This window comes from Molothrus ater, chromosome 22 (genome assembly GCF_012460135.2).
Source record: "Molothrus ater isolate BHLD 08-10-18 breed brown headed cowbird chromosome 22, BPBGC_Mater_1.1, whole genome shotgun sequence".
In the NCBI taxonomy this organism is placed as follows: domain Eukaryota; kingdom Metazoa; phylum Chordata; class Aves; order Passeriformes; family Icteridae; genus Molothrus; species Molothrus ater.
This window is the reverse complement of record NC_050499.2, coordinates 2,709,319-2,779,916: the sequence shown is the minus strand read 5'-3', so window position 1 is coordinate 2,779,916 and position 70,598 is coordinate 2,709,319. Positions and strand designations below refer to the sequence as shown.

General features: G+C 49.7%; 1 protein-coding gene across 1 annotated transcript; it reads left to right on the top strand.

The window, feature by feature from the left end:
- The first annotated feature begins 27,869 nt into the window (after positions 1-27,869).
- Positions 27,870-54,304, top strand: SNX19 (sorting nexin 19). Its single transcript, XM_036397489.1, has 11 exons — positions 27,870-29,916; positions 30,447-30,585; positions 31,057-31,157; positions 31,306-31,425; positions 31,985-32,112; positions 33,215-33,311; positions 33,548-33,734; positions 35,809-35,938; positions 48,023-48,207; positions 48,907-48,994; positions 50,264-54,304. The coding sequence occupies exons 1-11, from the start codon at positions 28,393-28,395 to the stop codon at positions 50,394-50,396; spliced, it is 2,832 nt and encodes a 943-aa protein (XP_036253382.1). The 5' UTR covers positions 27,870-28,392; the 3' UTR covers positions 50,397-54,304.
- Positions 54,305-70,598: the final 16,294 nt, after the last annotated feature.

Sequence of the window (70,598 nt, the reverse complement as noted above, 5' to 3'; positions counted from 1 at the left end):
TCTCAGCCTCCCTCCCTCAGCACCTTGTGAGTCTGTCCAAAATATCCCTCATCTGCCTCACAACCGTCATTGGGGGACCACTGAAGAGAAGACCCCCCCTGTCTAAAATCTCTGGCTCCATAGGAGACACATGCCAACAAGGCCCCAGGCCCTGAGAGCACAGTGCTGGGTTATTGTTTTCACAGGTGTTGTTTGCTGTGTGCTACACTGAGCCCAATGAGAAGAAGGGGGCACCGTGCCCTTTTTGCAACAATAGCCTTGGAAGCTGTCCCACCTCTCAGCCTGGCTGGGCTTCTCCTGAGTTCTGGGTGATCTCCCACAGAAGACCCCTCTCACTCCTTTGCAACCACCATGACAGACAGACTGAGATGTAAGGAGCCTCTCCATCAAGGACTGAGACATGGAACCCCCATGTGAAAAGGCCCCTCTGCTCCTCCCAAGGACTGGGACTGAAACCCCCAGCCCAGGGGCAGGTGTGTGGGGGAGGCAAGCTGACCAAAGCCAGATGGAAAACAATGGCTCACGCCCACTGCCGAACATGGACTGTGTGTACCCCTTTTCCAAACACTATTCTTTCCCCCCAAAGATACAATAAACTACCTTTGATTTGGTTGCAAAATCCATCCTAACCCATTTCTTCTTCTTCTTGGTCTCCATTTTCTGCTGTGATGCTGGCACTTTGGGACTGGTTTAGAGTAGAAACTCACTGTCTAACATAGGTGATGGGTATTGGAAAGTAATTGTAAATATGTTATATTTAGAATAGAAGCTCACTGTCTAACATAGGTGATGGGTATTGGGAATTCAGTGTCAATATGTTCTATGTAGTTTGTAGTATAAAAGGACAACACCACCTCAGGGGCAGTCAGAGTGCCTGTGGCTGCCCTGCTGAGCAGATCTCGGCTGGGCAGAAAGAAAATTTTATAGAAAAAAATTAATAAACAACCTCAAGACCAAAAACTGAAGAGCTCTGACTCTTTCTTCAGACACACGGGCCAGAACAGAGACATCCTGCACATCTCGGGGCAGAAATTAACAACCAAAACCTGAGATTCAGCAGGCTAATCTGAGTTTATTAGAAACCCATTCTTCTATACACTGTTCTGATACAGGTGGACCTGATTGGTCATTTAATCAACACCCCTCACACCACTGGTTAATTAAGGAGACACCCCTTGGTAAACATCTTATGAGAAAACAACTGTTCAAAACACCAGCTACAAGATTGTTTTAATTGTTTCTCTCAGCCTTCTCAAAACTCCCCAGAACAATTCCTGGGGAAGTGTGAGTGTTCACAGGGGTCCCAGGATGAGGGAAGAGACGAGGATCTGACTCCATGTTTCACAAGGCTTGATTTATTATTTTATGATATATATATTATATTAAAACTATACTAAAAGAATAGAAGAAAGGATTTCATCAGAAGGCTGGCTAAGAATAGAAAGAATGATAACAAAGGCTTGTGGCTCAGACAGAGAGTCCGAGCCAGCTGACTGTGATTGGCCATTAATTAGAAACATCCAACATGGGCCAATCCCAGATGCACCTGTTGCATTCCACAGCAGCAGATAACCATTGTTTCCATTTTGTTCCTGAGGCCTCTCAGCTTCTCAGGAGGAAAAATCCTAAGGAAAGGATTTTTCATAAAAGATGTCTGTGACAGGGAAGTTTATCTGGCTTCTCTCTCTGACCAGGCTGTCACATCCACATGTAGCCCCTCTGAACAGCAGTTTGGGATGACAAAGTTGTTGGGAGCTGGAGAGAGTCCCAAATCCTTGGGACTGCTGTAAGAGCTGCTGTGAATCTTCGCTGGCTGAAAAAAACCCCAATTTTTCACTGCTCAGAGCAGCTGTGGCTTCCCCATCCCTGGGAGTGTTCCAGGCCAGGCTGGACAGGGCTGGGACAGTGGGAGATGTGGGAGGACCTCAGAGGATGGGTGAGATGAGCTTTCAGCTCCTTTCCAACCCAAATCATTTTGGGTTCCTGTGATTTTTGATAGGGACAAACAAGCTCCTGCACACCCCTGCACCCAGCCCCTCATTCCTCCACTCCTTCTCTGTGGCGTTCATATTTTCTGAAAAATCCCTTTGCCCAGGATTTTTCTCCTGGGAAGCTGAGAAGCCTCAGAGAAAAATGAAAACAATAATTATCTCATTTGCTTCTCTTGTGTTTTGCTCCTCTGGAATGTGGTTGGAGATTGTTTACCCACAGGTGATTGTTTTACTGGTTTTCTGTGAATTGTTTTGACTCAATGCCCAATTAGAGCCAAGCTGTGTCAGGATTCTGGAGAGAGTCACAAGTTTTCATTATTATCTTTTTAGCCTTCTGTAAGTATCCTTTCTGTATTATTTAGTATAGTTTAGTATAGCATTCTTAATATAATATAGTATCATAAAATTATAAATTAACCTTCTGAGAGCATGGAGTCAGATTCATCATTCCTGCCTTCATCTGGGGGCAACCCTAAAACAAACCCAAATACAATAATTCTCCACCTGTTCCCAGTCTCCCCAAAAAACAGAGCCACTCCTCATCTCCCCAGTCTGCAGCTCTGCACACCCTTGCACAGATAAAATCCAGCAGCACCCTCTATTTTATCACACAGACTATTTTATCCATACCACAGTCCCCATGCACACAGCCCCTTGTATCTCTTTGGCCTTAGCAATGTGTTTATTATTCAAGCACTCATTTGCTCCTGCACCAGCTGAGAAAAGTGGAGAAAGATTAATTCCCGAGGAAAAGAAACACAAAATAAAATAAAATAAACAAATAAAATAAATAAATAAAAGCAGAATTGCTGCCTTTTTTTTTTTTTTTTTTTTTGCTTTTTAGGGCCTCTGATCCATTCAAAGAGCTGCCTTCTCCAGGCCTCCTGTGTCACTGTTGATTGAGTTTGTTCCCTCCTCACCTCCTGGTTCTGTTAGAGTATCTTGTCTCCTCAGTATTACTGTCGCACTTCCTTTTCATATGCCTGAAATACACACCATTGTGTTCTGACTTTTAGTTTTTGTGCAGGGATCCCTTTCATGTCTCGTCTTCTGTAAAGTCCTTTTTTCTTGGCAGTCAAGTGTATGAATGTTTGCTGCCAGGAGATTTTGCTTCTATTGTATTCCAGACATATTATAAGGGGTTTTTTTTTAATATTATTTTTTTTTGTTCTATACTGTCTCTGAGGTGTTCCATGGGTTTTTTTTTTCCCATGCTGGCATGACTTTTCCCATGTGGATGCTGCCTGCCTTGCTCTTTGCCCCTGTGCACACGGGAGCAGCATCCTCAGAAATGAGCATGAGAAGGGGTAGGAGGGCAGGAGCTGGGACAGCACTGCCCAGGGACACAATGGAATTCTCTCTCCCCACATTACACATGGCTTGTTGCCATCATTCCCTTTGCAGAACTGGGACGGGGAACAGCAGAGTGGTTTATGCCACGTCAGGATACAACTATGACCCCAAAAAAAAAACCAAAGTAAAATAAGATTTTGGTTCCTGGGTCCATGAAAGGACATTGCCACTAATCCTGATCTAAACAGCCACTGGATTTTCTTCTGCTAAAATTCACCTCTTCAGGCAACTTCACTAGCAGATTTCAGTCCTCAGAACAGTAAAATCCAGATGAGCAAAACAAAAGAGAAAATGTGGTTTTAGGAAAGCCAAGGGGGGAATGAGGCAGAGCAGAGCCCAGGAATCCCCATCCATCACAGCCTCCTCTGTCTCCCCAGTCAAACTGGGATGCTGAACCCAGTAAAAGGTTCCCAAAAAGATTGATCCCCCAGCTTGGAGCTTGGATCACATCCCATTTTCCTCCTGAACTGGAGCAGGGATCTCCCAAAGGGCTGGTGAGTTCTGCCCAGGTAAGTGGGGAGTCCCCAATCCTGGAGGGATTTAAAAACCCCATTGGTCACAGACATCTTTTATGAAAAATCCTTTCCTTAGGATTTTTTTCTCCTGAGAAGCTGAGAGGCCTCAGGAACAAAATGGAACCAATGGTTATCTGCTGCTGTGGAATGCAACAGGTGCATCTGGGATTGGGCTCATGTGGTTGTTTCTAATTAATGGCCAACCACAGCCCAGCTGTCCAGGCTGTCTTGGTCAGTCACAAGCCTTTGTTATCATTCCTTTTCTATTCTTAGCCAGCCTTCTGATGAAATCCTTTCTTCTATTCTTTTAGTATAGTCTTAATATAATATATGTCATAAAATAATAAATCAAGCCTTCTGAAACATGGAGTCAGATCCTCATCTCTTCCCTCATCCTCAGACCCCTGTGAACACCGTCACACCCCATCACCCATCAAGAACACACATTTTAGTCACTCAGCAGTGCCAAAACTTCCCTCCTCACCTCTCTGCCAAGCTGAAGGAGCCCTTCCTGCAGCTCAGCATGGTTCCCTGAGCTCTGCTCAGCTCACACCCCACCTCTCCAGGTCAAGGAAAAACTCTGCAGCCCCTTTAATCAGCGTACCCAGCTCCACCAGTACAACCCAGTCACGCTCCAAGAGCAACAGCCTCAGCACATGGGGTGTTTCTAATCCTCCAGAAGTGGAAACATCAGAAAACCCAGAGTTTATAGGACTTCAAACAACTCTACTGGGGGCCTGAAGTCAGAACAGCTTCTAGAGAGATTAGTTCTCCTGTAACATGCTCGTGCCCAGGCTTTCTGATCTCTATCAGCATCCCTCAAAGAGCAGCTCCTTTTTCCATCCATTCTTTGGACCCCTCTCCTCAACTCTTTGACTAATTATAGTTTGTTGGTTGTTATGGCAACCACAGATTTCTCTCGGCGTCCCAACTCTCACAATTTGGCTGTAATATTGCAACAGTGGACGAATACAAATAGAGTTTTAAATCCTCCTTTCTTGCCAAGCTTCCTGGTAAATCCCCCCACAATGCAAGAGCTGCCCTGCTGGCTTGATGGGATTGAGGCTGCTCAGGGAGCCTGCAGAGCCCTCAGAATGCCAGGGTGGGTGGGGAATGCCACATTCCAGACTCCCAGCCCAAGGGGGCACGAGCAGGACTCCTCACTGAGCAGACATTAATGCACATGATATGCAATATCTTAAACCAAACAAAATAATGTACAATAACGTACAATATCCCCCTCTGCAGCTCACCCCTGCTGGGACACTGCTCCCCACAGCTGCTGAGGAATAATTTAAGCCAGACACACTCCAGGAGTTGGGCTAAAGGCAATTCCACCGTTCCAGGTGAGGATGGGTGCTCCAGCAGGACTGCGCAGCCAAGCTCGGGGTCGCTTTTTTCAGCTGATGCAAAAGCACAGCTAGGAGGCCAAACCAAGGGCTTCCCTTCCCTTCCCTTCCCTTCCCTTCCCTTCCCTTCCCTTCCCTCTCTGTCCTCATCCCCTGGGGCACACTCAGATAATGGATTTGCGCAGCTCAGGGATGTCAGGCTGACTCTTGCAGCAAGTACCAGGTAAAATTAATTTGCCAAACCTCTGAGTGGAACCCTCCGTGCTCTTGGGAGCTGGATCACAGCTCAGGAGGGTGCTGCTGCCTCTGCAGGTTCAGGACAAGTGATTTTTTTTTTTTCACCCTCACTTTACCCAGTGTGACCATGTTCACAGGGGTCCTGAGGATGAGGGAAGAGACAAGGATCTGACTCCATGTTTCAGAAGGCTGATTCATTATTTTATGATATATATTATAGTAAAACTATACTAAAAGAATAAAAGAAAGGATTTCATCAGAAGGCTGGCTAAGAATAGAAAAAGAAAGAATGAATAACAAAAGCTTGTGTCTCGGACAGAGAGTCTGAGCCAGCTGACTGTGATTGGCCATTAATTAGAAACAACCACATGAGCCCAATCCCAGATGCACCTGTTGCATTCCACAGCAGCAGATAACCATTGTTTCCATGTTATTCCTGAGGCCTCTCAGCTTCTCAGGAGAAAAAATCCTAAGGAAAGGATTTTTCATAAAATGTGTCTGTGACGTCCCATCTGGTCACCCTGCCCTGCCAAGGAACAAGATCCTGCTCCTCACCCCAAGGAGAGATGGATGTCCCTGGGTCCTTCCACAATATTTGAGTCCAAGACAGTGAAAACGCTGCTGTGGACTCCATTTCCTAACAGACAGGGTTTTCCCTGGCTAGGATGGACAGGGAATTTCATGTGGGCAGCTCCAGCAGAGTTTGGAACCCTGCACTCGCTCAGCTCAGTGTCCCCTGCATGGGGACAGAGCAGGGAGCAGCTTTCCCACAGCACAGGGAATCAGCTCCAAAGCAAACACTGCACTCTGCTCATTTTCACCCATATCAGCACTACAGGGTGACCAGATGGGTAAAATGAGGGGGAAAAAAATCAAATCACTTGTCCTGAACTTGCAGAGACAGCAGCACCCTCCTGAGCTGTGATTCAGCTCCCACGAGCACAGAGGGTTCCAGTCAGAGGTTTGGCAAATTAATATGCCCCACACACTGCTGGCTTCTGCAGAGTAAAACATTCCATGCCTTACACTGCATTACCAGCCAGAAAAAATGCAGATCTCATCCACTCCTGACCTGCTGTTATCCATCACAGGTCTCTGCTCACATCCACCTGAACCTGCCACATTCCAGGAAGGATATTCTGCTCCCTGTCCTCAAGGACCTGCAGCCAGAGCTTTGCAAGTGATGGATTATTTTGGCTCAGCCATGAAAGCTACAAAGGCTGGCACACAACAAACCAAACCAAACCAACTTTCTCCTCACCAGAACTAAACATGAGATTGATGGGGATGAAATCCCATGAGGGTAGACAAAATAATTTGGTTTTCAGGTATGTGATGGAATGCAAAAAAAACAACCCCAAAAGATGGATCCCTCAATTTGCAGCATGAATCACATCCCATTTTCCTCCTGAACTGGAGCAGGGATCTCCCAAAGGGCCAGTGACTTCTGGCACAGGCTGTGGGGAGTCCCCATTCCTGGAGGGATTCAAAAAGCCACATGGAAGTGGCACTTGGGGATGGGGGTTAGTGGTGGCCTTGGCAGTTCTACTCAATATCTTAAACCAAACAAAATAATTCTGTGAATCTTCCACCCCTCTGGCGTGTAGAACTCACTTTTCTTAGGAGCACATTTGATGGGAAGCCCCATAAAGCACCACCAGCAAGTCTCCAGCCTACAGCATAAACAGGACATGATCACCTGCAGCCTCCCAGGATATTTGTGCTGAACAAATCCAGCTTTAGGACCACAAAAAAAAAAAAAAAAATCACAGTGGGTGTGCAAGGGGTGGCACAAATTCTTCCTACCCCCCTCAAAAGGGCCCATCCTTTCCTTGCAGTGCTCTGGATGAGGAGGACGTGGCTCTGTGACATTCTGCTGATGGAGAGCTCTGTTTACCAGGCCAGCTGGGGAGGGACCCACCAGCAGCTCCCAGCGTGTGGGAGATCAATACTGTAATTGGGGCTGTTTGTAGCACATGAGCTATTGTAGCAATTGGGGCAGGGAGTGGGGAACAGGAGGGACTGGCTGAGCAGGGCCTTGCTGCCCTCTGCTGTGCTGTGGGGGCCTCCTTTGCTGCTTTTGGGATGGGGGATGGAGATGGGATTGCATCCCAAATGCACCATCAGGGAGCACTGCAAACCCTACTGTCCCCCCTCCTGTGCCAGGTGAGTCCCCCACATCCCCTCTGCAGGCAGGTAAAGGGCTGGAGTCCTCTCTTTTCAGCTTAAAAACACATTTACACAGAGCAAATGTCAAATTGGTTTCAAAGAGGCAGGGAGGAGGGAGGAGAAAACCCAACAGCTGCTTGGACTGCGAGGAAACAAAGGAAATTAAGAATTTACAGGTGGCAGCGATCAATAAAGCATCAGGAGCTGACACCGGCCCTGCACTCAGCCTGGGGCAGCATCAGGAGCTGATGAGGGAACCCCCCTGCAGACAGGGGATGGGGAGGGGACACTGACATTGCCAGGTCAGAATTGCTGAGCGGGCCCACCAGCCAGGCTGCCAGAGGGAGGGGGCATCAGCTTCATCTTAGAGAAAAGAAAGGGATGGAAGGAAGGTCCTCTCTGTCTCCTTCCACCCCTGGAGTGTCCAAGGGGGGGCATCAGCTTCATCTTAGAGAAAAGAAAGGGATGGAAGGCAGGTCCTCTGTCTCCTTCCACCCCTGGGAGTGCCCAAGGCCAGGCTGCCAGAGGGAAGGGGCATCAGCTTCATCTTAGAGAAAAGAAAGGGATGGAAGGAAGGTCCTCTCTGTCTCCTTCCACCCCTGGGAGTGCCCAAGGCCAGGCTGGACAGGGCTTGGAGCAGCCTGGTCTGTGGAAGGTGTCCCTGCCTGTGGTGGGAGCTGGGGAACAACGAGATGAGCTTTAAATGTCCCTCCCCACCCAAACCATCCCATGACTCTTCAGCTTCTCCCACAGCAACTCATGGCTTTGGACGTTGTGAAAAGTGCATATAATAATATAATGATCTACGCAGATATTACATATTTACCATATGTATTTTGATGTATTGATTAGTAGTGCTGTATTAACATTTTAATAATATGATAAACGTAGTCTTGTAATTAAAAGGTAACTTTTGTAGTTAAAATAAGAACTATGTTAGTGAGATTTTTTTTAAGAAAGGAATGAGGCACTCACACCAGACAGCAGCCCCAGGACACCTGAATCTTTCAGAGAAAGAGAATTTATTGCCCTCTTATCAGAAGAAACGAACTTCTTCCTGCCTCTAAGACGCTGTTAGGATTAGAAGGAAGAAGTTGATGATGACCAGACAGAATCCTGAGCTTGAGTGGAATTTATGCATCATGTAAGAGGTGTATGAATATGCAACAGGCTTAAGGGTTAATCCTCTGTAAACGTGGGTCCTTTTTCGGCCCATGCTGCCCAGAAAAAGGTACCTGGACTGTCCGTAACTCTTTGCCTTTATTGTCTCATATTGTCCTAATTCAATTTGTCCAAATTATTATTACTCTAATTATATTACTATTTTTATAACCATTTTATTACAATTAAACTTCCAAAATCTTATAAACAAGTGATTGGCGTTTTTCACAGACGTGCTCAAAAAGCCCCAAACACGGAGTTTTTGGCCAGGCTGGCAGTTCACCCCCAGCCCAGCCCGGAGGGGCTCAGGTGCTGCATGGGCACCGTCTGCCATCTCGTGGGCACTGGAAGATTTTCCCGCAGGGTTTCTTCCTCTCCTTTGTCCTCATCAAGCATTTATCCCGTGTCCAGGCTCCCCCAGCATCACTTCATAGGTCACTGAGCTGCCTCTACATGGAGGGGAATTATTCATAGGCCAGTATCAAATATTAAAAGCAGAGTTGTATCGACATATTCTTTGTATATTCAATGCTTTTACCAGCAAACTGCCCTTTCCTTAGTCTTTTCTTTTTTTACTCTGCTCCTTTGGAGTCTCTCCTGAGCAGCCTGAGGGCTTGCTGCTGCATCTTGCTGTGTAATTGCATCTTTACACTCCCTCACACTCTCCAGCTGGAACTTTCTGGAAGCACAGAAATCACCTGGGCCAGCAGGCTGTAAATTCTCCATCAAGGAAAACCTTCAGTCCAGCTTCTCCCAGCTGCCCTGCTCAGCTCAGCAACCAAAGAGCAAATCCTGCTGCCAGCATTTGAGAGAAATGCGACCTCTTCAGTATCACACAAAGTCTTGTGTTCTGCCCAGGGGAAACCCAGAGGAAATCATCTATTACCATCAACCTCTTCCAACTGCTCTGGAAATTGGAATGGAAATCTTGGAAATTTGGAATGGAAATCTTGGAAATTTGGAATGGAAAACCCTCAGCTCCAAGTCCCAAACCATCCCAAAAAAGCATCCCAGGCGGCTGGAGCAGGCTGGAGTCACCTCCACTTCCGACCCAACGGGGTCTGAGCCCACCTTTCCTCCCTCTGACTCCTGCAGCTCCCAGGAAGGATTTGAAAAAGGGACTAGAAGTTAGAAGTATAAGAAAAAGGGAATATCAAGAAGGACAAGAATAAGGGAATACCAGGCACCATTTCCACAGGGATCTGCAGTGCAGATGGACTTGGAGGAGCCAGTCCAGCCCCAGCAGCACCCGAGGGATGGGTCCAGACAGCACTGCTGGCTCTCAGCAGGATGGAAGGGGGACAACCCTGGAAGGAAGTGCCACCAGAGGTCCTGGGGAGCTTTTTTACAGCTGGGATGAAGAGTTTTCCCCCTCTTAAGCAGCCGTGGAGCTGCTCCAGTGCAGGTTTCACACACGGCAGGTGGAGACGCAGCCCCAGCCACTTATCGGAACATTAAAGTTCTCCTGAGCCGCCGAGTTAATTCCTCAAACGCCCTTTCAAAGGGCCAGATAAATACAATCTGGGAGCATCTCCGCTCCCTCGGCTCACATATCTTTAGTCAGGCAGAGAGATAACATTTCATACAGATTGAGACAGTTTAAGCAAAGGTTGCTGGTTAACCTTTCCAGCAGTGGCTTTTCCTGCGCTCAGGTTTCCCTCCCCACTGAGCAGAGCCTGTGCCAGCCCAGCTCCTGTCCCAGCATTTCCAGAGAGTTAGGGCAGGCTGCTGCCTCCCCCACCTGGTGTTTCCAAAGCATCACCTGAGTTTTGTCAGCTCTGTGACACTGACGCTTCTGTGAGAGATGAGGAATGCCATGGTTGGCTCTCACAATTGAAAGGAAAATATGTATATGATATTTGTTATGAGTAGAAAAAGCTGCCCATTTTTTTTAAAAGGTTGCAGAGTTAACAGGTTGGGCCAGTTGCTGCCAGGGAGGAGTTCTGTTTGTTGTTGTGATCACCTGTAGTTTTCGTTAACTACCTGTCCTTGATGGTTAAGAATTCTCCCTTTTGTCGAGTGGCACCCTGCTGCTTCCTGGAGGATGGCACCCGGATGGTGAAGAGGAGGGGACATCGAGTCAGCAGGCAAATGACATCAGATCCAGCGTGCAGCAGGAGAGACCCGTCACCAAACCTAGCCAAAAACCCCTAAAACAACGAGCCAACACAAAACTGATGAATCAAAGCGATGACTAGACATGAGGAACAGAATCTAGTATCCACCAAGACCTTTTCACCCCTAACCTAAAGATGTTGGCTGGACAGAGGACCTCGAATGTTGAACTGAAGAGCAAGGGATTTCCTGATGCTCTCCTGAGGATGGAGCCCCCAGCTCTGCCCACAGACCAGTGGACAAAGCTGCACTCTTCCTCCAAGTCACTCCCTGTCAGTTCTCCCCACCTGAGCTGATTGCCTTTAATAAAGGCATTAAAAAGGAGAAAGATCTCCTGCCTGTGTTTGTTTCAATATATTTACATACATATATATATATATTTTTTTTTTAATGCATATCTATTAGGAGGAGTTTTAGTTAGTTTAGCTGGACTGTTTCTCCTTTCCCCTTTTTAGACCAACTCAAACCTGCTCCAGACTGGGACCTGGGAAACACTGAGAGTTTGCACCTTGTGGCTGCAGCAGCTGCCCCAGCACAGGAGGGACTGATAACAGAGTGAGCACTCCCAAGAGAGACTTTCTGTATTTGTCATCTTTTTCAGAGCAGTGAAGAGTGGTGTCACTTGGTATTGTTCATTCTGTGTGCTGGGGGGTGCTGTGCCTGTTAAATAAACAGGTTCCTTCCACTTCTCTCCAAGGAATCCTTCCCAACCTGGTTGTGGGGAGGGCCATGTGGGTTTGCTTTCTGGAGGGGCCCCTTTGGAGATTTTCTCCCAAATTTGCCCTAAACCAGGACGAAGGGACACTGAGGATCTTGCTCCAAACCCCTTATCCCAGGGTGACGTTATGATGCTTGTGTCTCTAGTTGTTGTTCTGTTTATGCTGGATATTATGTTCTGTGCCTTCAAGCCTGGCTCTGAAAAGTGAAGTTTTGTTTGGTTTTGTTATCAGCCACTCCCCCACGGCTGGTGGGACACAGATGGGGCAGTACATAGTGCTGCTTTTGCTTTTTTGCTCTTGCTCCTGCTTTGCTCTTGCTTTTACTTGTTAGTTAGTTTAGTAAGCAGTCTGAATTTTCCCTGGACTGTTTTTCTTTCCCTTTCTTGGAACTGTTTGAACCTGCTCCGGACTGGGACCTGGGGAGCACCAAGAGTTTGCACCTTGTGGCCTAGCGGGGCCTACTCTGGGCCGCAGCCTTTCCCAGTGCCAGAGGGACTGAGAACAGAGCGAGCACCCACAGGAGGAGACTTTCTGAATTTGCCATCTTTTTCAGAGCAGTGAAAGAGTGGTGTCATCTGGTATTGTTCATTCTGTGTGCTGGGGGGTGCTGTGCCTGTTAAATAAACAGGTTCTTTCCACTTCTCTCTGAGGAATCCTTCCTGAACCAGTTGAAGGGAGGGGCTGTGTGGGTTTGCTTTCTAGAGGGGCCCCCTTTTGGAGGTTTTCTCCCCAATTTGCCCTAATCCAGGACACACAGCCCAAATCCAGCTTTGAAGCCTCAGAGGGATGAGTTTGAGTGAGGGTTTTAGCAGAAACTGTCAGCCACAGGGTCCAAGCAGGACACAGCCACAGCACAGACTCAGCTGGGATGGCTCCAAGGGCAGCAGAACTGGATTCCTTTGTCATTCACCCTCACCACAGGAGCCCCTGGACAAACAGGCAGCACCAGAGCCAGGTGGGGAACATCTCCAAAGCCATGGCTGGCACGGGAAGGAAGGAGGAATGCTGGCAAATGACAGAGCCCTTATCTTAATTACAGGCTTATTTGCATTTAAATGAAGGTTATTCTATAATTACCACCAAATGTTTTGTGTTGCAGCTGAAATACCTCTCCATGGGCTGTCAAGCTCCTTCCCATTTTCATTTTCTCTTGCCATTCTTCTGCTTCCTAATCAGCTGGCACACGCAGGGAGGGACCCACAGTGGCAGCCCACCCCTCAGAGGAGGTTTGGGTACCACCCCAGCCCAGAATTCCTCCCAGGGAGAGGGAAAGGATGCAGCTGCCTCTTCCTCCAGCAGCATCACGGGTGATGAGCAGCTCTGAAGTTGAGGTACTGGGGTTTTGCAGGCTTCCAGTTCAAAACCGAAGAGTTTTCTCTGTGCACACGCACATTAATTCATTAATTAGCTCAAACTTGTTGCGCCACAGTGCTGTGAGAGGCACAAGAGTGGGAAAAATCTGTAAGAAATCAAATCCAAGGGAGAAAAGGGATTTGGAGCAAGAGCAGTCTCACACAGGCAGCTCAGAATTCCCTCAGCACAGGCTGCTGGAAACCAGCATCCAAGGACATCTGCAGCTTTTCCTGTCCTTTTGTTGTCCCTGGTTTTGCCAGCAGGCAGGATGGACACACAGCAGAACCCGGGAGCTGTGTTTGCACTGGAGCTCACACTTCCTGGCAGGAGACAAAGCTCTCCCATGGAGAAAATAACACCCAATTACATCATTTCGAGCAATCACAGTGAACAAACCCATGCAAATGGCCAAATTAAGGCTTCAAAGGAGCCTTCTGCCATTTCCTAAATTGTTATACCTTTCATCAAACCCCTTTAACAATCTCTCTGAACCTTTTCTCTGTCTAGCCAGGAGATCCACATTAACCAACCAGCCCACCCAGGGCTGAACACAACAACAGCGATTACAGACACAAAGTCTGCTGTTTACGAGGGGCTCGAAATGAAAATAGACACTTATCTCTCTCTAGACCCATCACTTCTCTCCCTGTTCAATCCTGCAGAGCCTCTGCCTCCCCCTGCCAAACTCCAAGTCTCTGCCTCCATCTCATGGAGAGACTGGATCTCTTCAGCTTCACTGAGTTACTTTTTTTGCCTTAAACCAGACAAAATCCACTCCCTCCCCCCCAATTTCACATAGCCCCAGGCAGGCTTACAGCATGGAAATTTTTAGCCTGAACAATTACTGCTTGGCAGAGAGTTAACTGGCTGCAAACAGGATCCTATAATGGGCACTCTTGGCTATAAACAACTTGCCTGGCTTCATTTTAAGCAAGTTCATACCTCAGGATAGATCTGCCCCCCCTGCCTCTCCCGAAGTCCATTTCACAGCTATTTATGTTTAATAAGAGGCAGCACCAGCAGCATGGGAAATCAGCAGCACATCCACCATGCAGGTTGGGTGCTGGTGCACACGCTAAACCAATTTATCTTTTTCCTCCATCACAGACAGCACAGATTTAGGGGCAGTGAGTCTCCCCAGTCCAGGACAACCAGCTCCTCTTGTCCCAGCAATCCCAGCAAGGGATGAAACAACAGATCCCACCACTTGGCCCCACAGCCAGAGCTGCCCTTCTGCTATTTCCAAGGGCAAATGCCACAGCTGAGCTGTTTCATCCTCACTCTCAGCCCCCAGACACTGCTGGTTTTCCACATGGAGCCCAGGAGACCCTGGGGAAAATGCTATCTTTACAGTCCAGTCACCCTAGGTTGCACAGCAAGCCTTGAGCAGGGGTGTTCTGAGGTGCTGCTGGAATTTTGAGTGGGATATTTTAGCTGCAGAAGCCTCTGCCCATGAAAACTCCAGCAACTCATCACCCAATAACACCCTTACAAAATCTGAAAGGCTGTGTGCTTCCTCTGCCTCCCCCCAGCAACATTTTCATTATCCCACACGGATCCCCAGCTCTAAATTGCATCAGGGGAAGACAATCCTGCAGGCCTGGCTCCCCTGGCAGAGCAGCCTTGTCACAGGAGTTGTCACAGGAGCTGTCAGGACTGCGATGAGCCTTTGGACAGGGACTGCTGGGATGGAGTCACGGGCTGGTAATTAAGTGACAGCATTTGCCTGACGCTGAGCTGGAGCTGGGAGAGGAGGAAGGAGCCACTCCAGCACATGCTGCAGAGCCTGGGAGGGGGATACAGCTGCAGCACAGAACCTTGGCTGCAGCTCAAAGCTGGAAAGGATCTGCTCAGGCAACACAAGACCCTCATCTCCACCCTGATGGAGAATGACACCTGGCCCTGTCCAAACTGATGGCACAAGGGGGAAAAAATTAGGCAGGAAAGTGCCACATAATACAAGTTTTGCTACTTTCTGTTGTGAAAAAAATCACAATAAAGTGGACCATCCACTGTGTTAGAGGGTCTGGAGGCAGATTAATTTTTTTTTCCCCAAAAAAGTTTTAGAAAGTCTTTCAAGAGCAAACCTGTGGCATTCACATTCTCCGAACAGAGAGAGACAATTCTCTCTCCAGGATTTTTCCTAATTCTCTTCTCCAGGATTTTCCCTAGAGAAGGCAGTGAGAAAGCTCAGAGAAAGAGGAAGGAAAACAATTCTTATGTCTACTTGCTGCGCCTGTTGTTTGGCACATGTGGAATGTGTTATGGAGATTGTTTACCAAGAGTGATTTGTTAATTGGCACTCTGCTGATGATTGTTTGGATTGATTGGCCAGTTAGGTCAAAGCTGTGTCATGTCTGAGACAGTCATGGGTTTTTCTTTAGTATCTCTTTAGTATAGTATCTTTTTAGTATATTATCTCTTTAATATAGTATAGCATTAGTGTAATATAACATAGCTTAATAAAGCAATTGTTCAGCCTTCTGAAATCATGGAGTCAGAGCACATTATTCCCTACCCCCTTCCCTGGGGTCACCGTGCATCGATACAAACCACTGAATTTTCCAACCCATCCAAGTTTGGGGAAATACCTGTTTTTATACAATTTGCTGTAATGCAGATGGTTAACGTGTCATTATTACATGACATGACTGCTGGAGTAATTTTAGTGTATAGATTGATGTGTGGTAGGAGCAACCAAGGATACAAGATCAAGTATCTGGAAATGGAAAGTTCTGTTTCAGACTGAGAGGAATAGCAGATTTGTCTTTCCCAACAAGCTGTGGGTCTGGTGGTAGATAAAACCAGCACTGGGAGAGAAAAGAAACAATGGGAAGGATTCCACTGATTGATGAATGCAAAAAGATATTTGCTTTTACAAATAAACTGTAGGTTTGCTGATAAGTGAAATTAGACATTGAAAGATGAAAGAAACAATGGGGAAAACCCCTAAATTCCATAAGAATTAATAATTAAAAGGGAGGGTTATACATGAGAGGGGAATCTCTGGTATCAGGTGTTTTGGGAAGTCTGAACCTCTCAAGTACCTCAGCCAATGGGGAAGAGAGAGAAGGGAAATGTGGCTGGGAAATTGGGATAAAAATGAAGCTGCATCCTCCAAAAATTGGAGAGACCCCAGGGGAATGCCCCATGGCCTCTCCCTTTATTTGAATAAAGTAAAAGGACTCCTCTGTCTCCTTTTTGGACATAAACCTCTGGTGTTTGTGGATGAATTTTCCTAACAAGACCCATCTTTAAGACACTGGGCTGCACAGAAAGGAGCTTCCCAGTGTTCCGTCTGAAGGCCTGGAAGAACAAGCACTGCAGGAATGCCAGACATCCCACCCTGGAGTCAGTGCTACTCTTCCCCATTGCTTTCAGCACAAAATGAAACTCTTACGAGCTTCTAATCAAGTTAAAAATCTCTTCCAAACCTTCCCTCCTCTGGAAAGGAAAAAAAAAAAGAAAAAGAAGCAAGAAACATCACATCTCTCTTCCTTCTCCATCTCCCTCCCCTCTGCCTTCAAGTGCTCCTTGGAGTGTCTCTGCAGAATCATGTTTATATGCAGTGAGTGCTGTTGTTAGTTAATAACATCGCGATCGCTGAACCTCCCTAATGAAAGAGAGAGACAACATAAACTGTCATTTCAAACAAACATGCAATCAGGGTACCAGCAGCTCTGAAAATATTATCTTCCCCAATTTCACGGGCTTCACGCAGGAAATAGGCTGCTTTTCATGGAGATTCTGGTGCATGGCTCCTCACACCCAGCGCTGGGGAGCGGTGGGGACACATTAAAGCCATGAAATTGTCTGGGCTATGAAGGAGGAATTGTTTTAACAGCTGCAGCCAGGAAAGGACAGATAGCAGCAGTGATTATATCTTCATTGCTCGTCGTAACCAATGCACCAGGCAAGTTGTAATTAGGCTGTGAAAGGCTGAAGGTTTGATAGCGAAGGCTTGGAGCTCATGATTAGACACAGCACATTTGTCCTGCCCCACGGCCACCCTGGCCCCTTCAAAAGGGGAGAGCAAATCTCCTGTCAGGCTCTCTGAGTGCTGAAAATGCTGCTCAACCTGCAGAAAGCACTGCCCAGGGTTCTGTGGCTGCACACTTCTTCCTCCTGTTCCTCACAACCCACGTCATAGAAGCCCAGAAGGGTCTGGGTTGGGAGTGACCCCAAAAAACATCTCATTGCAACCCCTTGCCATGGCTGTGACACCTCCCACTAAAACAAATTGGTCCAAGCCCTGTCCAGCCTGGCCTTGAACATTTCTGTCTCCACAGCTTTTGAACAAACGCCTTTTTCCAGCTTTGGGGTGATCTCCAGCTGACAAAGCTGATTTAGAGCAGCTGATCAGCTCCATGTTCTGAAGACCTCAATAATCCAAAGTGTCAATTGTCCTAAAGAGCCACAGTGATGATGGCAATGGTCCTTCCAATGCAGGGGGTTTTTCCCTCCAGGTTCAAAGACCTGCTGAGAGCTTGACAAGCTTGGAGGGCTTGGAGACCTTGGGAGGGCATGGATGGTCTCCCCAGCCACAACCCACCTTGCTCAGAGCCAATGGAGGCAGCAGGAATCCTGCCTGGCTTTACCTGGAACCACCTTACACAGCCAAGAAATTATGGTAACCTAACCTAGAATGATCCACTTCACATGGTCTGACCCTCGGGTGTGCTTGGACAAGCTGATACTTGTATTTAATTCCAACCAGAATTAGTGTCTGACAATCTGTGCTCCTGCACAGGCTTAAAGGGACAGCTCAGATGAACAGAGAGCAGGCAGAGACAGAGCTGACACCTTCCAAGGGCTCTCCCTCAGCTCTTTCCCCCCAAAAACCTGAGGGATCCCTCTGGGAAGCAAGATTGAAAGATGAAACCTCCTCTTCCTCCAGATGCCATCACCACCACGTGATGCCATCATCTCCAAGGCAAGTGGAAGAGGGTCAGGGAAGTGCACTGGAGGAGAAAAACTTAGAGTAAAAGGACTGAGTTTGCCCTTGCAAAACATTTCATTAAAAAAACCCAAAACACCTCAGGAAATGCCAGACTGCACTTATTTACTGGCCCATGTCTGACCATTATAGGATTGAAGGAAAAGAGAGTGGGAACAACTCAGCCCCACACCAATGCCTATGGAAAGGGACAGGGTAAGGGAAGTAAATCACACCAAAAACTTTCTTCCTGTAGGTAGAAAGGGGCTAATTTCCCCTCACCCCAACATTTTAATCAACACCCACACACTGAGAGGACCATGTGGGAGAGCCATGCAGGAGGTGACAGCACTGCCACCCAAGCCGGGCAACTGCATTCAAATCGTGTTTGAAAACTCTTCTGACATTTAAGAAAAATCAACAAGCATCTCAAGTGATGAGGGGCCCAGGCGTCTCACTGGCTGAATGTCACATTTAAAGCTGCAGAGATAGCAGCTGCTTTATCTCCTCAAGCAGGTGGTTGGGCTGGTAAACAAGGCACCGAGGGTCAGATTCTGCTCCTGCACCTGCATTTCTCCATTGGCAGCAGCTCTGGATTTGCACCAAGTGACAGACAGCCAGGGCAGGACTGGAGAGTCTATTAAACTTTAATACTTTGAGCATCAACAATGAGTGTGCCACCAGCCCCCTGCCTGGACTCCCAATATCTCTACGGGTCACAGCCACACCAGTAAAAAATTATTGATTTAAATTGGCGGTGCCCTTTTGGAATCAGTTGTCGTTCTGACTGATGTACAGATATGAGCAAAAGGACATTTGAAGCATTTTAATGCACTTTTTACTGCATTATCTCTCACCAGGATCTTCGCTGCTTCAAGGAAATGACTCACATAGCAAGTAGAAGAACCCAATGTAATTAACGACCTGGCAACTCTATAATGATCCTTTCTACATAAAAAGGTCTTCCCTATGCTATGAATAGACTTCAAGTAATTTATTGTGAGCCATATAAAGAAGAGACTGCTTTGACCTTGGGGATTTTAAGTTGTGGTGGTTTTTTTTTTTAACAACCATAATTGCAAAGAATATTTTAAGTGATAGCCCTTAAAGAAAAATTTTTCAATGCAATGTGAAAAGTGAAGAATCATCACAAATAGCCATCCAAGAGAGTATTAACAAGGATCCTCTACATCATTTAGGGATTTCAAGACTAAACAATAGATTCCTTCCATTTCTGATGGGTGTTACTCTAAGCCTCAATGGACTGAATCCCCGTGGGGTTTTACTCCTTCAAGTAGCTCCCAGGAATTAATGGCTTTGCAGGAAAACCCACAGGGAAGCCAAGAATGAGCAGTTTCACTGCATTCTCCAGGCTGTCCCATGAAGCTGATCATCTGCCTTTCATGAACTGAGCCAGGATGAGCCATAGTTTTCACAGAATTATAGAATATCCTGAAGGGGAAGGGACCTGCAAGTATTGAGTCCAGCCCCTGGCCCTGCCCAGACCCCCCAGCAACCCCACCCTGGGCATTCCTGGCAGCTCTGTCCAAACTCTCCTGCAGCTCTGGCGGCCTCAGGACCGTGCCCATTCCCTGGGGAGCCTGGGCAGTGCCAGCACCCTCTGGGGAAGAACCTTTCTCTGACATCCAGCAAAACTTCCCCGGGCACAGCTCCAGCCGTTCCCTCTGCTCCTGTCCCTGTCCCAGAGGGCAACGATCACAGCTGCCCCTCTGGGGAAAGTTGCACACCAGACAGGGTCTGACCTCAGTATCTTCTCCAGGCTGGAGGGATGTGTTTTACACATATCCAGCCCCCACACCCTCCCCCTCCTTTGCTTTCCTTTGCTCCCCATCCCGAGCTCCCTCTGCTCACATCAGCACAGACATCAGAAGGAGCTCAGCTGTGATTTACCGCAGCAGGACTCTGGGTAAATTGTTGGCTTCATGTCCAGCCTGAATGTTTCATTTTGGCTTTTCCCTTTTGCAGTGAAGCCTTCACTCCCTCCCTCTCACTCACACCTTCCCTGCCCGTGCGTGTTTCCTGCTTTCCCCTCGTTTCTCATTTCATCTGCCTTTCATATCCCCCAGTCCCCTGCATTTTCACAGGGACAGAGGCATAGGCAGGTGACTTAAGCAGGAGTTGAGTTCAGTCTATCAGGGCTCTTTTCAAGGTCTTTGAGAGAGGCAGGGACACCTGGAAAGGGGTCACATCACACACAGGATTAGTTGTGGCAGGACATCTAACACGGCGTGCTAGAGCGACTTCCACCCTTTGAAGTACCCGGAGCTGTTTTGATTCCTTTCCCAGAGCTTTGGGGATGTCTCGATTACAAGGAAACATGTTGAGCAAAGGAATAAATCTGGCCCAGGAAAGGGTAAGTTGCGAGTTTGACTGGAAACAGCTGGGATGGAACCACTTTCCGTCAGAGAAATGAGATTTGTTGGAAGAGAAGCACTTTGCAGAGTCAGGTCTTTTTCTGCAGAAATTTCATTTCACAGAAGAGGGAGAAAAAAATCACATCTGACAACTTTGAATCATCCCGCTTTGATACTCCTCAAATCCGGTATTTGCATTGTTTCAAAACAACTTTAACCTCAGTCTTGTTTTCCCTCAATTGTTTCCCTGTTGTGCTTTTGCAACAAAGACATAAATAAGGTAATGCAAACCCAAGATATGTTCCTGCCTGTAATGTTTTAAAGGAGTGAGGAAACGCAGCTTTTCGCTCCTATTCAAATCAAAGCCACCAAAACTCACAGCAGAAGACAGAATTTCACTAGTTGAAGGGCATAAAAATGTGTTTCAAATGTATTTCAAAATTGGATGAGGATAGAGTCACCCTTTCCATCAAGTGGAAGTGCTTGAAGTAGTCAAGAAGCATCAAATTGATGACAGCAAAACACCATTTATTCACCTCTTCTAGGCTGTTGTATCATATTAAATATATAGAACTAAATTTTCATATGATTTAAGCTTAAGTATAATTCTCACATTTAATTAAAGAGAAACAAAGCAGCGACATGTCAATGCCTGCTATTTTGATTTCAAATCACTTCAAATGCTGGTAGAAGTGACAAGGCTCAGAAACATCTCAGAGAAGAAAGTTATTCCTCCAAAAAAAAGAAGAATAAAAGCCCTCAGCCATCCTGCTTCCCATTGACTACCAGATCACATCACTCTCAATCGCTACCATAGCTCACATTAAAAAATTAAGTCCATAACTGCAGAGAAGCATCTACCCATTTCTTTTATAGCTTCTTGCCACAACGAGCAATACATCTCCATTATCCCAGCACTCTCACCAACACACAATAGATCTGAGCCAGCATCATAAATAACATTTCGTGTAACGAAGTTACGCTGAGGAGAGCAGGCATAAATTAACACTCAGCCGTGTAACTCTAAATAGTATTTTAGGCCTTGTCAGAAACCAATTATGCAAAATATCCTCCTCACCAAGATCTGCTCGTGATACTTCAAAGGATTACCTCGTTTCCAGCAGCATGGTCAAGGCACGGGGATGTGGATTGGGAAAGGAGGGCTTAGCTGGGGGGTGCTCAGATGATTAAACCCTCTGAAGTCATCTAATTACTGACACCATGGCTCCAAAGCATCTGTGCACTTCCAAACAACGTTTTAATTTGCTGTTTGTAATGAAGATGCTTCCACTCAGAGCCGAGCCTGTTATCCCAAGTCAGCCAACATCCTGAAGCAGGAGGGACTACCAGGAATGAGATTTGCATGGTTTAATCAAAGATAATACCAGTAAAGCTTGTGCTGCCTGTACCTTTGCACTATTTTGGCCATAACCCAAAGGAATACAGCATCACCTCATTCCAGCCAGGAATGAAGATTAAACACCTTTCTCAAGGTCACACACAACCGAGTGGGAGAGATGGGGATAAATGAGAAGCATCTGTTATCTTCCCATCCCAGGTTGGATTTCCAAGACTGGAACTGGTCAGAAATCCCTGACTGGCTGTAAAAATCTTGGCTGCTTTCTGTTCAAATGAGGAATGGGTCTGAAAATCCCTAAGGATGTTTACTAAAGTCCCCAGCAATTGTTTATCAGCACGGATTTAATTGTCCCAGCAACCCTGTCCCTAAGAAACCAGCAGTTGGGGTTTTAATCCTCGTGATTATGATCCTCCTTACCTCATGCAGCAGCCATTCAGATTTTAAATTTCCAGGATTCTCCCCAAAAAAACAAAGGCCAAGCAGAGCTCCCGCTGATCCTCGGGCACCACATTGGCTGCTCACACCTCCCTCAACTCCAAGAGTTTGCTGCAAATCTGATGGCAGATGTGATTTCCAGCTGGGTCTATAGACCGACCACAGCAGGTTCATTAATAACAATTATTAAGTGCTTTATGTTACAAATTAGGCCTGTAGGAATACAAAAAATATCCAGCCGGTTGGCTTGCAGGCTCCTGTCAGGAAGAACTGTAAATTCCCATTGTCACAACAACATCACCATGACAAAAAGGGGATAGGAACTCGTCATAAATAAGGCTTTAAAAGAGTTAAATCATCATTGGGGGTGAGAATATAAATTAATAGTCAGATGAAGCCCCATGGAATGGCTCAGATAACAGCTTCCATTCATCAAGTACACGGATTTTCAGAAGCTGCATGGAAAACATCTTCCTTTTGCTGCCTCCCAGCACCCAGAAGTTGCAACCACACAGGTCCAGGCATTTTGCTTAAAATATATCACAAATCCCTGCCAATAACCTTTGGAAATTGATAGATCAGGCAAAAGAGGAGCTGTTAAAATAATAGAGGGAGGAAACAAATCAATTGCAGTCATGTCCTCAAGAACATCCATGGTTCCTCAGGCAGGCTGGGAAGAGTTGCAGCTACCCAGCTACCCCGGCAGCCAAACACTGGCTGGAAAATGCAGAGGAGGAGGGTGACAAGAGGGGGAAAAAAAAAAAAACCAACAAAAAAACCAGAAAAATGTTCCTTTATTCCCCATTTAATTATTTCCTTCCCCACACTAAGGGACAGTCTGCCCTGGAGAGGTGAAAGGGAATAACAGAGAAGCTCCATACTCCTGAATAAGCTTCAACTCCTGAATACATGGCACCAAGAAAGAGGGAAGAGGGAAAAAGACTCAAAGCTGGAAGAAATCAAGTTTTTTACTACAAAAAAAATGATGGGGAAAGCCTTTTCCTTCTCCTTACCCACCAGTCCCCACAAGGCAATGATTCCCAGGATCCTGCAGAGGACACAGAAAATGGATCCACGCGCACAAGAGATGCCGAGGCCACAGATCCCACCAGGGATTTCTCAGGAATTTATTTCCACTCACTTCTGCCCAAGGCTGGATGGGAGGCAGCAGAGGAGAGGGAGCTTATTCATCCCGTTACTGGGCCCTTGGGGCATCCAGCTCCCCCCACCATGAAAATTTTAATAAAACTGCTGCATCGACTTTCAATTAGAAGGCCGTAAAACGGTTCATTTTCATCTGTTTGTTGCACAGTAACACAGATCCTCGGGAGAAAACAGCTCCTTTTCCAGACTGTCTGCGACGCAGAGAGCATTAATTGAATATTCTGTTGAAACCACCTTCAATTAGTGCCTCTGAGTTTTGCATGACATTCATCACTGCAGCTCGCCCCGCTCTGCGTGCGGCACGTTTGGGGTTTGGCGATGCTCACATCACATTAACTCACAGCATTAGCCCGAAAATAACAATTTTATTTGCTAATGAGATGCTGGTTGGGGTAGGGCAGGCTGCTGCATGAGGCAACACCTCCGTGGCATGAAGCAAAATGGGTTCCCCAGCCAGTAAATTACCAGAATTGATTACAAATTCCTGATCTAACCCAATCCATAGCGTTGCTCTTCCACTCTTGCTGAATGGAAAAGATGAGGGCAGCCCTATGGTTGATGTTGTAACATAGACACAGATCCCTTCTTGGAGTTTCCCCACCAGAATTAGGTGCATGCAGATCCCAGATGGAATTCAAGCTATAAATGATTGCCCCGTGGATCCTGAAGCACCATTAAGCTATGAATTTCCTTTCTTTGGCCATAGTTGAGGCAAAATTCAAGCTGAGTGGGGACTAAGGACAAAAGGTCCACTCCAGGCAGCACTGCCACCTGCAAACCTCCCCCACATGGAAAGACAGCTGAAGCCATTCATCTCAGGGCTGATTTCTCCCAAAAAACATAAGTTTTGGAGGAAACACTGTCACAGACTCATCCAGTTCACCGAGCAGAAGTTCCCACTGCAATCCCCAAAACTCTGACAAGCTGTGATGCTGCTCCTCCTCCCTCAGCATGGATCAGAGATGCTTGAAAAGATATTCTGGTGGAAAGGTGCTTTCATGACTCAAAGTAAAAAAACCAAAGAAAAAAAGAAGCATATTTCCATTTTGTATTCCTCTCTGCTGACTGGGAGATCTTTTTCTGCTGAGTCCTTTCCACTCATTCCTCCAGCTGCCACACTGATGCAAAAGGCAGAGGGAAGCCAAGGTGTCTGCCAGGCACCAGGAGCTCAGGATCAGAGTCCCCAAGGAAGGACAGGGCCAAGGAGTGCAGGGATGGGGGATCTGCACACCTTACACGTGGCTGTGCATCCCACAGGGAGTAGGAATGGCTCAGCTGCTGCAAAGCAAGGCACCTCCAGAGAATCACTGAGGTTGGAAAAGCCTTCCAAGATCAAGTCCGAGCTGTGCTCAATCCCCACCTTGTCCCCAGCCCAGAGCTCTGAGTGCCACCACCTCCAGGCCTTCCTTGGACACCTCCAGGGATGGGCACTCCAAACCCCCCTGGGCAGCACCAGCCAATGTCCAACAACCTTTCCATGAAGAAATCCCTCCTAACATCCAGCCTAAACTTCTCCTGGTGCAATTTGAGGCGTTTCCCCTTGTGCTGTCCCTGCTCCCTGGGAGCAGAGCCTGACCCCCACCTGGCTGCCCCCTGCTCAGGGAGTTGTAGAGAGCAAGGAGGTGGCCCCTGAGCCCCATTTTCTGCAGGCTGAGCCCCCCCAGCCTCTCCTTACAGAACTGACTCTCCCATCCCTTCCCCATCCCTGGTTGTACTCCCTCTTCCAGTGGGGGACACACAGGGACACAGCACTTGAGTGTCCTGGTTTGCCAAGCACATTGTGTTCTGTTTGCCATCTGTATGGCAGCTGTCTTGTGTTCAGTGGGCAGTTTTTCCATATCTCTGCCACACCCACTCCTCCCTCCAGGGGACACCTGCTGATAACAGCAATTGAATGTCACTGCATGGCTGATAAGAACTACAGCATCCCATTGGGAGATGTGAGCCCAGAGGGAGGAGCCAAGCATTCCTACCTGGATATAATCTGGAGATTCTGGAACACCAGCCAAGCATTCCTACCTGGATATAATCTGAGATTCTGGAACACCAGCCAAGCATTCCTACCTGGATATAATCTGAGATTCTGGAACACCAGCACAGCTTCTGCACTGGATTTCCAGAGGAACAGCAGCTGCCTCTTGCCCTGGATCTCCAGAGGCAGAGACTGCACCTTTCTCCAGGATCCCTGCTCCAGCAGAACCAGCCCTGACACTGCAGGAGGGCTGAGCCACAATTCCAATGGGACTGCTGCCAGCGCCCTGACCCACAGGGTGTCAGGCTGGGTTCTGACTCTGGCAGTGTTGGTTTGGTTCACTGCATTGTTTATTTTATCTTTTAATTTCTTCCCTAACAGTGAGGGGCCACACCTGGACGCAGCACTGGAGTGTCCTGGATTGCCAAGCACATTGTGTTCTGTTTGCCATCTGTATGGCAGCTGTCTTCTGTTCAGTGGGCAGTTTTCCTTATCTCTTCCACACCCACTCCTCCCTCAGGGTGAGGGGTGACATCTGCTAATAATGGGCTATTGAATGTCAATGAACTGTTATTCCTGCTCCCATATTTTTGCCTGAGACCCTTAATTTCAAATTTATAGCAATTCGGAGGGAGGGGGTTTACATTTTCCATTCCAGGGGAGGCTCCTGCCTTCCTCAGCTTTCCAAACCAAGCCATTGAGGCACCTCCCCAGTGAAAGCCCAGCCAGGCAAGGAGGATCCATCACTTCCCTGGGGCACAGCCTCAGCTTGTCCAGCTCTAAGAGTGCTGGAGCACTGTGAAAAGAAGAAGGAAGCAGGATTTGTGGAGCACGTTGTCATTTACAAGAGCGCACAGTCACCTCCTGAGAAGGCACTGTCACCTCCTGAGGTGACACACTGCATTAACAAGGTGATATTAATAGGCAGATCCTCCGTGCAGAATTTCACCCACGGAACTGCAGTGACGTTTAACCTTGTGCCAAGTGCGCAGCAAGCTGATTATTTTAATTACAGGGTGGGATTTTTGTTGGTTTTTTTTCCTTCCCCATTGCCAGTTCCATTATGAGCTGCAGCCACATCACTGAAAAGCTGAAGGGAGGAGGGGTCCATGACAGCATCCAACACCCACGTGCAGTCAGGGCTTGCTCACCTGGCTGAGCACCACCACGTGGGCACTTGGGGTCCCCTCTCAGCCCCAAATCACTGCTCAAGCCTCTCTGTGAAACACTGCAGGGACATTTAATGCTCAGTACACAGCAACTCACTGTACATAAAATGTCTACATTTACACCTGAGCTCTGAGTTGGGCTTTTAGCTTCCACCAAAGCCATGGAAAAACCCAGCTTGGCCTGACAAATAAACCCAAACACAATGTTTTTGAGAAGCCCCACGCAACAGCCAACATTTTTTCTTTTTTTAATTGTTCCTTAACTTCTTATCTGCAAATCTGCAGAGCACTCTAACATAATCAGGTCCTCTGCACAAGGGATTAGCAGGCTTATATCCCGTGGATCCAATCAGCAAAGTCTATCAGCAAAACATACTTATGTTGATACAGCTATTATAATCTGCATAATTCTTCTGAGTTCACATACTTAATGGATAGCAAACAGAGTCATTACTGCTGCAACTTCCATCCGTAGGATCTCTACGAGCCATTCACTGCAGTGTTTTTTATTATTCATAGCTTTAGTTATTGATTTTCAGCAGAAGATACATGCTTTTAAGCACCATAAAAGCAAGAGAGGAAAACAAATAGCACTATTCCAAGATTAATAAGCTGCTCATAATAAAAGTATGGCTGTCACATTGCTCTGGGTTGTGCCAGTGGAGCCTTGACAAATTCCATGCAAAATGGCTGAGTCGCTTAAGCAGCTCATTAAATAATTTAAAGGCAAGTTTCACTGGAGGCAGGAAAGTTCTTCCCCAAATCCACTTCCTTCGATTTATGAGTCTGGAGTACGTTAATCAACACAAGCTGATGCTGCATCACAGAAGGGCACAGACTGTGAGGAGGGTTTGAGGGACATGGGATATAGGATAAGAAGAAATGTGACCCTTCTGTGGAATGTTTAAGGGACATGGGATATAGGATTTGATGAAGTGGGATCCCTCGATGTGGGATATAGGATAAGAAGTGTGATCCCTTTGTGGAGGGTTTGAGGGACATGGGATATAGGATTGGATGGAGTGAGATCCCCACATGGAGGGTTTGAGGGACATGGGATACAGGATTTGATGAAGCGTGTTCCCTCTGTGGACCAAGGATCCCGAGCCATGGGGCAGCTGACAAGCTTGGGTGCAGTGATTGTCCATGTTCAAATAATGGGACACCAGGAATCCTCAAGGTGGGGCACATAAACCTGGAAAGTGCAAGGACAACTCATCCTTCCCCTTTCCCAGCTCTCCAACAGAGGATTACTATTATTAATAGTATTAATACTACTACTACTACTACTACTACTACTACTACTACTACTACTACTACTACTACTAATAATAATAATAATAATAATAATAATAATAATAATAATAATAATAATAATATTTTATCGCTTACAATGGGACACTGCGGTGAGACCTCCGGCCCGCTGGGCGGCGCTGTGTGGAGGCCGCACGGAAGCGGAAGCGCGGGCGGAAGCGGTGGCGGTGCCGGCGGAGGGCTCGGGCGGTGAGTGCGGCCCGGGGCTCCCGGTGTGCCGGGTGCCGCTGCTCGGGAGGGGGTCTGGGCGGTGGGGCTTGAGGTACGCGGTGAGGGACCCGTCCCCTTGTGGATAGCCGATCACGGCTCCCGGTTTGCTGGGCTCTGTCAGCCCCAGAGGAACTGGGCTTGGCGGGATCCGTGCCTCTCCCCGGTGCCCGGTAAGAGGCTCGGCTGTGCCCAGCCCCAGCGCTCGGCGAGGGCCCGGCCTGGGGGCTCTGCTCGGTCTCAGTGCTTGATGAGGAGCCCGGTGTGGGGGCCCGGGAGGCAGCGCCGCGGAGCCCAGTCAGGGTTCCCGGTCTGCTGGGCTGTGCGAGCCCCGCTGTCCGCTGGGCTCTGAGCGCCAGTGCCCGCCGAGGTTTCGGGGTGGTTGAGCCCCCGATCCCCGCTCGAGCAGCCCAGGCCGGGCCCTGCCGCGCCCGGTGGGGTTTGCGCCGTGCAGCGCTGCCCACCCTCCCGGCTGTGACAGCCGCTGCCCGCCCCGCCATGCCCGCCCGCGGCCCCTCGGGGTCCCGCCGGCCGCTGCTGGCCCTGCTGGTGGCCCTGGGCTGGCTGCTGGCGCTGCAGCTGCTGCTGGACCTGCGGGCGCTGGGGCTGCTGTGCGGGGCGCTGGCCGTGCTGGGGGGCTGGCTGGGCCCCCCGGCCCTGCTTCCCCGCGGCCGCCGCCTGCGCCTGGAGCGCTTCTTCAGCTCCCTGCGGGCCCCGGCCGGCAGCCCTGCGGACGAGGCCCGCCTGGAGAAGGAGATCGCCAGCACCGTCCGCAAGGTGGTGCGGGATTTCGTGGCCTCGTGGTACCGCACGGTGAGCAGAGAGCCGGCCTTCGAGGCCGAGGTGGAGAAGGCCATGCTGGGGCTGGCGGCGGAGCTGCGGCGGCGGATGAAGCGGGTGGACCGGCGAGCCCTGGCCCGCCGCCTGCTCCTGCTCTGCGGGCAGCACCTGCAGAGCTTCCTGCGGGCTCGGGATGCCCTGAGGGCTGACCCCAAGGGCGGCCGGACGCTGTGGAAGGAGTACAGCCGGCTGGCAGGGCCGCACCCCGCGCTGCTGAGCCCCGCGGCCGAGGTGGGCTCTGCCCGCGCCGCCGTGGACGCGCTGCTGCGGGCGCTGGTGCCCTGGCCGCACCTGGAGACACGGACGGGACGTTTCGTGGTGGTGGAGCTGGTGGCCTGCAACGTGCTGCTGCCGGCCATTAGGAAGATGTCTGATCCCGACTGGATCAACCTGCTGCTCATTGGGGCGTTTTCCAAGAAGCCCCGGGGTGGGAAGCCCCACCCTGCACCCCCAGTGCCGGATTCCTTGCCTTTCCCGGCACAGACGGACACAGCTCTCGCCAGGCTCTCCCCCTCCCCAAGGGCTGCCGAGGGGCTCAGGAGAGAGGCAGGGGCTGCTGGAGAGGAGGGAGAGGAGGCGGGCAGGTCATGCCATGCAGAGGAACCCTTCCTGCGCCCCCAGGCCTTGGGATCCCTCTTCCCCTGTGAGGGTTTGGAGCCGGAATCCCCAGCGCCTGATGTGGGGCAGGACGTGGAGCTGCTGGCTCCTTCGCCTGCTGGAGAGCTCCTTGATGAGCCCCCCCAGGACCCTCCTGTGCCAGAGGGAGCACCTGCCTCGGAGGATGGCACGGGGGACCTGGACCACGGCCCTGGCCCCAGCTCAGATGTTGGCCTGCTCCCCACCTCTGCTTTGAGCTCCTGCCCTGACATCCAGATCGAGCCAGCAGCTGAGAAGGAGGAGGAAAGCCCAGCTGTCCCCAGGAGGTTCTCCTCACAAAGACCCTCCAGCCTGGGGAGAGATCTGGGCGCAGCAGAGGGCCCAGCACCATTTCCCCCAGAGCCCGGGCAGAGCCTGCCCCTGCTGTCATCCTCCCCAACAGCTTCCATGAGCACCTTCAGCTTCGAGCCCCTGAGCAGCCCCGAGGGGCCGGTGGTCATCCAGAACCTGCGGATCACCGGGACCATCACTGCCCGGGAGCACAGCGGGACTGGCTTCCACCCCTACACCCTGTACACTGTCAAGGTAAGGGCTCCCCGAGCACCACCACCTCCCCACATCCCTGCCACCACCTGGGCTGCTGTTTGCAGTGAGGACTTGCTCTTTGTGGGTCTGAACAATAAATTTTGTCTGTGTCATGGTTTGGCGCTGGTGCAGTGCCAGTGCCCCCATGAAAATATATTCTCCCTAGTTTCTGCTATGAGATGTGACCAGAAGGATGCGACTTTTAACCCCCTGTGTTCCCAGAGGCATATCCATGTCCTCAGCAGCCACACCAAGTGCCAATATTCAAATTTCAGCACTGATTGGTTTGACCACAAACTCCCAAAAAACTCACTTGGACAGTCTGGTAGTGGGGAAATACCAGGCACCGTGGCTGTTTGGGATTCCCGTGGGGCTGGTTGAATCTTTTCCTGCTTTTGTTCCCTCATGATTGGTTCCTTCCTCTTCAGGGAAGGGCTGACTGTGGAACTGCTGGGGGGGGCCTGGGGACTGAGTGGGGAGCAGGGCTGTTTTAGGATGTGTCAGGATGATGCCTTTGCCTTCCTCCTCAGTATGAGACAGCCCTGGAGGGCGAGGCAGCAGGCAGCCTGCAGCAGGTGGCTTATCACACCGTGAACCGCCGCTACCGCGAGTTCCTCAACCTGCAGACGCGGCTGGAGGAGAAGCCGGAGCTCCGCAAGTTCCTGAAAAGTCAGTGCCTGCAGTGGCCCCCAGCAAATCCTTCTCCCTCTCTCCCATTCCCTGTCCCTCTGCTCCCAGGGTTTCCTGCCCTGCTCGTGCAGCTCTGGATGCTGGGCTGTGTCTCCTGCCCACATCCTCCAGTCTTCTGTGCAGAGCTGGCTGGAGGAATGATTAATCTTTTCTGGAATTTCAAACCATTCCTCTTCCCATTCCATGACAGTTGGCTTTGCAGTTTAGCACCTTAACAGTGCATACAACACTGGTGTCTGTGTATTACCTTGGGCTGATGCCAGGCAGTGTGTGGGGATAGCCTAATCATTAGAATATTCAGGTTTTAATAAAGAAAAAAATCTATATTTAGATTTTAAAATTTTAATTTTGAATTTTGATTTTTTTTTATATTATTATCTAAAAGTCTTTTAAATTAAGGTTACTGTAATTTTGCAGTTCTCTCAAGCTGTGGGTTTGTTTCCTTTGTAGACATCAAAGGACCAAAGAAACTGTTCCCTGATCTGCCATTTGGAAACATGGACAGCGATAAAGTGGAAGCCAGGAAAAGTCTGCTGGAATCTTTCCTGAAGGTGAGATGTTCGTGTGCCCTTGTGAGCTAAAAGCAGAGCTCAGGACAGCTTTGTGCTGACAGTGGAGCATACCATGTCTCTTCCACATTACACAATCAGGCTGGGAGCTTGACTCTGAAATGATCTGAATCTCCATCTGTCCTTGCAGCAATTGTGTGCAGTCCCTGAGATTGCAAACAGTGAGGAGGTGCAGGAATTCCTGGCCCTCAACACCGACGCCAGGATCGCTTTTGTCAAGAAGCCTTTCGTTGTCTCCAGGATAGACAAGGTGGGGAAAATGGGGAGCTGCTTACTGAGCCCTTTCCTGCTGCCCCCAGAGATGCTTCCTAAGTTGGGGGCTGCTTACCTGAGCCCTTTGGAGCTGGGCTCAGCTTGCCCAGAAACCCATAAGGGGTCAGAGTTTGTGTTAAGGAACCTATTTAATAGAAAATCCAGTGCAAGTCTCAGAACTCCTGACGTATGTAAGTAACAAGGATCAGTGCAGTAATTAGAGGCAGTAATAATATCCTTGTCTCCAGGATAGACAAGGTGGGAAAAATGGGGAGCTGCTTACCTGAGCCCTTTCCAGCTGCCTCCAGAGACGCTTCCTAGGCTTCAGTGTCTCCTGGAAGGCAAAACCCTTTCTTTGGAGCTGAGCTTGCCCAGAAACCCATAAAGGGTCAGAGTTCGTGTTAAAGAACTGATTAATAGGTTCTTACTATTTAATAGAAAATCCAGTTCTTTCTATTTAATAGAAAATCCAGTGCAAGTCTCAAAACTCTTGATGTGTGTAAGTAACGAGGATCAAGGCACTAATTAAAGGCAGTAATTAAAGGCTGGCTTTGCAGATTGTTGTCAATGCTATCGTGGACACCTTGAAGACAGCGTTCCCCAGGTCAGAGCCCCAGAGCCCCACGGAGGATCTGAGTGAGTCAGAAGTGGATGGGAAATCCCAAACAGACGGGAAGAAAAGCAAGTAAGGGCTCCCTCAGCTTTGCAGGACAAGGGATTAATGCACAAATTGAGCCCATGGTGGGGAAGAACCGACTTGGGGCTTTATGTGTTGGGTAGTAAATTCTGTGTCGGGCAGTAAATTCTGTTCTGAAGCTGAATTACTTCCTCCTTCCCGTGCTGAACACAACTATTTGAGCTCCAGTTTATCTAAAGGGTTTCCCAGGAATGCTCAGGTTTCCACAGAAGATAGGTTTCTTCCTAAAGGAGCTCTGAGGTGTTGCCATTTGCCAGCAGAGCCGCTAATGGTCCTGAGGAATTGCTTTTTAACCTTAAATATATGCAGAGAGTAATTGCAAAATACAGCTGTAAATTATCTACCTGAAAGTTCCCTCCTGCCTCTCCCATATGTTCCAGCAGTGGCCCTGCCCAGAAAACATTTAAATAGCTGTTTATGAGTAATATTTAAGATAGTTTCATGTATGTTCCTCACCAAATGTTGGTGCTGCTGACAGTGCCCAGTCTCATTGTGATTGTCTCATCAGTGGTTCTTCCCTCACCAAGGAAGGAAGATTCTGCACGAGTATGGCTATTTCTTTCCAAAAAGTGATGTTTTGCTGGAAAAAGCTGCTTTGGACAGAAAGACAAACTCAAAAAGTACAAGTTTCGAACCATTTTGGCTGAAAAGGACATTCCTTACTGATAAACAGGCTATTTTACAATTTGTCCCAAAATCCCGATGTCCTTTTTTATCCTTCTTTTTGTCAGTGTTTATAATTGCATTTCACAATCCTGCTGAGTGTATTTCATCTCAGAGGCTTTTCTGAACACTTCCCTGTGTGTGCTGCAGTGCTCACACCTTGCTGACATCTGCCTACATCTCCCTATCAGCATCTGTGTTACAGCTCCTTATGGAATGCTGGAAAACCTTGGCTCAGCTCAGGTGTGCGAGAGAAAAAGTGCTTTACAGCTTTTGTTGTGGGGTTTCACTGTCAGCTCTGAGTTATCCTGGAGGCAGATGCTTTTTTTGAACCACTTCAGGTCTAATCAGATATCTTAGCTGGCTGGAAAACTCATGACTCACAGCTTGCAGAGAAAACTGACTGTGCCATGGCTCTGCTTTTCAGGTCCAGGCTGAGGTTCTCATCCAGTAAAATCACTCCAGTGCTGAGTGTGAGTGAAGCTCATGACAGGATCGTGTACTCCATCAGGGAGGGCAATGCTGTAAGTTCAGATCCTCTTCTAATCCTTTCAGAACCCCAACCACTGCCCTGTTTGGGAATAATCCCATCCACCAGGGCTGCGGCTGCTGCAGCCTTGTTGCCACATGCCAGCTCTTGGCAGAAGAACAATAAGCAGCCCTGGCTGTGCTGTTGGCTACACCTGGGTGCAAACCAAGAGGTGGAGGCTGTCTGGGCACTGCAGACCCCAAGCTCTGTGGCACTAACCCACTTTTGTAGGTCTCTGGCACCCTGTCACTGGCTGCTATGGAATCCTTCATCCAGAAGCAGGAGAAGCTGTTGGAAGCAGTCCCCAGCAAAGCTCCTGAAGGCCAGGGAGGCAGAGAAGCCAAGGAAATCTCTGTGCAGGAAGAAATGGATGGGCTGAGCACAGCAGAGCAGGGAGGACATCCAGACACTGACTCTGGTGAGCTCAGCCCCTCTCTCAGTGCTTGAATTTCTCCCCCTCGGTACCACAGCAGCTCCAACATCTGCAGGTTCAGCTTGAAAAGTCTTCAGGACCTGATCTCCTGACTGTAGTATCTTGATTGAAGGGAAAGCAAATTAGGTTTTCCAGTGCTGTTTGGTGATTGCTCTGGGTATTGTGGCTGGTGGGAGCAAACTGGGTTTTGGCTCAGTTGTGTCAGTGCAGATCTTCACCCTGGTGTGCTCAGCACAGTCACTGCACAAAGAGGTTTCTTAAGGACATGCTGCTTAAACTGGCAGTGTTCTAAAATCAAGCTCTTACAAACTAAAAATGGGCCAAATTACAGTTTCCTGGTAGTTTCCAGTTAGCCTTGATATGTCTATACACTGTAAAAGGACCTCTGAGATTAGGTTCAGATAGATTTGATGGGAGTGGCACAAATGTAATCTCAGTTCAAGGAATGATGTTCCCTTTCTGCTTCTAGAATCTTCCTCTGAAGCACAGGGCTGCCCCAGAACAGTTACAAGATTATCCTGGACACATGCAAAAATATGTTCCCCAATCTTTTTTTCTTGGAATAGCTGAGCTGTATCAACTGGAACTTCCCAAAAACCTTCTCTCCAGTGATTCAAGTTTGGCAGGCTCTGACTGAAAGCACGTGTTTGTGACAGGACAGGCCTGGTGTTCTGAAACCCAGCCTGTGCTACCAGCTTTGCCTGTAATCTTGGAGCACATGCCCGTGGTTCTGGGGAAGCAGGACTGGAGTTGGAGGCCAGGGTTCTGCACAGGGCAGGCCAAGTTAGCTGAACTCCGAGGGAAATGGAATGTCAGTGATCTCAAATGCTTGCAGGTCTGGGATGCTTCAGGCTGGACTGGCAGGGTGAGGAAAACAAATGTTTGGATAAAAAGGCAAACCCATGTCCATATCTGCTCATGGAGTGACTTCTGGGAAGTGGTTGGCCAGCAGCTCTCTGAGGAAGAGGATTTGGATGCTGTGGGAATAAACAGCTTGCTGAGGATGCTCCGTGTGTGAGGCTCTGGGGAAGCTCCAGACTGCACTGGGAAGTCTCAGGGGGCAGAGCAAGTGGGCAGTAACTTATGCATGGCCCAGAGCAAGAGATGCCAACTGCCCTGTCTTTTCCAAGTGAAATCCTGGAATTAATTAGTCCAGCTTTTAGGAAAAGGAAGAGCAGAGGAGGAGAGGTGTGGGGTCCAGAATCCCTCTTCCCTTTATTTCCAGCAGTAAATTGTGAGTGTAATTGTCTCTGTAGACAGAGAGGTTGGAAGATGAGGCATGAGGGGAGCCAAATTAGGAAAAGCTGCTGCACAGGATCTCACCTGGACAACAGAGCTGAGGCAGCAGCCTCAGGCCGGGGTGGTGGCCTGGGAGTGGCAGTCTGGGGCAGTTTTGTGGCACATCATTGAGCTTGTTCAGCAGAACACCTCAGGGCCAAACAGCATGAAAGTAATTCCTTAGTAAGTAGAAACTGTTTTTGCTGAAGGCTCTGACATCCCCCTGAGGCTCAGAGGGAGGTTTGGTGTCCCAGGCTCATGACAGCAGAGATATTTGGGTAGGTGTGTGGGTTTGTGCTTTAACTGGTAAATCTGGTTTATCCAGATGTGTTTCATCCCCCTTCCTGCCAAGCCTGGGATGTGCCACACGATGGCAGCCCACAGCCACCAACAGAGCCCAGGGCCTGGAAAACTGCTGGAAGAAGGGGAAGGAATGGGCAAGAGCAGAATGATCGTCCTCAGCAGTGCACCTCTTCCTGGCTGCAGTCACCACCTGCTCTGTCACCTGTTTTGGACACGTGGACTGGGATTTGATAATCGCACTGTTTAATTGAGGAGGAACTGAGCCTTTGGTGCATCCCTTGGTGGGAGACTGGGGCAGCCTGGATGAGGTGGAAATCAGAGTGGGGAGGGCAGGTCCCAGGCTGGCTAGGCTGCAGCAGGTCATTGTGTGTGGGCAAAGGGCCAGGCTGGGGAGAAATGAGTGAGTTTGGGATGATGCTTTTCACCAGATTTGCCCTGAGGTGGTTTCTTCATCTGCCCCTCCTCTTCCTCCTGGCAGACTCCGAGACAGCTTTGGCTGACCTGGCCCTGGACGTGCTTCGTCTGGTGCTGGTGGATCACTGGGGCTGGCTGTGCACAGAGAACATCCAGAAGGTTTTCAACGTGCTCTTTGGGACCCTTGTTCAAAGGTAAGGCCAGAGTGACCAGCCTGGCTGCTCTGTGAGAGGCATTCCCTTTGGAGTCACAGCTGGAAGTGGAGCTTGTGTCTGAATGCAGATAAATGCTGTGTGTGCACCAGCCAACAAGGTTCTGTAAAGCAGGTGCTCCATGAATGGGGAGTTAACACCTTAGAGGTCTGCACCAGGAGCTGTTTTCTCTGTCAGCAGCTCTAATGGGCAGCCTCCTGTCCCTTGAAATCAGGGAAAGGGAAGATCCAGCCCTGGGAGTGGGAGTCTTGGCTCATGCAAGGGCAGCAGTGCCCAGCTCTGGGGCTCTCTGGGGAGGATTGGCCTCCTGCTCTGTGCAGCCCAGGGCTTCAGCTTGTTCCTTCTGCAGAAGTAGAATAAACAGGCTCAGGGAGAGCCTGGCCTGTGACAGTGACAGTGACAGCTCAGAGTGTGGTCTCTGCTCTCACTGCTGCACCCTCTGCTCTGCCTGTGCCTGGGGCAGGGACCCACACATGGAGTGGGGACAGGCTTCCTTTCCAGCTGGGCTGGACTTGCCAAGCTTTCCTGGGGCCAGGGCCTCTGGGTGGTAAGGCTCAAGGCCAAGACACACAAACAGAGAATTCCTGTTTTTTGGTGTAGGTTGGTGACTATCACTAGCTGAGGATGTGGTTTTTTAGAGCACAAGGAAAGCCTTCCCTAAAGGGCTTGGGAGAGTCTTGGAGCAGTGCTTTTCCCACTCCTGTGCCCTTTCTTCTCCTGCAGGCATCCAGAGCCAGCATCAGAATGTGCAGGGCAGCTCATTATAACAGAGCTGGTAACCTGAGCTGCCCTCAGCAGAGATTGCCAAAGTGCTTTGAGGTCAGGGACTGCTGTCCCTTCAGTCCTGGCCTGTTCCTTCAGTGGCAGGAGGTGGGGGCTGCTCCCACTTCTCCAGAATGGGGCTCTGGCCTCTGGGGAACAAGCTGCAACCCAATCTGTGTATGTAAGCACAGAGGTATGAGAGCTTCAACAGGCACATCATCACCTCCTAATAAGCTGTGTCCTGGTCACCCAGGGAGCCTGCAGCACCCACACGTGGCATTGGCATTTTCCACTAGAGAAGCTGGGATACACACAGCACATCCTGGAGCTGGAAGGTGGAGGAGCTCCCTGGGTTGTGTGGTGGATTAGAGTGAGGAGGAATGTGTGTTTGTAGCTGCTCCACTTGACCAGCTCAGAGTGAGCCCACATGTGCTGCAGGCAGAGCTCTGGCTGGGGCTGATACGGGGAAGCCCTGGGACTTCTTGGTGTCTCCATCAGTTCAGGGTGCAACTGCAACCTCTTGAACAAACCCCATGTCCATGCTGAAATCCACGTGTTGAGGCTGGCTCTGCTCTTGTGGGACAGTCAGGAATCCCAGGGGACAGGGGAAAGAGCTGACCTGTCACCAGAATGGTGTTGCACCTGGATTGCTGCAGGGAACATTTTCCTGCCATTTCTGCTGCCTGTAGTTACCTCCACAGTGGAGATCTGGGAATGGGGAGCCTTCCTGCAGTTTGCCATTCATCCTGGCCCTGAGACTTGGACTCACTCCTGGCCCAGGTGGTCACTGCTGTCCTGAGCAGACCTGAAGGTCTCTAGCTCAGACCTGCCTGTCCAGGGACACAGTGTGAATTTGGTTATATTTCTCTTCCATTTAAATATTTACAACTTGATCACTGCTCAGCCAGACCTGGCACTGCCATTCTGGCTGGCACTGTGTCTGGGAACCCTTTACAGGTGGGGAAAGTACCAGAAACTCTTCTGGGAGCATCTGTGTTCAAGGAATTGATGCTCCTGCCTCTGAGAACAGGCAGACAAACAGGGGACAGCAAATGGATTTGCATTGTGTCTTCAACCATTGCTGGTCACAAAGTATGAGTGAGCATCATCCCTTCAGGAGATTCAACCCTGCCCTGTTCCTGCCAGTGGTAGGGGATGAAAAGGAGGTGTCCTGGCAGTGTTTGGAGGGGCTGCTGCTGGATACTCCTCTGCCAGCTGTATTTGGAGGGTAGGTGCTGATCCTGCTGCCCTCTTGCAGCTGCCAGATGAGGATTCTGCTCTGGCATGAGACAGTGGGTGCAGAGTGATAGAAATGACCACCAACCAACAAAACTCACACCAAGAAACGAGATCCAGTTTCTCCCAAGAGCCAGTCCCCCTCCTCTTGGAGGACTTTCTCCCCTGGGCTGGCAGTGCCCAAGATGATTCAGGTGATTGATTCAGTGTGCTCACAGATGATTGCTGTGAGCACACTGTTACTGGTGGTGGGGCCTCCCAACCTGCTCCATTGCCTGTTCTGTGCATGGACCATCCCAGCACACTGCTCCAGTTCTGTGCAAGGACCATCCCAGCACACTGCTCCATTCCCTGTTCTAAGGACCATCCCAGCACACTGCTCCATTCCCAGTTCTGTCTAAGGACCATCCCAGCACACTGCTCCAGTTCTGTTCAAGGACCATCCCAGCACACTGCTCCATTCCCGGTTCTGTGCATGGACCATCCCAGCACACTGCTCCAGTTCTGTTCAAGGAGCATCCCAGCACACTGCTCCATTCCCAGTTCTGTCTAAGGACCATCCCAGCACACTGCTCCATTGCCTGTTCTGTGCATGGACCATCCCAGCACACTGCTCCATTCCCTGTTCTGTGCAGGGACCATCCCAGCACACTGCTCCAGTTCTGTGCAAGGACCATCCCAGCACACTGCTCCTTCCCTGTTCTCCCCAGCAGGGCTGCCTGGAGCCAGCCCCCATCAGTCTCCTGCCTGTCAGGCCGGTGGCAGTGGGAGAGGAAGGCTCCATGACCGAAAAAGGGATTGTTGAGGAAAGGGCGGCCGCGTGTGCGAGCCGGGTCTGCACTGAGCCCATCCCATTATGTAACAGGGAGTGAGCCTTTTTTGGAGCTGAAAGGAGAGGAGGATGGAGGGGCTGGGAGTGGGAATGACCCTGGGGCCGGGGATTGCTTCCAGCAGCCTCTCTGCGTGCTGGGTCCGTGCCTGTAAACAAACCCCGTGCCCCCTCCCGCCTCTGTCCGGCTCCCTTCCCTCCTGCCCTGCAGGGATCAGCTCCTCTTGCCCTGGGAGCCTGCAGCAGGAACCTGCTGGCACAGGGGAGGAGGTGGGGCTATTCTGGCCTCCGGTGGAAGCATTTGGAGAACCTGGGTGCTTTTTAGAGCCTTGTGAGTCAATGAGGTGTTAAAAATATACAGCAAACACGAGAACCACGCAGTAAACACGAGAACCACGCGTGCTGGGACCCCACACCCTGCCCTCAGTTGTCCCCACAGTGGCCACAGGTCTGGGGTCTGTCAGTGCCCTGCAGTGCTGGGGCCAGGGTGACAGCCACCACCTCTGCTTTCCAGAGGGGAGTGCCAGCACCCCAAGGATGGACCTGGGAGGATTTGAGGGGCAGATCCTGGTCTGTAAGCTTTTCCTGGCTCCTTCCCATGCAGCACAACAGCAAGCCATGGCCACCAAGCACTGAGTGGGGGGAAGGTGTCTCAGCACACCCCGGCTGTCTGTGCCCTGGAACCTGAGCAGGGCTGGGCACAGAGTCTGTGCCAGGCTCGGAAGTGGCTGTCCCTGGAAGGAGCATGTGGAACTACTCAGGCAGCTTTGCTGGTGTCATGTTCCACTGAGCATGAGTTAAAATAAATGCAAATCATCCCTGCCTGACCCACGAGCTCAGCACTTGCTGTGTGCTTTGGGTCATTCCCATGCTCCTCCGTGTCCCCTCATCCCTTGGCCAAACTGGAAGATTTGAGGAGGTGACATTCCAGACTGTGTGAGCTGCAGGTGGAGAGGCAGAGATGCTTTGAGACTGGTTGCAGGTGGCCATCATGCCTTGGAGAACTGGTTCCTGCAAGTTCATGCTGTCACCTTGGTGTTGGGCTCTGCTGGTGTCAGGCTGAGTGTCACAGGCACTTGTAAGTCAAGGAGGTCTGGAGCTTCAGAGAGCTCCTGCCTGAGTGCTTTGTTCTGATTTTCTCTTTGGTTTTCTTTGATCCCTGTGCCAACAGAACTGGCACAAAGACCCTTGGCAGCCACCTTGATCCTCTTGACTGGAAAGTGCCACCAGCAGAGAGTGATGCCTGCCCCTCTTCAGTGTCCCTGAGTAACCCTGGAGCAGCCAAGCACCCCTGGGAGCACAGTGCCCATGGGCAGGGAGCTCTGCCAGCCCTGGGGCCATGGAGGGGCCATGTCTGACAGCTGAGACTGTGCTCCTGCTTCCCTTTGGCTTCCTGGCTGCCAGGTACCACTGCAGCCTCAGGCGGTGCCTCTGAGTTTTGCTGGCAGAAATGCAATATCAGTGCAGCTGGGCCATCTGAATCCACTCATTCTCCTGCTTTGTTACCTGGGGAGTGGATTTGGGCATGTTTGATGAGGATCTTTGCTGCTGCACACAGAGAGGCTGTGCTGGCAGGCCCAGGTATGTGGCAGCAAAGTCCCTGTCCCCAAAAACAAGCCTAAAAGCAGCACCAGAGTTGGCAATTTAGGGAACCAACCCATGGCATCTTACTCCTCATTTCTGGGTTTGGCTGTTTGTGTTGTAGCCGTGAGGAGCAGCAGGAACTGCAGCCTGTGGTATGTCAGTAAAAGTGATTTCAGGACTCTGTGTGTCTTGGTGTGTGTATATGCAAAGTAAATAAAATCAGCTTGGAAATGGGCCTCGATTCAGTTGTCTCCAAGCACCTGGAAATTTTGGATCTGGCTTTGAATCTCTGTCCCAAACAAAATTTTTTTCCCTCTTCTAGAAGCAGCATTCTTCCAAAAACAGCCACTAGAATGAAGCCAGCACTCCATGCTTTGATAATAATTGCAACATTATTCTAACTCTGATTCTGTTTCAACGGTTGCACATGCCAGCTTTCTTCCTGGATTTAAAAAAGCTCAACAACTTCCTAGTTCAAATAGAACAAAGAAGAAAAGGATTGAGTGGAAGTAATGTCTCCCTGTTGGTTTTAGTTTTGCCTGGTTTTAGAAGGGTTAATAGTGGATCTATGTATTTTGATTCTGAAGTGGGCTAATGAAGCAATTGTTCCAAGCAGGGTCTGGCTGAGACAGCCTGGCCTCTCCCTGGGGCACCACTGAGAGCTTAATTGGCTCAATAAATACTTGAAGAAGATGTTATCAAAAGCCAGGATGCTTTGTGAGAAATCAAGAGAGTTTGGGGATGATTATTTTAATCACATACCTTTCCCCCCCTTCCCTGAGCCCCAGGGCATCTCAGGAAGATCTAGCTGGGAAAAGCAATGCTTCATTCCCTGCAGGGTGAAGCCATTGCAGCCCTGTGAGTTTCCACGATTTCTTCATGCAGCAGGTGTGTTTTGAGGGAGCAACACATGAAATGGCACAGAAATCCCAGCACCAAGGGGTGCTTTCCTCCCTGCAGGGCTGAATGATTGCCTGCAGAAGAGAAGGATTTCTTTTTCTTCCTCTCTGCCCCACATCTCCCAGGGTTTCTGCCTGGGTCAAGCAGGTAGGAAAGGTGGGAAGCCAGCCAGGTCCAGGACAGGTTCTTTGCAGCTCTAAACCTTCACAGGGCAGCAGGAGAGGAACATTTCAAGAAGGAGAACTCGTGCAGGAGTTTAAAAGACCTCAGGATGCTTCTTGTCCTTTCATTTATGGAGGTTTTTTTGCCTTTTCTTTCCTCAGCACAGGGTTTACCCATGGACCAAGTGTGAGGTTGCATTGAAGGTGCTGAGATGAGCATGCTGCACATTTCTGCTGTGTGGAGAAGGTGGATTTAGGCTCAGGTAGCAGGTGCTGAAAGCTGAGCCTCAGGGCAAAAATTCTCCACTTGTGTTTTTCTATTCTTGCTGTGCCCACTGCAGCTGCTGCTTCATTTTTACAAGGTTTCCTCAGGAAAGTTTTGCTGTCAAAGCACTGCAATGTTCCTCCTCTTGAACCCTTGAGTTAAGGATAATCTCGTGCATTATCTGAGGAGGAATTTGGGGAACAAGGGCTGGTAAGGCAGGGATGGTCTGGTGATTCAAGCACCAGACTTTCTTAATTTCAGAGTCATGCTTGAATGCCTCGTGTTTTCCAGATGTTGCTTTTTTTCTTCAATCCTTTTCACTGCGTTGGTCCCAGAGGCCTTTTTGAGCTTCTGGATCTCCACACTGTATTCCTTAGGGCAGGGGGGCCATGTTCTGGGGTGGGCAGCAGTCAGGCTTGAGCTGGACATGCTAGTTCATGTATATTTGTAGAGCTGTTTGTATTTCTGCAGCTAAAGCAGAGAGGCTTTCTCCTCTCTGTCATCTTCTAGCCTGGCCTTCAGTTTGTGTTTATCTAAATCCTTAAAAGCCCTGGGTTTGAGGAAATCACAATTGCTATTGTTTCAGGTTTCAGTTACAGTCAGCATACTTCACTTGACTGTTCCTTAGCTGAAGTGATCTCAGTTTTTATCCTCACCTTGATGGACAAAACAAGCAGAGCTTTACCCATTCCTGGCAGGTGGGTGTAAATCTGCAGAGTATTGCATCTCTTTCTTCATTCTTAGTACATCTTTGATGTCCAGACTAAGCAAATCCAGCCTGTCCAGGCTTTACTTGCTGGGCTGAGCTCTCTGGACAGTCCAGTTAAGTGAGAGGCTCCAGCCAGGTAAAACCAAGCCCATTTACCTGTTCCTGACTCTCAGCCTGCCTTTCCTCCCTCCTGGGAGCCCGAGGAAGGCCAAGGTTTGCACCCCCAGCCCTTGTTTTTCATTCCCAGCCCTTCTTATCCTAATGGACCCCTTCAGCTGACCTTGGAGTTCCAGCTTGAACCATGGCATTAATTTGGCTCTTTTTTAGCAGCCATTTCATTCCTCCACCAGCAGCTATTTCAAACAGAGGTGCCTTACAGCATGGGCAAGTTATGCCCCTGCAGATTATCTTCCAGGCCTCAGTAGCCTTTGCAGTCTGGCTCTTTGCATTGGGCACTATCAAAGTATTCTGAGCCCAGGAGGTCACTTTATCTATTTCTGAAGTGTAAGGAGATGATTCTGTGATGGGTTTATTTTTTTCTTTCTTATTAAAGCTATTTCTTCATGAAATAGCAGAATGAAAATAGTAACTCATCAACCATCCAAAAATAAAAATAATAAATAAATAAGAGAGGTCTATTTATGTTTCGTGGTGGATTTATTTCTACCTGAGAGCAGTGTGTGAGTGCTTTCAGTGTGGCACATGAATCTCAAATGCTTAGGCCTTTAATAGCACAAAAAATCATCTGTGACCTGCTGGTGAAGGTCAGCTTTGAACCTGCAGATATTTGGAGTTCCTGAGGGGTTAATCCCAATCCTGGTGCAGCAAGTCTGCCTGATGGAAAGGTCAATTTGCCATTTTCTGGGGTTTACTCAGGTAGGAATTTTCAATAAAGTTGGTGTGACTCTCTCTGAGTTGCAACTACAGGTGTAGAAGTTATGGGGACATTCTTGGGATGTCCTGTGCAGGGCCAGCAGTTGGACTTGACTTTCCTTGTGGGTCCCTTCCAGTTCAGGATATTCTGTGAATTACTTTGCTCCTCAGTTTAATGCTGCTGGTGCAGCCTCTGTGTGTGATTCCCCAACATGGGTGTTGATGATTGACTGTGGTTGAGAGGAGGGAAGGAAACTCTTCATGACAGGTCACTGTGTGCTGAGATTTCCTTTTGAAGCCTCAGATGTTCTCCCAGATGGATTTAGAGCCACATGGACCAGTCTTGATGATTCTCCTCTGTTAGAATCTGAAATGTAAAGAACTCTCAGAACTTTGGGCCTGTAAGCCAAAGCTTAGAATTAAACACAAGATTTGATCTGAGACCTTGGAAAAGGCTTCCAAACTTTAATGACAGAAGCAACAATGTGGATTTATAGTTTAAAACAAAGACACATTAAATTAAGTAGAAGAAAGTTTAGAGTTTTAGAGTTTAAAATATAAAAATAAAAGTAGTTACAAGGAGTTTAGAATGCAGTACTGTAGGTTTGTGTGTCATAACATGATTAGCTAAGAAAGCTTACACTGTAGCATGAGTCCATAAGATGGAATATTTAAAGATTGACTCAAAAACATAAATATCCTTGTTACCAGTGTTTTATTGGTCAATAAATCCTTAAAAGGTCTTGTAACTAAAGGTCTTGTGACCTCCTGAACCATACAGTAAAGATGTGAGCCAAACTCACCCTTCCTGCCTATGTAGAAGATAAGAAAAGAAACCAAATCATCAAAAACAATTCAGAAATCCCATCTCTAACTCATTCAAAACTCCTTCAGAATCCCCATTCTCCTCTTCCCAGTGCCTTTGGAATGGCTCCACAGGCAGAAGGGAGCCCAGAGCAGGGGTGCTTTAGTCTGTGTTCCATTTGCACCTGCCTTTGGTTTCTCCTTCTTTCTCCTCCCATTTCCTGTTTAGTTCCTTGACTTTTCCTTGTAAACTTTGTGTGTTTGGCTGCTCCTTCCCCAGCTCTCTGAGCACCATGGGGCAAGTTGGCCTCTAACAGGAGCCTGTGTGGAGCTGTGCAGGACCCATGGAGCCATTCCCAGGTGCTGCCCTCTGCCTCCCAAAGCTGCCAGCCCAAGGAGTAAAACCCATCTCTGGTGTTTCACAGCTGTGGGAATCCAGACCTGCAAGCACTCACCTGCTCCCAGTGTGTGCAGATCACATTTAGAGGTGTTGTTTGGGGGCCTTGTTGCCTAATTCTGGTGGGTTTAGGGACATACAGGAGGTTGTTTGTGTGGGGCCTTCCAGCATTTGTCAGTTCTCAGCTTGCTCTTGAGCTGTCTGGAAATGTGTGCTGTTCTCTGTAGGTTCAACTTTCTCTCTGTTCACTATTTGCTTGATTTTTTTGCTATTTTAGGAACTCTAAGAAAAAATAAAAAGCTTGTTCTTTGCTTTCTGCAACCTTTTAAAGGCTGGAAGGTGGCTGTTGCTGTAATGAGGTTGGAGTCCATGTTCAGTCTGATCCCCCTTGGTGCAGGGCTGACTCTGCAGCTCTGTCCCCAAGTCTCTGAACTTCTGTTGCTTGTCAGATGTTTTCTCAGCTAGGAGAGGGGGTTGTGTAAGAAAACATGTTAATGAAAAACCCTGTTAATGAAAATCTGTGTTAATGAAAACTCTTGCCCCTAGAGAAGTCACAGTTTAACACTTTAATTTGCTTGGGAATAGCTGGAGGGTTTACCATGATCCAGAGTGTTAAAATCTGCTGATGGCTGGAGATTAAAACCCTTTTCATTGTATTTCCAACATGGCTTTTCCCAGGCAGGGCTGGGGTATGACATTTTGTCCTCTAAGCCAGGTGGGAGGTTTGCACCTCTGGCCTTACCTGGCAGCAGCATCCACACTCTGTGTCCATGGCAATGCTGAGCATGAAGGATGTGTTTCCCATTTCCTGGGAGCACTGGCAACATCACCTGTGTCCCTGGCTCTGAGACATTCCAGGCCTTACCACTGCACTGAGATCCTTTGCAGGTTTTTTCATGTCCTTTGCTTTCCAGCTGGCATTTCCTAGGTGTGCATCTGTCCTGGGGTGATGTTATGATGCTTGTATCCCCAGTCCTGTGTTCTGTTTTTGCTGGATGTTATTCTGTGCCTTCAAGACTGGCTCTGAAGAGCAAAGCTTTATTTTGTTTTGTTATCAGCCTGCTCACTCCCTCAGTGGTCAGCAGGACACAGAGACAGGGCAGTACATAGTGCAGCTTTTGCTTTTTGCTCTTGCTCCTGCTTTGCTCTTGCTTTTGCTCCTGCTCATTAGTTTAGTTAAGCAGTCTGAATTTTCCCCTGGACTGTTTTTCTTTCCCTTTCTTGGAACCATTTGAACCTGCTCTGGAATGGGACCTGGGGAGCACCGAGAGTTTGCACCTTGTGGCTGCAGCAGCCTTTCCCAGTGCTGGAAGGATTGATATCAGAGTGAGCACCCCCAAGAGAGACTTTCTGAATTTGCCATCTTTTTCAGAGCGGTGACAGAGTGGTGTCACCTGGTATTGTTCATTTTGTGTGCTGGGGGTGCTTTGCCTGTTAAATAAACAGGTTCCTTCCACTTCTGTCTGAGGAATCCTTCCCAAACTGGTTGGGCACAGGGGCCATGTGGGTTTGCTTTCTGGAGGGGTCCCCTTTGGAGGTTTTCTCCCAAATTTGCCCTAAACCAGGACAGCATCCCTCAAGAATCACCGTTTACACCTCATTTCCTGCTCACTCCTCAGTCCTGTCCCACATGATGCCAACCTGCTTTCCTTGGGGTGTTGCTGTTCCCCAGTGCCCAGCTGTGTGGGGAAGGACACCCTTGGCCCGAGTGCCTCTCCCAGGAAGAATGCAGACAGTCTGGCAGAGTGCAGGTTAAATAAAGTTTGCCTTGGCAGGGCTCTTGGCTGTGCTGGGAGCTGCCGGGGCGTAGTGGTGACGGAATTGCAAGCACGAACAGCAGCTGCCAAGAGGAACGGCTCTCCTGGCCCTGCTGGCTGCCTCCTGTCCTCTGGGAATCTTGAAGAACTGGCAGAATCACAAGGCTTTTCCCTACCCCAGTGCTGTGCTGACACTCCCAGCTTTGCTCCAGAGCCTCCTGCCAGTGAGGCCAACAGCCCCAGCAGGGCTGCACCCTGAGCCCTGCTAAACCTTCCTGTGGGATTCATCCACGGCCTCTCTGTCGCAGACATCTTTTATGGAAAATCCTTTCCTTAGGATTTTTCCTCCTAAGAAGCTGAGAGGCCTCAAGAACAAATGTAACCAATGGTTATCTGCTGCTGTGGAATGCAACAGGTGCATCTGGGATTGGGCTCATGTGGTTGTTTCTAATTAATGGCCAATCACAGCCAGCTGGCTCGGACAGAGAGTCCGAGCCACAAGCCTTTGTTATCATTCCTTCCTGTTCTATTCTTAGCCAGCCTTCTGAGGAAATCCTTTCTTCTATTCTTTTAGTATCGTTTTAATGTAATATATATCATAAAATGATAAATCAAGCCTTGTGAAACATGGAGTCAGATCCTCGTCTCTTCCCTCATCCTCAGACCCCTGTGAACACGGTCACACCTCTCCCCATCCTGAGGGCAAAGATTTTAGGCAGTGCAAGTTGTGACTGATGGCTGTGGCCTGTGCTGTGACTAGGATGTGATTTCACATCTGGGCAAGAGGGTCCATCCATTTGGTTGATTTAGAAACTGTGCCTGGCCAGCCCTTGGGTGGTGGGGACACATCATCCAGTGCAGCTGCAAACCCCCTGAGCCCTTCTGGGGAGCAGGGATTTGGGGATTTGCAGGTGGTTACTGAGAAAGGGCACAGTCCTGCCCCAGCAGGAGGGACCATCAGCAGTTCTGTTGGATTTTGGATGGGAAAAAAAATAAATCTTGGCTGTGAGAGTGGGCAGACCCTGGCACAGGGTATCTGGAGAAGCTGTGGCTGCCCCATCCTTGGAAGTGCCCAAGGGCAGGTTGGATGGGGCTTGGTCTAGTAGAAGGTGTCCCTGCCCAGGGTGGAATGAGATGAGCTTTAAGGTCCCAAAATCAAACAGTTTGGGGATTCTGTTATTTCATTGCTTGCTGTCAGTGGATGGAGCAGGACTGGACAGCAGGGCAGCATGGACAGCAGGATGAGAGGGGGGTGAAGCATCAGGATATTCATGCCTTGTCATCCTTGGAGTGTGTTTTGGTCTCCAGGAAAGACATCCTTGGCTGTCTTGGTAGCAGAGGGACTGATGAGAGGAGCAGGGGCTGCCAGAACGGGGCTCATGTCCTTCCAGTCCTTCCTGGGGTTGTTTGGAGTTCAGCACCAGTTCCTCCAGCTCTGTCTGAGATTGTGCTTGGAGATAACTTAGGAGCTTCAGGCCAGTCATATCCCTGAGCTGGGCTTCCTTTAGTGACCAGTGACTCACCTGGGTCCCTGTGATTAGCAGGGTGATGGGGCTTTGTAGGGCCTTTGCTTGTCCCACTTGTCAGTAACACAGGGAACATAGCCCACTCTTGGTGCATGGAAAACTCAGCTCATTAATACTTGTGAAAATCTTAGGTGCGCAGACATAAAAACTGCATGTTAACAAACCCAAAGAAGCTGATTTAACCCTCCTGATGGGTGGAAATATCCCAGCTGGCTCCCAAGCTGGACTTTTCCTGACCTTTGTCCCTCTCCCTGTTGCTGCAGGTGGCTGGAAGTGCAGATGGTTACCCTGACCTGCACCCAGCGCTGGGTCCAGTACCTCCAGTTGCTGCAGGAATCCATCTGGCCTGGAGGAGTTTTACCAGCAGTGCCTAAACCCCCCAGGACAGAGGAGCAGAAGAAGGCAACAGCAGAGCAGGCCCTGCAGAGCCTGATGGGGATCTTGCCCAGTAAGTGTGTCCCAGAGACTTGTCAGCTGCCCTGGGACAGGAAAGCAGCTGGGGAACGCTCAAGCTCTGGAAATGTGGTTAAATACAGAGATGGAGGCTGCTCGTGCCAAGGCACTGGGAAACCTTCATGACCCTTGAGGTTTGATGGTTTCCTGCAAGCAAAACCCAGAGTTTTCCAGTTCTGGATAGTTTGTGTAAGGGTTTGGGAAGCAGCCCAGCTCGGAGGGAAGGGATGTGAGTCCAGGCCATGATTCAGTGCTCACAGTTCTGAGCCATCTCACTGAGGCAGGGCTCAGGACAGCTCTGCTCCCACCTGCTGCCAGAGGGTCCCATGGTGAGCAAAGCCACCATGCAAAGCCTGTGGCTTTTGCACTGGGCTGAAATCCCAAGCCCAGCTGCACTGGATTTCCCTCTCTTGAAGTTTGACACGGGGACCTTTGGCATTAAAGCAGCTGCTGCCTAATCCCTGTGAGTGCAGCCTGAACTTTTAACTCCTTCATTAGTGTAAAGGGCCCTCACTGTCCTTTGGGAATGAAAAAGCACTGCTGGTATGTGCCCTTCTAGCCAGGAATGCTCTCCTGGCACTCCCTCCTCTCCCAGCCCCAGAGCACCATCATGAGCTTTGATCCAGCACCCACCAGGAGAAGTCTGAGCTGTGGAAATATTCACTGCCCAAAGCTTTGTCTCCAACACTTCCAGATGTGATCCAAGAAATCCTTGGGACCAGTAAGTGTCAGATGAGCTGGAACCTGGTGCTGGAGTCACTCAGCCAGCCTGTGATAAACAGGTATGTCATTGTGGTCTTCACCCTGGTGGGCTCTGAGAGCTATGATAAACAGCTTTGTGATTGTGTTCTTCACCCTGGTGGGCTCTGAGCCTGTCATAAACAGGTTTGTGATTGTGTTCTTCACCCTGGTGGGCTCTGAGAGCTGTGCTAAACAGGTTTGTTACTGTGGTCCTCAACCTGGTGGGCTCTGAGCCTGTGATAAACAGGTATGTCATTGTGGTCTTCACCCTGGTGGGCTCTGAGAGCTGTCATAAACAGGTTTGTGATTGTGTTCTTCACCTTGGTGGGCTCTGAGCCCGTGATAAACAGGTTTGTGATTGTGTTCTTCATCCTGGTGGGCTCTGAGAGCTGTCATAAACAGGTTTGTTACTGTGGTCCTCAACCTGGTGGGCTCTGAGCCTGTGATAAACAGGTATGTCATTGTGATCTTCACCCTGGTGGGCTCTGAGCTAAACAGGTTTGTGATTGTGTTCTTCATCCTGGTGGGCCCTGAGAGCTGTCATAAACAGGTTTGTGTTTGTGTTCTTCACCCTGGTGGGCTCTGAGAGCCGTGCCCAGGGTTTTGCCAGTGCTGCTTGGCACCAAACACCCAGTTTATTATTCCAGACTTGCAATATCAGGGGGCATCTGCATGTCTGGCTGCAGATTATTAAGCCAGTCATGTTAATTATGTTGTTTGGCCTGCTTAGTTAGTGGATGTCAGGGAAGTAAGACAAATCCTGGTTTAGTTTGGTTCTGGAGGAGCTGCAGGTCTGTGTAGGGGGTGTTTCTGTCTATTCCCAGTGCTGTGAGTTTGGAAGGCAAGGGTTTGGTGATGCACAGCAGAGAAATGAGGCTCAGGCTGGACATCAGGAGGTATTTCTTTACTGAAGGGCTTGTTAAACATTGAAAAGGGCTGCCCAGGGTGGTGTTGGAGTCCCCATCTTGTGAGGGTCCAGGGAACAACAGGACAAGGCACTCAGTGCTCTGGGCTGGTTGACAAGGTGGGGATTGATGAATCTCAGGGGTCTGTTCTGCCTCCAGTGATCCTGTGATCCTGTTAAACATCTTTTGCTCCAGAAGATGCATTTCTGTTTTCTGTGCTGCTCAGCAACTTCAACACCCACTGGTTTGGGGGAGGTGAGAAGAAACTGAACCACCTCTGGAAACATTTCTCTGGGGGCCTGATATTGTTCCTCTCTCCCCTGAGCATTGGAACACTCTTTCCTTGTGCTGAGCTTTGCCTCCCACGCCCTGCCCAGCCTAAGCTTTGTCTTTTTTCCATTCCAGGCACCTGGTGTTCTGCCTCCTGGACATTCTGCTGGAGTTCTTGGTTCTGAAGGGCTCCAGCAAGGAGCCTGAGGCTGCAGCTGCCACACCATGTGCCTGCAGTGGCACAGACAAAGGTGTCCCAGCACTTTAACCAGGCCTGGTGGCCCAGCAGTGGAGGAGAGAAGCAGCCACAGGCATGGAGTGATTGGATTTTCATCCTTTACTGAACCTGCCTGGGAGCTTCCTGTAAGGAATTTCTCCAGCCAGTGCTAAATGAAGCTGCTTCCAAGCTTCTCTGTGTCAGCTGGGTGATGGATCAAACCCAGTGTGAGGGACCAGAGATGCTCTGCAGCATCTGTTCCATTGCTGACCTGATGGGGAGCCTGGAATGAACCAGCCTGACCAGCTGGAGAAGGAACCACAAACCCTTCTGAACATCTCTAACATCTACAGAGAACACAGGAGATCTGCTTTTGTGGCTTCAGGGAACACGTGGCACTGAGGGTTGGTGTGCTGGGATCTGCTGATGAATGGTCCTGCAGGACAGGGAAGGGCTGCAGGGCTGTCCCTGCTGTCTGAGCAGCCTGCCCTGTGCCTGCTCTGCCCCAGCTGTGTCACCAGAAGGAAGCTGGGGAAAGGATGGAGTGTGGAGAAGTCCTGGAGTGTGGAGATGTCCTGAAGTTCAGCATCCAACTGCCCAAATACCTGGGAGGTGAGAGCAGGGGCCAAAGGTGCTGCCCTGCCTTAGGGACAGAGATCAGCTGCTTCTCCCTGCCCTGCTCTGGCTCTCAGTAGGTGCAGGCAGGCTGGGATCCTGGCAAAGAGACTCCTCAGGCTAGGGAGGAGTGGTGGCTTGGCTGGACTTCAGGACTCGTTTCTGTTGTGCTTTCTGAGTCACCTTTCAGTCCCTGGGACAATCACCTGGAAGGCACAGGCCAGAAGAGCTGAGCCCTGTGGGACACAGCAGTAAATCAGCTCCCACACAAGCCTGGTTGTCACAGGAAGCTCTGGGAGAGGATTGAGGACCTTGAGCCCAGGGGAATGGTGGGTGTGTGTCATGGACAGGCAGTGGGTGAGGCCTGGGAGCACGGCCTGAGCTCTGCTGTTCATGGCTGTGTCACTGGGCTTTGCTCTGCTGTCCCTGCTGCTGCCACAGCTCCATGCAGGGCTCTGGGAAGCTGCTCAGCTCATGGACCAGGGATTTGGAGCTGCTTCTCCAGCTTGTCCAAGACTTGAGTGGCTTTGTGAGCACTTCACGTTGCTCAGCAGTCTCAGGTTCCTGGGAGTACTGAAGGACTCGGGGCATGCAGCCACAGCCCAGTCTGGTGACCAGCTTGGTGACCAGTTTGGTGACCAGCTTGGTGACCCAGTCTGGTGACCCATCTTGGTGACCATTTGGTGACCATTTGGTGACCATTTGGTGACCCAGTCTGGTGACCAGCGTGGTGACCCAGTCTGGTGACCATTTGGTGACCAGTTTGGTGACCCACTTGGTGACCAGCTTGGTGACCAGCTTGGTGACCAGCTTGGTGACCATTTGGTGACCCAGTCTGGTGACCATTTGGTGACCATTTGGTGACCCAGTCTGGTGACCAGCGTGGTGACCAGCGTGGTGACCAGTGTGGTGACCATTTGGTGACCCACTTGGTGACCATTTGGTGACCAGTCTGGTGACCATTTGGTGACCCAGTTTGGTGACCAGCTTGGTGACCAGCTTGGTGACCCAGTTTTGTGACCAGCTTGGTGACCAGTGTGGTGACCCATTTGGTGACCAGCTTGGTGACCATTGTTGACCAGCTTGGTGACCATTTGGTGACCAGCTTGGTGACCTGCTGTGCTGTATTTTCTGGCAGAAGCACAGGCTGAGCAGTGCTGCCCTGGGCTGCTGAAGGTTCTCTGCAGATCAAAGGAGGCTCCACACAGGAGCCATGCAGGATCACAGGTGCTGTTTGTGCTGCAGGACCAGGCGCTTTCATCCCACACAACCATGGAATTCCAGGCTGGAACAGACTGCCTGCAGTTTTTTGGAGCTGGATGCTCCATGGCATGTTTGGAGAGAAGGCAGTGGGACTCCAACATGCCTGTCCTGCTCTTCCAAAGGAGCTGCTTCATTATGGGTACACAGCACTGTGAGCTGCTCTGGGCTTCTGTGGTGTGAAAATACAGAGAGGGATCATTTTGCTGCAAGCAAATCGATTTTTAGGGAGCTCTGAGGACATCCCAAGACCAGGCAGAATCCAGTGTCATGAAGCAAATCAATTCTGCATCACCATTGGAGCCATTTCTCATCAGAGATGGTAGCTTGGCCACCTGCTTGGAGAAGGAGGGAGGTGGAGAATGCTTTGGGATAATCCCAAATGCCAGGCAGCACTTTGGGAAGCAGGACTCAGATCAATCCTTAAATATCTGTTTATAGCTGCTTCCCCTTGTCTTTCAGTGCCAGGCTGTGTTTCCCTCCTTTTCCTCCTGCTTCCATTGGCCACCCCAGCTGTCAGGAGGGGACAGGGCACCCTGAGCCAGGGCTGATGCAGCAGAGCCCTGCTGGCTTCCCAGATGTTCCTGCTGTTCTTGTTTGCTCTTGCTTCCCAATGAATTGTGTGGCTCTGGAGCTCCAGGACTGAGGTCTGTCATTGATTAGGGAGAATGTTAAAAGAGGCTTTGCTGAAGAGGATCATGGAGTACAAATTATCCACTGACAGCTCCAGGTTAGGGCAAAAGTCTAAGATAGCCCCTACACACACTGGATGTGCACTGGGAGGATGAGCTGACACTTCTCCTTTGCCAGGAAGCCCAAATTCTCCCAGGTTTTAACCCCCATCTGTGAAATTATGCAAATGACTGAATATTCAGTCCTCCAGATGGAAATAATCTGTGATTTCTGCCAGTTCAGTTTGGGAGCAGCTGGTGCTTTGCTGCGCTGGTGCAGCAGTGATTTGGGGTTCTCCCAGCAGCACCATCCCCCTCTGTGTTAAGATACAAAGAGCTGGGACAGAGACAGAAAGGAGATTTATTTCTGTGCACTCTCAAGGCAGAGTGGGAGTGGGGAACAGACCTGAGGAGTTTGAATTGCAAAATGGTTGTTTTGCCCTGCAGAACTCCCTTTCTTGTCTCAGATATGAGGGGTTGGAGCCCTTTCTCATGCTCTCACTGGGCTTCAGATTCCCATCCTCTCCTTGGGAGATCCTAGTGCAGCCTTGCAGCTGAGGTGAAGTGCCCAGGAGCAAGGAGCCCCTCTCTGCATGGTGCATGGTGTTGTTAAGGAGTAAAACCAATCCAATAAAAAGCTCAGCTTTTTTTTCTACTGTGAGTTCTTTGCCTCACTGTGATTTTGGGATTAAATTGAGCACAATGGTGGCAGATACAAACTGCTGCATTCAGGTGGGCTGAAAGTTTATTTCCATTGGACTAAGACTAGAAAAAACTGCTCTGGTAAAACAAACAAAGTTGACAAAAAAACTTAAGCTTGCTCAGTGTGTCATATTCCCAGCAAGCTCCTTTTCTTCTGCAGGAATTTGTAGAAGGAATTTGTGGAAGGAATTTGCAGAAGGCTCCAGCCAGCTCTCTAAAGGGTGGGTGGTGAGAGCAGCCAGATTTAACCTCAAGAAGGAGTTGCAGCTTTGTGTCACATTAGGTCAAGAGCAGTACCTGCCTCAGGTGGGTGCTCAGCTCTGCCTCTCCAGGCCCTTCAGCCCTGTGTGATCTCCCTCCAGCCCAACACTTGCTGGTTTGTAAAGTGTTCCCCTTCCCACTGCCTTAGTTTCCCAGAGCTGACTGGAAGCTCCTGGAAGCAGGGATGTGTATGACTGTGCAGTGGTGTAGAGCTCCAAGGCACCACTCTAAGCTAAATAACTATTAAATTGTGTTTTTAGGGGAGAAAAGTCCCACCATGCACTGACTGCCTGTCCCATTGCCTGTACTCAACCCTTTGCATCAGCTGTTTGTGGTGCTGTTGGAGTCTGTGTGGAATTCTGCTGTCTGGAAAACCCATTTAATTGTTAAATGGGGAGCAAAGCTCCACTCCCATGTACTCGTGTGCAATAATACTTTATTTCAAACTTACTTCTCTGTCAGAGTTTAAAGTCTGCCTTTGGTTGTGATGTGTTTACAGGGGTCTCAGGTTGAGGGAGGAGACGAGGATCTGACTCCATGTTTCAGAAGGCTGATTTATTATTTTATGATATATATTACATTAAAACTATACTAAAAGAATAGAAGAAAGGATTTCATCAGAAGGCTGGCTAAGAATAGAAAAAGAAAGAATGAATAACAAAGGCTTGTGGCTCAGACTCTCTGTCTGAGCCAGCCAGGCTGTGATTGGCCATGAATTAGAAACAACCACATGAGCCCAATCCCAGATGCACCTGTTGCATTCCACAGCAGCAGATAACCATTGTTTGCATTTTGTTCCTGAGGCCTCTCAGCTTCTCAGGAGGAAAAATCCTAAGGAAAGGATTTTTCATAGAAGATGTGTGTGACATTTGGTAGAGAAGAACAAGTGGGCAGGAGGCTGGGTGTGAGTGGGAAGGGGGGGAGGTGACTCCCAGGTGTCACAAAGTGCATGGCCAGGGCAGGGGACAGTGGGGGTGGGACAGGTGTTCCCTCCTGGCACACAGGGGGACTGCTCAGACATGGGAGAGACCAAAGTCCTTAAAGCTTGGCCAGGAATCAGAACAATTTCCCACCCCATCAGCATTGCTGCTTTCTCCCTGACACAAACTCCTCCATTTAGGCTCTCCAGGGAGTCTAAAACCAGCGAAGCAATGTGGATTATTTGCTTTCTTCTGGCAATCAGTGGAAGACTCCCCTAGAAGCAGGGATCTCAAACCCATCTCCACATCCCCTGGGCTGCTCTGCTTAGGAAGCTTTTCTTGCTGTCACTGCTGGAGCAGGAAAGCTGCTAAGCTGTAAGGAAATAGGGAATGTCTGAAAACAAGGAATTCCACATGAAATTTGTAATATTATGTCAAAGGGAAAAAAAAAAAAAGAGGAAATAAGAAAAATCTGATACAATGAATTCTTGGGTCATGTATTTTTGTGGATTAGCTGTGCCACAGAGGAGCCCATGCACCCTAAGAACTCCATTCCCTGCAAGGCAGCGAACATTTGCACAGCACATGATGTGGGACATGGCTGAAGCCAAGTTCCCTGGGATAATATCCACCCTGGGCTAGATTGGGCCATTTCCAGTGTCAACAGCCAGAGGATTAAGCATTTATCTCTGCAGAACAGGATAATTAATACCAGATCACACTCAGGGCTGTGCTGGAGCGAGGTTTGTGCCCGAGCGAGGTTTCAGTGCTCACTGTGGGCAATGGGAGGATGTTCTGGGGGCTGCCAGATGCAGGCATGGCCTTGAGCTCCTGGAATGGCACTGGGATGGCACCAGGAATGGCACTGGGATGGCACCAGGAATGGGACTGGAGTGACACCAGGGATGGCACTGGGGTGGCACCAGGAATGGCACTGGGATGGCACCAGGAATGGCACTGGGGTGGCACCAGGAATGGCACTGGAGTGCCACCAGGAATGGCACTGGGATAGCACCAGGAATACACTGGGATGGCTCCTGGAATGCACTGGGATGGCACCAGGAATGGGACTGGGATGGCACCAGGAATGGCACTGGGATGGCACTGAGGTGGCACCAGGAATGGGACTGGGATGGCACCAGGAATGGCACTGGGAGGCCACCAGGAATGGCACTGGGATGGCACTGGGGTGGCACCAGGAATGGGACTGGGATGGCACTGGGATGGCACCAGGAATAGCACTGGGGTGGCACCTGGAATGGGACTGGGATGGCACCAGGAATAGCACTGGGGTGGCACCAGGGATGGCACTGGCATGGCACTGGGGTGCCACCAGGCTCCCCAAATGAAGCTCACCATGATGGGTGAGCTCTCCCATCGTGGCCTCGTGGGGTCAGTGTTAATTTTTCACCCTTATCAGGAGCATTGCTCTGTCCAGCCAAGAGCTGAGGAATGTAACCAGGGTGCTGTGATTTGCCATTGCTGGGTTTCAATGGGAAATCCAGGTTTTGGCACTTCTGGCTTTGCTGAAATAAATGAATACCATTATCCTGGCCACAGTCCAGCTCAGGTAATTATATTCTTCCTACCTTAATGCCACTGCAGCCCCTGTCTCTGCTGGATATGCTATACACTTTAATTCCTGTCTGGAACTCGCTTATTATGTTACAGAGTTGGTTTTTTTCCCCTCTCGGTAGAATTTGTGCACCAGCCAGGCCCCAGCATTGTGCTGAGCTGCTAAAATAGGGAAAAGCTGCTTCAGATATTTCTTTGACTGGGCCTGGTGTTCTCCTGGAGCATCTCTCTGGTTGTAAGGCTGTGCAGCTGGGAAGGTGGGTAAGGTGGGAGAACTTGTTACAGCCTGGTTAATTCAGTGCCTGCTGGAAACCTGCTTTTCTCCTTTGCCAGTGGCTGTGAGTGTTCACGGGAGAAACTCACAACTCATGGATGTCTTACCTTCCTCTCCTGCCATTTCTTCAAAGATTTTGGGAGACTAAAATATGTCCTTGATGGGGGAAAAGTCCTCCTGCCTTCAAGGACATTTGCCATACCCAAACCTTGCTGATCAGGCAGAGCAGGCCTGTGCTGGTTTGAGATGCAGCCCTGAGAGCCCCCATGGTTCTGAGGTTTGGAGTGCCTGCCTTCCCTGCTGGAGCACAGCTCCTTCTCTGTGTTGGTGGCTCCTTGGCCTTTACATCTCCTGCAACTAATGCATTGATTTGTTTTGTGAAAAGTATTTAAAGTCCCCTTCTTCCCTTACCCTTTCAGTCCCCCTCTCCCTGTCCCAGCCTTGCTGACGGGTGAAAGGGCTGCTCAAGCAGTACTTGAGGACAGCATCCCGGAATTCCACCTACTTCCTTCCTGTTCCCAGGCCCCTGCACTCCACCCTGGCCCTCGAGGACAAGGAGGGTTGGAGGGACAGCAGGGGTGAGGATCAAAGCCCCTGAAGCACTGTTTAAAACACAGAGTGCCCAGTGCTCCTCTGGAGTGCCCCATCTGGCACAGCCTCATTAACCTCCTGCTTCCCCCTCCTACTCCTTTGCCCCCGAAAATCAACAAAGCCAAACATAACAAGTTGCCTGGCCTGGAGCAGCCTGAAGTGTGTGTGCTTAGTGTGAAAAAGCAAAGCCAAGCCATTGGCCAGAGCCCCTTTTCTGTGCAGGCCACTTCACATTTCTTACCCTCTTTAAGCCCCGATGCTCTTTAGAGTTGAGCTCTTTAACTTTCCCCCTTCCTCCCTTGCAGGCTTCATTCTCCCCTTGTCCTGCTCCTTCCGCTCCCTCCCTTCCCTTTTGTCCTGTGAGAAGGAGTCTCTTAATCCCCTTGTACTGCAGATTAAAGCTGCTCCAGCCTCCCCAGGCTGACATTTTCTCAGAGAGCTCACAGCCAGACCCTGATGAGAGCTGTGTCTGTCTGTCTGTCTGTCTGCTGCTGCCTTTCTTCTCCTCACACCAAGCTCCCTCCATGACCTTTCCCTGAGCAGGGAAAGGCTGTGCAGGGCAGCCCCATGTAGGCGCTGCCTGGGCTCAGCAGGGCTCGGGCGGCAGGAAATTAAGAGCCATGGAAATTAAGAAGTAAATAAAGAGAGAAAGAAAAGATGATGGGAATTAAGAGAGAGAAGCAAAGCAACATTCGGCGTGTTTGGAAACGAAATGCTGGGCTGGGGTCTGAGTTTTGGAGTCGGCCTGGCTTTATGAGGAGCCAGACCATTAACCTGGGACTCATTTCCAGAACTCACCCTCCAGCACCTAAGGGAGCTTCTAAGAAGGCTGAAGAAGGACTTTCCACAAGGACATACAGGGACAGGATAAGGGGGAATGATTATCCTTCCTTAAGCTGAAGGATATAATCAGATTAAATATTGGGAAGAAATTCCTCCCTGTGAGGGTGGGCAGGCCCTGGCACAGAGGAGCTGGGGCTGCCCCTGGATCCCTGGCAGTGCCCAAGGCCAGGTTGGAGCACCTTGGGGCAGTGGAACGTGTCCCTGCCCATGGTAGGAACAAGATGAGCTTTAATGTCCCTTCCAATCCAAATCACTCTGGGGGTTTTGGGTTTTTTTTTTTTAGTAGGAGATTGGGGTTACCCAAAACCCAGAGTTCAGTTTGCATTTGTTCCAAGAATAATGGACTCAGACACGCACAGGTACAGAGGTAGATGCTGTTTGTGAGCTTACAGGGAATGAAGTGACTTCTGCTCCTGGGGGCTCTGTCCATGACAACAGCTCTCTTGCTGTTTGCCATCAAATAAATGACTGTGCTCACCTCTGGGACTGCAGAGTGGATTGATGTGCTGGTCCTTGTCCTGTGCACGTCATAAAACCACAAAGGATCAAGGTCACTTGCCTAAAAGTGTGTGTTCTAATGGCAGAAACATCCTCCCTTGAGGTTTCTGTCTCGTCATCAGTCCTGCCCTGCTAAGAGTCCTACAGGTGTCCCAGAGCTGCTGGCAAAGCACCAAGCAAGGTGAAAATCTGCTCCTGAAATGCATTTCCCAGAGAAATGGTGCAGAGTGGCCCCAATCAGGCCCCCTTTGTGTCCAATATATGGGATGCACTGGGGAAGGGGAGAGGTATCTAACACACTTTCTGAGCAGGGAGGGGCCAGCTTGGGTTCTCTCAGAGCTCCTGCATGGACTTGGCCTGGTTAATTGAGCCAATGTTTCACCCAGGGATCTTGCCTTTTATATGGTTATAAATGGTCATATAAAAATGGGGTTTTTACCGACCCAGAGCTGTGCAAACACCCCAACACTGCCATGCTCTGGGTGCTGAGCTGCCCCACCTGCCCTGAGCTGGGGAAAATCACACCATACCTGTGCCAGGTGAGTACATACAGGTCAAGCTTGCTTCTGGGAGACTTCACCTGCATCCATTTACACCTGGATGCTGTTTTACCTCCCTTGTAAAAGTGTGAAAGAGATTTTACAGTGACTTCTGTGAGCCAGAGAGAAGTTTGATAGGAGGATCCACATTTACCCCTGAAAGAATTTCCTACCACGGTCATTGACATAGAAAGCAAGAAAGAAAAAAGGATAAATAAGAGAAACCTGTGACTGCCTGTTCCAATAAGCACTTTGTTTGTCTTTCCTGACCAATGAGTAAACTGAAGAGTTTTATAAGAATGTAAAAAAGCTTGCATGCTAGAATAAAAACAGGTTTGAAGCCTTCTGAAAATGGAGTGTGTTGCTTTGTGTTGTGAACATCTCCACTACAACATAAAAGGACAGAGATTTGATTTATCTGAGAGAGCAGAGTCTCCACGTGTGTGGGGTTAGGAGATGTTTGAAGGGTTGCTGAAATAGATGGTGACCACATATAGATAACAGAGCAGAGAGATGTGGATCCCCATCCCTGCAGGCTGGACAGAGCTTGGAGCAGGCTGGGATAGTGGAAGGTGTCCCTGCCCATCCTGCCCATGGCAGGGGCTGGAACTGGGCCTTTGAGGGCCTCAACCCAAACCATTCTGGGATCCTGTCAGAAGCTTTCCTGTGGGTGAGGGTCCACAGTGACACAGAGTCCCCAGGCAGGTGCAGAGGAGAGATGCTGTATTGCAAAGGCCAGTCCTGTTTACACAGCCCATGATCAGTTACAAAGATTGAAATCATAACCAACATAATTCAGCACACCACCACAATGTGTATATAACTTGTTTTATTATTTTATACACATTGTTATATACACCACAATGTGTATATAACTTGTTTTTCTACCTCCAATGCAGCTGAGTCACTTTCCCACAGTCCTCTTCAACTTAGCTGAAGTAGCAGGCCTGAGCCATGATTTTACAAGGATAACAAGGCCCTTATTTTATAATATGTGACATTTTCCCATCCTAACTGGTGCTGCCAGGCCAACTCGTGGCCCTTGTGCTCTCCCATCCCATGCAGAGGGATGCAGAGGCTTCTAGGGGCAGCAGCAAAACTGCTTTCAAAGGCACTAATAAAAAAAAATGCAACTTTCCCTTTTTGGGAACTCATTTCAGGGCAGAAGCCTCCCTGCAGCCCAGCCTGCTGATAATGAAATCAAACCAGGAGCTTGCCCCTGGAGGCCCCCGACGTGTGAACCTCTGCCATGTCGAATCCGTCTGAATCCTCCTCCAGGAGCCCCCAGCCCTGTAATTACTGCTTCTCCAGCAAGCAGCCCTTTCTTTCTCTTTGTGTGGGCCCTCTCCCGCCTCCCTGTCCCTCGGTGAGCACATAATAAGAGGATATTTGTAATGAAAATCGCCGGGCAGCAGCGGAGAACAAAGCGGGGGCACCAGGTGGGGATATTGGAGGCGCTGGGCTCCCACCTGGGCCAGCGTGGTGGGCACGGTGAGCTGGGCAGCTCTGATCAACCTCCCCCTGAAAGGGCTTAAATGAGAGATGGGGGACTCCAGGCAGCTCTCTAAAATCCAGTTTATTTTATTTAAGATGTTACAGCAGTCCAGGGTGGTGGGTGACAGAGCTGTGCCTACAGCTGTGAGCTCCAGCTGCAGGCAGGCCTGGAGCCCTTTGGTTTAGGTGACATTGCATTATATACTTTTCTTTTGGTCACAATGCATTCTATACTTTTCTTTTGGCTACAATGCATTATATACTTTTCTTTTGGTTCATTGCATTCTATACTTTTCTTTGCTGAGCATCTTAATACAGTAGAACCAATCTATACCTTAACTATTATCTACAGCCTATCATAACTACTGTAATTACCATATTCATGTTACTGTTCTCCAATCACTCAAAGTCAGTACATTACAGTTTAAGCTGGAAGTTGTTTTCAGTTTTCTTGCAGTGGAAAATTCTGAGACCTTTTTTCTACTTGCAACATTTGCTGCCTTGTTTGTGCTATCTTTCTGCTTGGTAAAAACATCTTCTTGAGGTGGGTTCATCTTTTGCTCTAAGTCATAAAAACTTTTTTCTAACTAACATACTTTTTGCTTTCTTGGTTATCCAGTGAGACTGGCTCAGCAATTCCTTTTTTCTATATCAAAACTTGCTTCTAACTCTATTCTTTCATCAGACTCTAACATTTAAAAATCTTTCTGCTAGGCACACATATCTGTGAGGCTTTCTTGTCAAACTTTCATCTTTCCCAACATCCCTCCATCTGCACACAGGGCTGGGAGCCACGCTGGGCCCTGTTCCATGGCTACCCCAGCTCTCTCCCAAGCGTGCAGCCTGATGAAGGGACAGTCTCCCCAGCAACTCTAATGGGTTTTTGCACCGTGCCCTCTAATCTGAGGTAGAAATGTCGCTGCCATCACACCCCAGGCTGGCAGCTCCCAGCCCCAGCCCTGCTGCTGAGCACATATCCAGCTTCAACCTTCTGGTTGCTGGGGTGAAAGGGCCTCTTCATCTCCACAGGGAGAGGCAGATGAATCCCTGGCTCCAACAAGGAACCTGCTTTTTGTTTTTATGCCCCACTCCCACCCCCCCATCCGCTTCAAGGGCTCTTTATTATGTCTTTTAATTCCTGGCTGCGAGTGGGAGGGAGAAATAAGGCAAGGGGGGAAAAGCCCTCACAGTGGGGAGAGGCCCCAGTCAGCAGTGTGTGAAAAGAGAAGGCAGCGTGGGGATTAAAAACATCAACTTCATGGGAAGTGATTGATATTTAATAGCTTCACTTGATTGCTGTGAGGCTGAGACATGCACAGCGCCCCAAGGGCAGCCATGAGCCCTTGGAGAAACCCGCTGGATTCCACTGGAAGGACTAAAATTCCACTTACCTGGGCTGGTGGAGGGTGTCCTTGCCCATGGCAGGGATTTTGGAGCAAGATCATCTTTTAGGTCCCCTCCAACCCAAACCCTTCTGGGGTTCTCTGATAGGTGCTGCCATTTCTGGGTGCCTCAGGCACTCCCACAGTACAGCATGGGGTGAAAGAACCAGGGGAGCTGAGCTGGGGTGACATCAGGCCAGGGGCTCATCCTCTCTGAGCCTGGCTGGCACAGGGTGCAGGACACAAGTCCTGGCATAGCAAACAGAGCTGAGCCCCCCTCCCTGCCATGGCCAAGAGCTCCTGTGTCTTGTTTACTGCAGAAATGCTGCTGAACTCCCTGTAAAGTATTCTCCAGTTTGCTGCTCGTGTTTGCAGCCACCTTTAGAGCATTGGCTCTGGGTAATCTCCTCTCCTCAGCAGAAGCTCTGGTGCTTATCTGCCTCCTGTACAGTCAGGGCCACTGGAGGAATTCATCTGTGTGACAGGAGCATGTGTCACAGACACATTTTATGAAAAATCCTTTCCTTAGGATTTTTCCTCCTGAAAGCTGAGAGGCCTCAGGAACAAAATGTAACCAATGGTTATCTGCTGCTGTGGAATGCAACAGGTGCATCTGGGATTGGGCTCATGTGGTTGTTTCTAATTAATGGCCAATCACAGCCCAGCTGGCTCAGAGAGAGAGTCTGAGCCACAAGCCTTTGTTATCTTTCTTTCTTTTTCTATTCTTAGCCAGCCTTCTGATGAAATCCTTTCTTCTATTCCTTTAGTATAGTTTTAATATAATATATATCATAAAATAATAAATCAAGCCTTGTGAAACATGGAGTCAGATCCTCACCTCCTCCCTCACCCTCAGACCCCTGTGAACACGGGCACAATGAAGGCACTGGAGCGTTCCTGGCATGGCTGCTGGGTGGTTCCCAGCACTGCACTTCATCTCTATCTTTGTTGTACCAAGGCTGCCCTGGGCTCCAGTGCTCCATCAAGACCATTAAGCTTTTCCTTTCATCTCTGCAAGTGAATTCTAGAAACTGCTTTTCTGGCTGCCACCCTCAACGTGCTTCCGAACACATCCTTGCATGTTCTGAGAGGTTTATCCCAGATTCATGGGCACCATCTGAAAATCCCCTATCCTGTGAGGCAGGCACTCACAATGTTTCCTGGCAATATTCCTGCCAGCACCTGCCTGGAAAAGCAGGATGCATTCCTGTCCCTGCCTTGGCTCCTCTGTCTCGAGGAGAACAGCGTGCAGGGAACAAACAGCCACAATGCACCACAATTCTTTTTTAAAGGCTGTTCTTGTCCCAGTGTGCTCCATCAACAAAAATAACCAGTTCCACCCTCCTCAGCAGGGTTCACCTGGAGCCCAAAAGCCTCTTTGGAATGGCGAGCACCAAAGTGCATCACAAAACAAGGCCTTGAAAATAACACTGATCTCTTTTTATCTCGTTCCTTTCCACGCCAGGCTGACGATTCCCAAGCCAAGAATGTCCCTAACTTCTCATATTTCTCCTGGTCATTTCTGTCCTGAAACTGGAATGCAGCCACAAGAGGAAGGGGGTTGGATGCCCTCGTGTCAGAGATCCAGATTTGAGAGACATTATCTCATCCATAGTGGACAACAACAAGGCTGGCACGCCATCAGGCAGGATATTCCCTGGGAGGTTCAGTGCACGTGGCAAGGGACAGGGCAAGGCTGAAGTCCAGTGTGGAAAGGTCCTGGCAGCCTTGGAAAGGTCCTGGCAGCCTTGGAAAAGTGTCTCCATGGAGCTGCAGAGGAGCAGAGGCCAGGGAGGCAGAGGATGCAGGAAGTTCCACAGTTCCACAGCTCCACAGCACAATGATTAGGAAAGAAAAAGTCAGATTGAACAGAGGGAAGGAGGGGAACAGGGCTGAAATCTCTGCAGGAGCTGAGGAAACTGGGTTTGCTCAGTCTGGAGAACAGGAGGCTCAGGGGACACCTCATTTCTCCCTACAACTCCCTGACAGGAGGCTGTGGTGAGGTGGTGCTCAGGCTCTTCTGTCTCAAGTAAAAGGAGAAGAGGAAACAGCCTAAAGTTGCATCAGGGGAGGTTCAGATATCTAAAAAAAGCGTGGCTGAAAAATCAGTCGGGCATTGGAATAGGTTGCCCAGGAAGGTGGTGGTGTGTGCAGGTGGCACTTGGGGACATGGTTTAGGGGTGATTGGGATGTTGCTGGGTTGGTGGCTGACTCTATGATCTAGCAGGTCTCTTCCAGCTGTGATGGTTCTGTGGATTGATGCAAAATCTGCATTTCTTTGCCGTGGCTGAGAGGAAAATGATGTGGCTGAGGGAGAGGAGCACGCAGCAGGGACCCTGAAACATCCGGGTGTGAGAGCAGCACTTGCAGTCCTTCCCTGGGGCGGCAAACACGGAACTAAAGCTGCATCTAAAGCTCCTAATACCCTTGCAAAAGCTCCTTAGGCTGGTATTGTCCTTGAGAGCAAGTTCATCTCTGGTGCCTGGCAGCAGCTGTGTTTAGCCTGGAGTGCAGCACAAGCACTGGCAGATAAGGTGGCACCGGGAGCTTTTGCAATCTCTGAGCCCTCCGGGTCCTTCTGGGGCAAAACTTCAGAAGGTCCCAATTTCATCACGAGGCAAAATTAGAAAATGGTTGCACAGGGGAAGAAATCACATGGGAAAGAGGAGGAACAGCTTCATGCACTCATCATCCCCCCTAGCACCATCCCAAATCCCATTGAAGTGCCAGCTCTGATCCTGCAGGTGTGGAAGCCTGGCAGGCACTGGCAGCATTGCAACAGTGTGTTTGCAGGGAGCATCCTCCTGAAACAGCCTTGAACTGCCAAAAAACGTGTCAGTTTAAGCTGAGCTGTCTGTAAGAGCTGTGATGCAGGCCCCAGCACTGCAGGGACAGGTAGAGACACCTCCCCTGGCTTTGAGCTCCTCAGGAGGGACCCAAGCTCTTCCCATTTTTGGGGGGAACAAATGAAGTGGGACCTGGGAGCTCCTAAATCCGTGGGGCACTCTGAGCTGTCAGCCCAGCCTTGCCCACCCCAAGGATAAACCTTTGCTTGCACCTTGTCCCCAGGTGGATCCTGGGTGTTGTGGGTGGACTTGGGGGTGACCATGCCATGTCCTGCCATGCCCAGGAGTCCTTTCTCCAAAATTTTTTGTTCTGGGTAGCAGGCAAGCTGCAAAGCTTGGTTTGCCCTTAGATCTGCTCCCAACCCTCCAATTCAAAGGATGGTGGGCTGACAGAATTGTTTAAGTTGGAAAGCACCTTAGAGCCCATCTCATTCCCACAAGAAGAGGAAGCTTCAAAATATTTAAATGGTGGTGGACTTAAAACACTTTTCTGCAGAGTGCAGAACCAAGCTAGGGAATGGAATATCACTGAACTTCCTGAAGAATAAAACACCAAATAGTGATGACATGATAGAACATCAGCCTGGTCAGAATAAAACTTGAGGGCCAAAATAACAGAGCACCATTATCTGAAAACCCACAGTATTGGAACTGTTTGTCAGGTGTGGTGTATCTTTTCCTCTTTTCCCATCATGTGACAGACACCAAGATTATCTCAGATCTAGAACATGAGGACGGTCTAAAACATACCCAAAGTGCTTTAATTAATCCTGGAGACCAATCAAAAGCAAATGTACTGCAGTACTAGTGAAATAGTTTGCTCACTCAAGCATCACTAAGTGGGTAGGTGCACTCTCCTCTGAGATTAAATTGTCCTGTGCCATGGGCAGGGGACACCTTCCACTGCCCCGGGTGGCTCCTGCAGGGAACATCGGGGCTGGCAGCAGATCCACGAGAGGGAGCTTGGGCTCATCCCTAAAATCCTCCCGCAGGCAGAGCAGAGTCACCAGATGGTGCTGTTGGCTCGGCCATGGCAGGGACCAGGGACAGCCCCGGTGGCCGGGGGACCCTCGGGAGCCCCGCCTGTCCCCGCGCCGCCCGCAAGCTCCGAGCAGGACACGGCTCCTGCATGGCAGCTTCTCCCGAAGCTGAGCCCATTCCCAGCCCTCCTTCAGGGCAGTCCCAAGGTTTTTCTCAGGACAAGCTGGTGGACCAGCGACCTAGAGGAGAAACGCCAGCGAGGGTGGCTTCACATCCACCCCGAGATAACGCCCTGCCCTCGAGGTGAAGGGTCTGTGTCCCAAAGGTTACAGCATTTATTTGAGGTAAAATCAATCTGTGGAGCCGTGAACATCACGGTGAGGGCTCCTGGGTCTGTGTCCCAGGGGTTACAGCATTTATCTGGGGTAAAATCAATCCGTGGAGCCGTGAACATCACGGTGAGGGCTCCTGGGTCTGTGTCCCAGGGGTTACAGCATTTATCGGGGGTAAAATCAATCCGTGGAGCCGTGAACATCACGGTGAGGGCTCCTGGGTCTGTGTCCCAGGGGTTACAGCATTTATCTGGGGTAAAATCAAGCCATGAACCTCACGGTAGGGACTCCTGGAGATGGAGAAAATACAGAGGGGCTGAGGGTGTCCCCATCCCCAGGGACCCCAGCTCTGCCAAGTGACAGATGTGAGGCGTGGAGAGCCCTTGCTCACACAGCCCAAGGGGAAAACTCCAGCCTGGGCTTGAGGAGAAGTTTCCCATGAAAGATTCCCTGAAATTGGTGCATTCCCACACGGGGCTTCGATTTCAGTGTATTGGCACTTTCCAATGAGAACCCACCCTGCTGGAAATTCCCGAGGAGAGGAGAGGAGAGGAGAGGAGAGGAGAGGAGAGGAGAGGAGAGGAGAGGAGAGGAGAGGAGAGGAGAGGAGAGGAGAGAGGAGAGGAGAGGAGAGGAGAGGAGAGGAGAGGAGAGGAGAGGAGCTCCCTGGTGGGTCAGGGTGGGTCCTGCCGCCCACAGGGGGAATCCAACACCAGGAATCCAACACCAGGGGAGTCCTGTGTCTGGATAAAGGGGAGAAGGGCAGCCAGAACTGCTCCCAGCTCAGGGAGGCTGTGCAGCCCTGCAGCTGAACTGCTTTGCTCTCCATGGGCTGCTCCTTGTTTTCCAAACACTTTTCTTAGGAATTCCTCTTCCATCAGGGCGATGCTGCTCGCAGGGCAGGCAGAGCAGCACAGAGCAGAGGCAGGAGCAGCTGGAGCTGGGGGGCACTGGAACACAGCCTTTATCTGAAGATAAAGGGGTCATAAACTTGAAATAATGGGAGAAACCAAGGTTTCTAACCAAGGTTTCTAAACTTTCTAGCCAAGGTGAGCAAGTTAGATATTAGCAAATTGAGGTATTAGGAGGAAGTTCTTTGTTGTGAGGACAATGAGGCACATGTTGCCCAGAGAAGTTGTGGCTGTCCCATTTCTGGAGGTCCCAGTTCAAGGCCAGGTTTGGACAAGATCAGCTGCAGCCATTGGGCATTGAAGTTCAAGATGTGTCCAAGGCCAGGCTGGACAGGGCTTGGAGCAGCCTGGGACAGTGGGAGGTGTCCCTGCCATGGCAGGGGGTGGCACTGGATGGGCTCTAAGGTTCCTTCCAACACAAACCATGTTTCTGTGACCTGCTCTCAAACAGGTCTGGTTATTCAGTGATGCTGTTTCCACAACCCCACCAATTCCCTAGACCTGTGCCTCAGCTCTGGAGGGAATTTCTGGGTGTGCTATGGAGGCAGCTCTTCTTTCTTTGACTTTGGGGTTCCCCCAGAGCAATGACAGGGAGGGACCTTTCTGAGGGACCATGGGACATTGCTGTGAGGGGGGAACTGAAACACTCCGGGCTCACCTGGACAAATGACCTGGGTTGGTTTCTGGCAGTCCATGGGGAGCTGCTGAGGTAGGGCAGGCAAGGCAGGGTGTGAGCACACAGGGAATGGGGCAGGGAATGGGGCAGGGAATGGGGCAGGGATGAGCACACAGGGAATGGGGCAGGGAATGGGGCAGGTGTGAGCACACAGGGAATGGGGCAGGGAATGGGGCAGGGATGAGCACACAGGGAATGGGGCAGGGAATGGGGCAGGTGTGAGCACACAGAGAATGGGGCAGGGAATGGGGCAGGGATGAGCACACAGGGAATGGGGCAGGCTGGCTGCTGCTGGCCCTGGAGAAGACAGTGCCCTCCTAGGGCTTCTCTCCCTTTGTGAAAAAGCAAAAACTGCTGGCCCTCTGCTCTTAAAAGTAGCCCAAACATTTGGGTCTTGATGCTTCTTCTGACATCTTCACTGGCTGCAAGGGTGGTGCTGACCTCAGGTGTCCTTGCACAGACAGGAGTGGAGGAGCCCCCACTCTCCGGGTGACATCTGCAGTTTTCAGGAGGGTTTCCATGCAGGCCCTCACAGCCCATGAGTGCTCAGTGAGATGGAAGTGATGGAGCCAGAGAACTGAAAGCACAGCTAGGTCAGCAATGCCCCCCTCTCTGCCAGGGCCTCCTCTTCCTCCACCACTTGGGATTCTCCTGTCATGCATCAACTGCAAGGCTGCTGCACAAGAGAAGGAGAACAGACTCCAGCCAGGAATTTCCCCAGGGCTTTGTCCAGTCTGGAATGGTTTCCCTGAGAGGGCTTTCCCCAGCCCTCCTGGATAATGCCCCAGCTCTGATGGAGAGCATGCCCCTGCTCCATGGCAGGTACTTCATCTGGGCTGGAGGTTCCTCCTCTCCCCTTGTTTTCCTGCTGGTTGTCTCTGCAGCCAGTCCTTTGAGAGGCCTGCACTTCTCAGATGTTATGTCTGGAAGTTTGCTCTGTTTTTTTGGCTAAGGGGCCCAGGGTCTGGAAGTTGAGAGGCTTTTATGGGAACCCAAGTCCCCTTTTGACACGACTTCCTTGTGCTTAAATTTCAGGTTGAGTTACAGGCTCGAACAATTTCTGGTTGGATATCTTTCATTGTCAGAGGGGATTAGGGCAGTGATTATTTACATGCACCTCTATTACACAGAGTCTGTTTCTTTTCTTTCCTTTCTTTTTCCCCCAAGTAATTCCACATAATATGCAAAGCTTGATTGAAGCAGCCCCATAGATGGGGGAGAGGGAGTGGATGAGGCTCCTGCTGGGCCAAGTGAAGATCTCTGAACTGGGGGATGCCTGTAGGGCCGATGGTTATGGAATCCCAGAATTTTCTGGATTGGAAGGGACCCTAAAAGTCATCTCATTCCATCCCTGTGCCACAGACAGGGACACCTTCCACTAGGCCAGGTTGTTCAGAGCCCCATCCAACCTGGCTTGGTGCTTTGGGAGAGCATCCTCTTCCTCCTCTTCCTCCTCCTCCTCCTCCCACACGTGTCCCAGGCAGGCAGGTTCCCCCTGGAGCATCACCTCTCTCCATTCCAGCACAGGCTGAATGCCTGGCACTGGTTTGATCTAGGGCAGCTGGTTTGATCTGGGGCAGCTCCTCTGGAGCCTTGGCTGCTCCCCAAGAAACAGGGAGATATTTTTTTAGAACCCAGCAGGCATGAGTTTTAAAAGGGATTTTTGATAGAAGTCCCATTTACTCCTTTATTTGGCTTGGGAGGCTGCAGTGGAACAGATTTCTTTACATATCCTTGAGTGTTATTTGATTAAGGTTATGACTGCTAATAAACACTCCAGGGCTATTCTCCATCCCCACCACTTGTAATTCAGGCAAACTGTTGCCTGCATGGGACTACACCTTTTTTATATCAGTACAAGGAACCAGAGTGCTGATTCTGCTCCCCTTTCATCAGCTCGCCAGTGAATTGCTCACTTTGATTTATTCCAGCTTTATAATGTAAGGGAAAACAGAAATGGGAGGAGTGCCAGGAGTGTTTCTGGCACAATAACCAGTTTACTTCCTTTTCCTTCACTTTGCCATTTAGAATCACAAGTTCTTCTATAAAACAGCCACGAGAAGAGCACACATTACCCTGGAGTAAGAAAAGTTGAAGCTGCAGAATCAAACAGACCCCAAAATCTTGTTTGAAATGTAGAAGAAGGTCCTGTGCCTAGGAAGGAAGGGAGCCCAGAGGACTCTGTTCTACCTATCAGCTAGAAAATGAGTGTATTTCTTAGTCTGCATTGGTTTTGTTATGTGAGTAAATATTTTTAATTTTTCCATGAAGGAAAAGAGAGGAAGTGGCACAGACACCTGTAGTAGCAGCACTGGTGGGACATCCCAGCACTCAGGGAGGGTGGGGAGGGAATCTCAGCCAAAACCAGGAGCCCTGGGCTGAGCAAAGAGAGGCTCAGGCTCCTCTAGGGGCACACAGCACATCTGGAGATGTGCACAGCCTCAAACTCAGAGACTCAGACCCTGCTCAGTGCAGTCCCCAGCATCTGGGCAGGAACCAGGGCACTGCAGAGGTTTAAAAATAACAACTGTGCAGTGAAATCAGGACATGCTTGGGTGTGCCCAGACACATCTGATGGCCAGGGGGAATCCAGGGGAGCACAGAGAGCTCCCTGCCTGCTCCCATCTGTCCTGCTCCCCTTTCCTGCAGCCTGGGGTGGCTTTTCCTGGCCGTGCAGCCCCTCTGTCCACAGCAGCCCTAACAAGTGTTTAATGAAAAGCTGTGTGGGCCAGTCCCTAATTACACCCATCAGTTAAGCTGTCAGGGGGAGCTCTCAGCCTCCTTGGTTCATTATTAGAGTCTGGGCCTTGATGAGCTGCAGTCAGGCATGAAAGGGCAACCTGAGCCTGTGGAGGTCTCCACTCCCCCAAGGAGCTTGGGGG

Excerpts from the sequence above, each read along its gene's own strand:
- SNX19 (XM_036397489.1), top strand. The coding sequence starts at position 28,393 with ATGCCCGCCCGCGGCCCCTCGGGGTCCCGCCGGCCGCTGCTGGCCCTG. Across the intron at positions 31,158-31,305 it reads TGCTGGAATCTTTCCTGAAG|CAATTGTGTGCAGTCCCTGA; the intron begins GTGAGATGTTCG and ends CTGTCCTTGCAG. Across the intron at positions 33,735-35,808 it reads ACATCCAGACACTGACTCTG|ACTCCGAGACAGCTTTGGCT; the intron begins GTGAGCTCAGCC and ends TCCTCCTGGCAG.